Genomic DNA, 72,089 nt, shown 5'->3' on the forward strand with positions numbered 1-72,089 from the left:
ACCAGATTGGACCTAAGTGCAAGTGGGAGTTGTTAGACAATGTATGCCCTTAGCTCCAATCAGATTGATGTTCATATCCATTTATTATAAATGAATAACAGTACATAATTGTTTCATGTTATAATTGGTGTATTTTTGTGCAATTACCCTTAAACTGGACAATTATGAAACTCGTGTTAGTTTAGAATGTTCTCAGTCGTTGGATAGACTTAGGGAAGTTTATCCTACCAACGCTGACACTAATGTGCTTCCAAAAAGGTTGGGGAAGTTTGTCTCAGTTGCTAGGGTTGGACCCGAAGTACATACAGTGTGTATTTATTTAAAACACTAAACGCGGACCAATTTCTACTTATTCCTTGGACCTTGGAGACTGGTGGGCAAAACTAGAAAGTTACACATAACCCCTAGACTCAATTATGGTACTACATTGGGTGTCAGATTGGACTGTCTTTGATATGCCAATCAGTGAGATCCTTTGGGGGTCAAAACCTGGGTATGTTGGGGTAATCTAAGAATTCATTCGAGTGGGTGATCATAATGACATAATCAACTCATTTGTCGGACAAAGTGAAAGATTAGAACTGTATTCTCTCTAATGGAAACCAAAACTGCCGACAGTCGATTTCAAACTTGTTTTAGATTTGTTTTGCAAAATATATTTTATATGATAATATATATATTATGTTTTAAGAAAAATGTTTGCAAAAAGGTTTTAATTCTTAGGACCCATCCGAGCAGAGAGTGCAACACTGCACCTTGCAGCCAGGGGAGAGGTCAAGTGTAAGAGACCATTTGGAGCTGATTACTTGATGAGCTATATCCTACTTAAGCCCATTGTTCTTGGGCTTTCATAGGATGGCTGGACTCAAGGATCATTTAATGTAAATGTTGGGCCCATTAAGAACACATACTGATGGAATTAGGGGTTCACTGTACTTGATAGTGAATTTGGCCAAGCCTTTTCACAAAGGCTGGGTCAAACCCATATGGGCTTATGTAGGGTCATTGTTGGGGTTCCACACCATACAAAGAGAACCGAATGGGCCATCAACTATCTAGGGACGTGAGCTACTTGCTTAATGGGCCAAAATCACATGATTAATAAGATTAATCAAGTGGTCACATGACACCTTAAGTAGTCATGTGACTTGGGTGAATATGGGTTTGGATCAGACACTTGGATAAGAGGATAAGTCTTATCCACTTAAAAGAGTCCAAATCCAAATAAAGATTTGGATTACAAACATCCTAATTCGATTAGGAGTGGTGCTTTTTAAGGATTAAGAAACGAGAGATCAATCTACTTCAAATTACACTGCTTTCAGCTCTTTCTTTTTTTTCTTGCCACCCTAGAAACCCTAATTCGACCTCCACTTCTTGGACTGATATTGATCAGTTCCCTCTCTAATTTTTGCATGAAAAATACAGAGAAAATTCGTGCTCACCTCCCTTGTTCGATCCAAGGTATTGGATCATAGTTTTGCTGAAAACTGTGTTGTTGAACCGGCTTCAATTCAAGTTGTGCCATCTTCGGTGGGAGTTGGTTTTGGTACTCTCTTTGGGTGTGAACTACCACTTTGGGAGCTATATTTCTGGAATCCATATCAAGTATACTTATCTCTTTTCTGTTAGTTTCAAATCTGGTTCGGTTTCGGTGCAAGAAAAATCCTAGAAAAAGTAATTTTTCTAAAACTTGGAATACGATTCCCAGAAGGGTAAAAGAAATTTTTGAAATTTTGCCCAACCATCCAGCATGGTTTGGCCATCCATATGATGGATTCCCCCTTCCTTCACACTAATCAAAGTTGAATCTATACAACCTAATGATGTCAATAGCCTAGCCCATGACTGTCTTATGTCCTCTTGTGACTAAACATATGGTAGATATCAATGAGTTCATTAATCAACCAATTACTCAACCTAGGCATGAAGTTAGTCCTCTTCCATTTGTTTGGCTTTATATGCCCCATCATCAAACAATCCAAGCCCATCACATCCCATCCCATCTCAAATCCTGAATCAGCCTTGTTTTTCACTCTCTTGGATCACATTGAACCAATATTACTTGGTTGTAATATTGGGCCCAATATTACTTGGGCTCTGACTCATTTACCTGTGAAATTGAATCAATCAAATCCACTAATTTACATTTATATGAAAAAATGATTTATAGTTTCAAAAAGTTTATAGAAGTTCAAATTTAATAATGAAATAATTATTTTAGTAATTAAAAATTATGAATTTGCATGTGATATATATTTTGAGTAAAAAAATATATTTTCATAAATCATTAAATGATAATTTAATTTATATTTGAAAATTTAATATTTGGTTAATCTTTTTGTTAATGTTAAAAATAAAAATAATAAAATAGAAAATAATTGATACAATAGTTATGATAAATATAATAGGTTCATATGTTTTGTGTCTTGACTCTTAATTATTGTATTGTTTGATGTTTATGGGAATTTGACCTTAAGTTTAGTGTTATTAATGTATTTATGAAATTTGTATGTATTTCTCTAGTGTATACAAGTTTTTCTATACTTTTTGTTTGTATCAATGCATTTCCAAAGCATATTTGTATTCGCACCCGTATCCAAGTTGTTTGATATGATACTCGATATTGATACTTTAGTCCTTGGATTAATATTAAGTATATAAAAGAATGTTCTTCAAAGTTCATTATCAACCAACAACATTTAACAAGAACAAACATTACATAGAACACTTCCATAATAAAAGAGAAAAACAAGATGGTATAAGTCAAGAAATGAATAAAACTAAGTGACATAAGAAAATGGATAAACATAAGTTTGTAATTTCAAAGAATCAAAAATCCAAAAAAAACCCAAAAGTTACCCATCAGTTTGGACTCTTATTCTTAACTATTAAACCTTAGGCTCAGTTTAGAAAGAGTATAGATACAAATATGTAGAGTGCAAAACTTTACATTTTGTATTATTTTGTATGTATTTGTACTATACATATTTGTATTTGTACTCTTTCCAAATTGAGCCTTAAGGGTAAATGGGTAAACAAATAAACATGGAGGTTGAATAATTTGAACTTGGCTTAAAAAAAGAAATTCTCTTAATATATTATATATTATAAGTTATTTTATACTAATATTATACCATTTAACATGTTTTATTTCCTATATATATATATATATATATATATTAATAGTTGGGTTTATAATCAGGTATCGAGAATGGGTACCTGTGTCAAATAAAACCAGGTATCGGGTATCAGATACCCAAAGTCAAAACCCAAACCATATAGGGTTTTGATAAATGGGTCCTATTAGGGTTGGGACTAGTCGGATAGCTGAAAATTCCTGCAAAATTGCCATCCCTACTTGCACAATTGGTTTGAGAAGTTAGCTCAAGCACTAAGAAACAATGGCTTTCGACAATCAACAATAGACTTTACACTTTTCACTTTAGCAAGGCCGAATAGTTTTCTTGCCATTATTATCTATGTTGACAATTAAGTAGCCCAATGTAGCTCGTTTATTGAAGCTGAATTGCTGCCGCTAGCAGAACGAATTTGGGTAAAATGGTTACTCACTGATCTTGGGCTCCATCAAACTAGGCCAATGCTCTTTTGCAACAATAAAATTGTCTTACATATAGCAGCTAATCAAGTTTTTCATGAACACACAAAACACATTTACATTGACTATCATTTTGTTCACAAACATCCTCAAGTTCGGACCATGGAATATGCGAGTTTTTTTCTTTAAGCAAACTTTGAGGCTTTGTTTGTATTGTATTAATGCAAGGGTATGTCAGTGAAAATGGGCTGGCTACAAATTCTTATATACTTTTGTTTAAGACTTTATTTTGTCCAATTGTTCATCAACCAACTAGTCAACTTGTATTCATTGAATCCACATGGCTCTTTGATTAGTTAAAGTTTTTTCAGGCATCATACCTTAATGTATGATAGAAATTGCCTTATTTTGATTTGTTTGTTTGTATGGAGTAAAATTGAAAGTAAAATGATATGATCCACACTTTTATAATTTATATGAGAGAAAATGAAAGAAGGTTGTCTTTTGGGAGGAGTAAAATGGGAAGTAAAATGATGTGATCCTTACTCTTATGGGTATTGAGAGAATGAATGCATGAGAAAAGTGGTGCAAATTTTGCATTAGTTTTTTGGATACGATATTTGCACTACAAATGAGTGCAAATCTATCTATAACCATATCTTTTTTGGGTTGATTATGCATGTTCTTTTAAATTTTAAGAAGTGTGAATTAAGAACTTTGGACTTTTTTGTAGCCATAATACCCCTATTTGTTGATTTGCCCCATTTTATATTTTTGTTGTGAGTGCAAAATCATAAGGAGGTGTTTGGTTTGATCATTTATATAATAAGTATAGGGCAATGTGATGGAGGTCGAAGATCACTGCAATCTGCACTGGTTGGTTAAATGCGCAATGACTAATTAGCTAGGGTATTTCAGAGTGTCTCATTCGATTAAGATGGACTTCCACTATCCTAGCTGTAAAATATATAATTAAATTTTGGATTCTTTCATTGCTTTATGGTTCAGATTTCTGTTGTTTATGTTTGAAAGCTATCTCTTTTCTATTTTGTGTTCAAAATTTCATTCGAGCAAAGATGGGTAGTGACTTTAGAGAAAAAGGGAAATGGTCGGATGAACTAAAACCCACTTAAGCTGATCAATAGCTCAATCTTGGGATACAAAATTCTGCCCTGAAAATCTTAAGCAAAAGCACGTCCTACAGCTTTCTCATTCATCCTCCAGATCTTGTGCATATAAAACTCCAGTTCATTGATCTCCATCAGCTTTGACCATTTGACCAGGCTGAGATGCATTTGCAATCACCAAATGGCTATTGTTGAAATGCACTTCCAGGTGAGGATCAAGCTTTGTCAACTTGTTCATGCTTCTCAAGTTCCTCAGAAAATGGCTGCTTTTGTTTGGTTCCTCAACAGTATCTGGCGTGCTGTTGTAAGCACCCAAAAATAATACCTATACTCCTAAAAACACATGTAGTAGTGCGAGTAAGGATCGTTCCCATAGAGAGTATCTAGCCTAGTTTTGTGCTACATGAACAAGGATGAGGAGGGGTTTTGAGTATAACGAAAACCAAATTTAAAAAGAAAGAAAATCAAATGAAGGGCAATTCAAATTGAAGTATCAAAATTAATCAAAAGAACAAATCTTGGTCTAAGTCAACATCCACCATCAGAATTTCACCACTGATCATCGATGCAGAAATATATCATTTCATACTTTGAATATTCACCGTCAGAACTATTTTCCTATATCTCCCTAATCACAGTTAATCAGAAAATAGATGATCTACTTAACCCTTACTACTGAACAATCCCAAACAAGCATTAAAGATTTAATCCAGTAGTAGCCTTAAGCATTAGAGATCGATGAAGCTAAACAACACAAGCACAAGCGGTTGCATTTGATTTAGTCGAGGGATCAAACAACACAAGATCTAATAGTTTCTGACGCAACAAATCATTAAATCTTAGTTACTTCTCAGATTAGAGGGATCAAACGATTACGGATCTGATATCTAACCTAGCAGCAGATTGCAACGAATAATAAACTAGTAGGCCTCCTAGCGATCAAACGAAGCAATCATGAACATAAGCATAGAAGAACATCTGATACTCAAAGAATAAATTAAATAGTAAAAACTAAATTAGATCTCACAGTTTTGTTGATTTTGAGGCTTCTGTTTCCTTCGACCAAGTATCAAAGTTTAGCCACGCAGGGTCATGATAAAAAATTCAAGGAAGAATTAGAGAGGAGAAGAGAGAGAGGTGCGGCCGCCCAAGTCTGATGGTTTTTTTCTTTCTCTTCTTTTTTCTCTATACTTCCCATTCCCCAAGAGAAGCCTACAAAATCTCTTAAAAATTCTCCTAAGATAACAATCTCCAATTCTAACTTATCAGGGAAAATATCAAAAATAAAATAAAATAAAATAAAATAAAGTTCTAATGCAAGTAGGAGAGTGGTGATTTCCGCATATTAAACTTGTGGGCTAAGAAACATTTTCAGCATGTCAATAGTGTAGGTGCAACTACTTCAAGCCCAATTTCAACATCGATTCAGTCAGTATCTCTCAAAACTCAAAACATGAAAGTTGTAGAGTTTTCCTTGTCGTTCCAAAGCATCTTGAATCATCTCAATCGGAGCTTGGATGAGAGAGTTATGTCCAAATTATGAAGCGATGCCGAAATTGTCCAGAATTGCCTAATTAGCTTCATTTTTCACTTAAATGCCTCAATTTGCATCCTAAATCAAAATATAAGAATAATAAGTACATTTAGGCACCAAATAAGTATAAAAGACTAAACATTGAGGGAAAAAATTATGATGTTTTGCATTCTCATCAAATCCCCCCACACTCAACTTTTGCTCATCCTCGGGCAAAATTTGAATTCACTTTTCCAAATACACCAAGGTTACAACACCATCAATAAAGAACAAATAAGCTCTTCAATACTCATAACATCATGAACAAACATTCTTAAACAACTTTCAATTACTTAGTAAGCATTTTCACTCAAAGATGGAATAGACTAAATGCGTAGACTCTCACGGAAATAAACACTTGACTCTCATGTGTTGAAGGGTATGCGTTTCGCTCAAATTCATTCCAATGGAAATGATCTACCATAGGCTTGCATATCATCTCATTCTCCACCATTGGGATCACATGCATAACACGAATCAAAAGGAATTTTCAAGGGTTGTAACGGGGCTTAGGATCAAGGTGGGAAATATTTGGGAATATAGCTCAAAAGGCATCAAGACTAGTGGAGCAAAATTGAATAAACTAAAGCTCGAATGTATAAGACCTATAAAACCAATCACTCCATTCAGCAACTTCTTCAATTTTTCCTTAATGCATTTAAACCATGTAAAATTCCTGCATTGAAAAAGAGATCGTTCAAAGGAACACTTTTTGTTTGCAGCAGGGAGCAATCCTTTGCAACAACTTCTACCTTTGTATATATAAGCAGACCCCCTTTTCTATTTTAGGAGGAGCATGGATAGTTTGTAACATCAAAAGCAATTTCCTCCATTCCTTCCTTTCTTCTTTACTTTTTTTTTTTGAAGAACAATAAAAACATCAACAATGGAACTCACGAATTGAGAACAAAAACATGTTCCATTTCACCGGTCATAAGCCACATCACAAATCCAGACACCTCCACACCCATTTCTTGCACATCCATACGTATCAAATGATGAACAATGCTCCACTAGCTCTACGGCTTGGGTAAGGGTATTATTTTTTCTCGGGTTTAAAGCTTGTAACATGGGTTCACAATGAACGACAAAGGTCAATAAAGCTCAAAGGGGTCCAACAAAGGGAATAACAAAAAAGGGCCTTGATCATGTTCATGCATGCATGTGTCAATACGACCTCGAAGAGAATCAAGGTAAGTTCTAGAGAAACAAATCTATGGAAGAATATCTCACATAAAAGAAAATAGTGAGACTGATATGGATGTGTCAGTCTAAAAGGCTCAAAATCTCACCAGTTTTTTTTTTGTCTACTAAATTTAGTCACTACCATTCTCAAGGAAAATAACTAGACTAATTAATTCTAAGTTGGAAGATCACTTATTGAATCATGTTATGAACTTTTCAAGCTTAATTGAATCTTGCTCATTGCATACATAACCAAAAATCGTTGAAAACCACAGGAACAAAGAGTAAAACTCTCTCTTCTTTTTTTTTCTCTTTTTTTTGAAATAAAAAAATTAAAACACATCCTAAATCAAATTTTAAAACACAACCAAAATCCCCTCCCCCACACTTAAAAATTACATTGTCCCTGATGTAAGGTGAAATGCAAAGAAAAGGCAAAAACAACCAAAATATAAATGCGAAAATAAGAAGAGAAAGAAAAACGAAATTCTCTTTTACAATCAGTATAAACCGGGTCCTCAAGGTTCAATTGTTCCACATTCTCTACTTGGAAACCTTCATAGAAATGCTTGAGTCTATGGCCATTCACCTTGAACATTTTGGAGTTTGCTAAACTTTGAATCTCAACTGTACCATGAGGAAAAACATTAGTAACAACAACGAGTCAAATCCAACGAGAATGCAACTTACCTGGAAACAAACGAAGCCGTGAATGGTAAAGAAGGACTTTTTGACCAACTTTAAACTCTTTCCTAGAGATCATCTTGTCATGAAAAGCCTTTGTCTTTTCCTTGTAAATGTTTGCACTTTCATAAGCATCATTGCGAATTTCCTCTAACTCTTGTAGTTGCAACTTTTTGTGCTCTCCACTTTCGTCCATCTTCATGTTGAGACTCTTGATAGCCCAATAAGCCTTGTGTTCTAACTCAACTAGAAGGTGGTATGGTTTCCTAAACACCAACCGGTAAGGCAACATACCAATGGGCATCTTATATGCAGTCTTATACGCCCACAACGCATCATCCAAGCGCAAACTCCAATCTTTTCTACTTGGATTGACCGTCTTTTCAAGGATGGACTTGATCTCTCGATTTGACACTTCCGCTTGTCCACTAGTTTGCTGATGATAAGCAGTTGACACTTTGTGGGTCACATGGTACTTTCGCAGCAAAGCTTCTACAGTTCGATTGCAAAAGTGAATGCCTCGATCACTTATCAGAGCTCTTGGAATTCCAAACCTGGAGAATATGTTAGACTTGATAAAATGTGTAACAGCCATAGAATCATCAGTCCTGGTAGCTTTAGCTTCCACCCATTTTGAGACATAATCAACAACAAGCAAAATATAAACATAACCGAATGATACAGGGAAAGGTCCCATGAAATCAATGCCCCAAACATAAAAAATTTTGCAAAATATTATGGGGGTTTGTGGCATCTCCTTCCTTTGGGATATATTACCTGCCTTTTGACAATGATTGCATGACTTACAAAAAGAGTATGAATCTGGGAATAAGCTCGGCCAATAGAAACCACATTCCATCACTTTTCTCGTTGTCCTCTTAGCTCCAAAGTGACCTCCACAAGCATAAGAATGACAAAAGGTTAGAATAGAAATAATTTCATTTTCAGGCACGCACCTTCTTATCACTTGATCTGCACAATGCTTCCATAAGTATGGGTCATCCCACACATAGTATTTGGCATCACTCTTGATCTTACCTGTTTGAGCTTTAGACAAACCAGGCGACAACATATTAGTAACCAAATAGTTCACAATATTCTTATACTAAGGTAATGTCACACTTGTGGAGAACAATTGCTCATCAGGGAACATTTCTTGCAGAGGAAGTTCTTCCTCCACATGAACCAAACGACTCAAGTGATCTACGACACAATTTTCTTCCCCCTTTTTGTCTTTGATCTCCAAATCAAATTCACTCAAGAGAAGTATCCATCTTATTAATCTTGGTTTCGCCTCTTTCTTCATCATCAAATAACGAAGAGCTGCATGATCAGAGTAAACAATGACTTTAGTACCAAACAAATAAGATCGAAATTTCTTTAAAGCAAAAACAACAACTAAAAGTTCTTTTTCAGTAGTGGAGTAATTTCTCTAGGCATCATTCAAAGTCCTCGAAGCATAATATATAGCATGAGACGCTTTTCCAATTCTTTGGCCCAAAACAGCACCTACTACATAATCACTTGCGTCACACATTATCTCGAAGGGGAATGTTCCAGTCAGGAGGTTGGATAACTAGGGTAGAGGTCAACAGTTCCTTCAGCCTATCGAAGGCCTTTTGATACACCTCATCGAACTCAAAAGCCACATCCTTTTGTAGCAACCTGCATAGGGGTAATGCTGTTTTGGAGAAGTCCTTGATGAATCTCCGGTAAAAAGCTGCATGTCCAAGAAAAGAACGAACTTCCTGCATGCTAGTGGGATAAGGTAAAGATCGAATAATATCAACTTTACCTTTATCTACCTCAAGTCCCCTAGATGAAACAACATGACCCAAAACTAAACCTTATTCAACCATAAAATGACATTTTTCAGAATTCAACACAAGGTTAGTTTCTATGCATCTTAGTGTAAGGTTATGCAAACAATTATCAAAGGAGTCTCCATAAACTGTGAAATCATTCATAAAGACTTCTATGATATTCTCAATGTAATATGAAAATATGCTAATCATACACCTTTGGAAAGTGGTTGTGGCGTTGCAAAGGCCAAAGGGCATGCGGCGATATGCAAAAGTCCCGAATGGGCATGTAAAAGTCGTCTTTTCTTGAAGCCATCAAGAAAACAATAGTAAGAATGATTAGCTAACCTTTCGAGCATTTGATCAATAAAAGGTAAAGGGAAGTGGTCATTGCGGGTTACAATATTTAATTTTCTATAATCTATACAAACCCGCCACCCATTCAGAACTCAGGTAGGAATTAGTTCATCATTTTGGTTTTTTACAACAATTATTCTGGTCTTTTTAGGAACCACTGGAACTGGGCTAACCCATTTGCTATCTAAAATAGGATAAATCACTCCAACTTCAAGAAGTTTGAGGATCTCCTTCTTCACTACATCCATTGTGGGTGGGTTTAACCTTCTTTGTGGTTGATGGGAAGGCTTTGCTCCCTCTTCAAGTAAGATGCAATGTATGCATGTAGACAGGCTGATTCCTTTGATATCCGCAGTTGTTCATCCAATAGTCGTCTATGCTCCTTAAGGACCTACACAAGCTTTTCTTCTTGTGGTGCGCTAAGGCTACTGGAGATGATCACTGGTAACGTCCCTTCATCTCCAAGAAACATGTACTTGAGGTGACTGGGGAGAGGGTTCAAATTTGGAATAGGGGCCTGCAAAACAGAGGGTAAAGGTCTCCTGTTAGAAATTGGTAACGTAATATAAAGAACGTTACTTGACTGTTGTAACTTCGAAAAATCATTCAGTGCTACAACAGTTTCCTGCAAATCAGCACTCAAGGTTAACTCCTCTTTCTCAAGATGCTTACTAATGGAAATTTCCAATCCATTTTTCCCATCAAGTTCAAAAACTTCCTGTGCTAGAGAATCAATCATATCTATAGAATAAATAGGATTATCATCCCTAGGAAATTTCATGGCATCATAAATATTAAACTTAACAATTTCACCATCAAATTCCATTGTAAGTGTGCCACTATGAACATCTATCTTAGTCTTGGATGTCTTTAAAAATAGTCTTCCCAACAAAATAGGAGTAGTTGGATCACCATTATCCATATCAAGCACGTAAAAATCAGCAGGGAAGACCAAATCATTAACTTGCACAAGAACATCCTCAACTACACCCTTAGGTTATGCATTAGATCTATCAACCAATTGAATCACAACATCGATTTTATTCAAAGGTCCAAGTTTCAAAGAAGCATATATAGAATATGACATGACATTGATAGAAGCTCCTAAATCTAACATGGCCTTCTCAATTCTAGTGTTACCTATCGTACAAGGGATAGTAAACATACCTGGATCTTTGCACTTCGTAGGGAGTTTTCTTTGAATAATTGTAGAAACATTCTCCCTTACTTTCACCTTCTCACATCCTTTGAGTTTCTACTTCCTCTTAATTGTATACAGTTCTTTCAGGAATTTAGCATAACAAGGTACTTGTTTAATAGCATCTAAAAGTGGAATATTTACCTCGCATCTACGAAAAGTTTCATATAAATCTTTGTTTCGCTCATCTTGGGGTACGTCATCATCATTGGGAACGTTCCTGTCTACAACAATGTTTTTCTCCTTTTCTTGCTTTGACGATGTAGGGGCTGCCTTTACTGGAATCTCAACCTCTTTACCACTTCTCAAAATGATTGCACTTGCATTTTCTCTTGGATTTACTATCGTTTGAGAGGGTAATTTCCCCAAACTTTGTGCCTCTAGCCGACTAATTGCGGTTGCCATCTGGCTCATCTGATTGTCTAAGCTTTGGATACTGGCCCTTGCCTCTTGCTGAAATTGTTTCATCTCTTGTTGAAATTGCAAAGTATTAGTGGCAAGAGACTTAACAATATCTTTTAAAGACATACCGGAATTAGAGGTTCGGCCTGGCTGTTGTCTAGGGGGTATGGCTACTGATATTGCAGGAAACTTAGGCGGTTTTGTGGACTTCTATAGCTGAGATTGGGGTGATCCCTCCATCCCGGGTTATACATGCTCGAATAGGGATCATACTTCCTTTGCAGTTGTACAGGAAAACCACCTGCCGCATTCACTTGCTCAATGGACTCCTCTTGAAGAGTTGGGCACATACCGGTTGGATGCCCTACCACCGAACAAATCCCACAAGTCTTCGTTGTTTGCGTATTGCCTACAACCATTTGATGAACAAGAGAAGTTAGACTCGCAATTTGTTGTTCAAGGGAGGAAATATTTACCTCATTAGCATGCTTTGATGGAGGTTCAAGCCTACTGCCAAATTGTTGAGAATTGGCTGCCATATTTGCAATCAAGTTTCTCGCGACCTCGGGAGTTTTATCCACTGAAGCTCCTCCGCTAGCAGCATCAATCATGCTCCTATCAGTGGGTTGAAGGCCCTCATAGAAATACTGGATAAGTAACTACTCACTAATCTGATGATGGGGGCAGTTTGCACATACTTTCTTGGAACGTTCCCAGTATTCATGTAGGGACTCTCCGTTGTACTGCCTTACACCACAAATTTCTTTTCTAATGTTGGCCGCTGTTGAAGCTGGGAAATATTTCTCCAAATCAGGGGCGGCAAGCTCTTTCAAAGTTTGATTTCCAACCATGATTTCCTCCTCTCTTAAATCAGGACCGCTAACAGATAGGGAATCAAGAGCTAGATCGTTCTCTTCAGAATTACTTCAAGCTTCCCTCCTTAAACTGCACAAAGTTCCCTCTATTTCTGGATCGTACTACAAATCACCTTGATTAGAAAATTGAGTTACAGTCATAAATCAAGGAAACCCTATCAAACCATGAAAGACATATCACGAAAAAAAAATCTAGAGCAATAAATAAAAATTCTACGCTAAAACAGAGAATAAAGGTCACAAGAAGCACAAAAATCAACTAGAAAAATCCCCGACAACGGTGCCAAAATTTGGTGTGCTATTGCAGGAACCCAAAAATAAAACCTATACTCCTAAAAACACATGTAGTAGTGCGAGTCAAGATCATTCCCACAGAGAATATCTAGCCTAGTTTTGTGCTACATGAACAAGGATGAGGGGGGTTTTGAGTATAATGAAAACCAAATTTAAAAAGAAAGAAAATCAAATGAGGAGTAATTCAAATTGAAGTATCAAAATTAATCAAAAGAAAAAATCTTGGTCTAAGTCAACATCCACCATCAGAATTTCACCACTGATCATCGATGCAGAAGTATATCAATTCACAGTTTGAATATTCACCTTCATAACTATTTTCCTGTATCTCCCTAATCACAATTAATTAGAAAACACATGATCTACTTAACCCTTACTACTGAACAATCCCAAACAAGCATTATAGATTTAATCTAGTAGTAACCTTAAGCATTAGACATCAATGAAACTAAACAACACAAGCACAAGTGATTGCATTTGATTTAGTCGAGCGTTCTTCCTAAGATCTAATAGTTTCTGATGCAACAAATCATTAAATCTTAGTTACTCCTCATATTAGAGGGATCAAACAATTACGGATCTGATATCTAACCTAGCATCAGATTGGAACAAATAATAAACTAGTAGGCCTCCTAGCGATCAAACGAAGCAATCATAAACATAAGCATAGAAGAACATTTGATACTCAAAGAATAAATCAAACAGTAAAAATTAAATTAGATCTCACAGTTTTGTTGATTCTGAGGCTTCTGTTTCCTTCGACCAAGTATCAAAGTTTAGCCATGCAGGGTCATGATGAAAAACTCAAGGAAGAATTAGAGAGGAAAAGAGAGAGAGGTACGGCCGCCCAGGTCTGATGGTTTTTTTCTCTCTTCTTTTTTCTCTATACTTCCCATTCCCCAAGAGAAGCCTACAAAATCTCTTAAAAATTCTCCTAAGATAACAATCTCCAATTCTGACTTATCAGGGAAAATATCAAAAATAAAATAAAGTTCTAATGCAAGTAGGAGAGTGGTGATTTCCGCATATTAAACTTGTGGGATAAGAAACGTTTCCAGCACGTCAACATTGCAGGTACAGCTACTTAGATCCAGATTTCGACCTCGATGCTGTCAGTATCTCTCAAAACTCAAAACATGAAAGTTGTATAACTTTTCCTTGTCATTCCAAAGCATCTTGAATCATCTCAATCGGAGCTTGGATGAGAGATTTATGTCCAAATTATGAATAGATGCCGAAATTGTCCAGAATTTCCCAATTAGCTTCGTTTTTCACTTAACGCCTCCATTTGCATCTTAAATCAAAATATAAGAATAATAAGTACATTTAGGCACCAAATAAGTATAAAAGACTAAAAATTGAGGGAGAAAAATATGATGTTTTGCATTCTCATCAGTATCTTCGCCTTCCTCTCCTTACTTCTCGTCGTGAGCACAGTGCTAGAGGTACCACTGCTTGAAAGGAACCACATCCACCTGAACAATTGCACCCTTCAGCAAATCTGAGCACGCAGCAGCACGCTGTTACATAGATTGCGTTTGGAATCAGTGTAAAACGTCATCGATGTAAAAATACACCGATGACATGGCATTTTACACTGAACCATGAAAATGATCGTTGCTTTTTAAAAACACGATGAGTGAAGAGTGTATTTTTGATAGGTTTTACATTGATTATCGATGTTAAAATCCACTCCATCCAAATATACACAAAACTGAATTGGAGTGGAGTTTTATGTCGATCATGATTGCACTTTCCTTCTAAACATGGACAAAATCAAAGTAATGTAAAGTTTTACACCATTCTTGATTTACACAGACTCCAAATGCAACCTCAGTTTTTGTTTAAATTCAAATAACTCACAATTGTCTAGGATAGAGGATAACCAATCTTTAATATGCGTTTGAACATAAAACCAAAGAGCTTTCCAATTAGCATTGCTCTAGAGGAAGGAATTGATGGTCCTAAGTGCAATCTAGTTAGGTAGTCATGTTTAGAATTCAGATGAAGAAATTGTTCAAGAAAAGAAGACCATTTGATAAGATATCAGCAGTTCATCAAGAGAGATGGCGGGTTCAAATGCACACAAAGGGAAAAGAAAATTCTTAAATAGACTGCTCTGGAACATAGCCATTTGAAATTAGAACTGGTAACTAGTGATAGGCACACAAGATATTGGTTTCTAATGGATTTATCTTAGAATTGAAAGAAAGGGTAAAGATAATAGATCATGTTGCTGCCTAGGATGGGGCCGAGGGCAACAAGGTAACTTCACTCTTGACCAAGGCCGATGCGTCCAACCTGAGAGCAAGAGGAGAGCACATGTCAGAGGCCCTAGGTGTTATCCCAAGAGTGGAGACTCCGACAGTCAAGTTAGTCAAGTGCTTACGAGGGGTCGGACCAGGCTGAGATGAGGGATCAGACAAGGTCACTTTGAAGCAAGTATGCAAGAGAGCAAGAGTGAACAAGATGGTTTACCTTGAGCTGGGCACCCTCTTTTATACTTGGCCTTCCCATGGAGTGGTTGGAGGTTGTTAGGAGTGGACGGCCAGGATCTCGTCTGGCCGATGCCACATGGCGCGATATCGGGCCTTTCCATGTGCACCTACATCACAGTGTGTTGGGCTGAGACCTCGGCTTCGGCTGAAGAGAGTACTATAGTGCCTTGTGGAGGCATAGGATGGCGCGTTTGGTAGAGGCCTCGGCTTTGAATGGAGAGGAAGTCATATAGTGGCGCGGAGGCATCAACCTCAGCTATTGAGAGCTTCCTTGGGTAACCCTATGGTGACTACTTCTTTGTTGACTTTTTGCCTCTTTAAAGAGTCATGGTGGGTCGAGAGCGTGAGACCGTGCATGACATGGGTGTGAGGTGTCCGCATTTGTTGGCCTTGCTCTATACGGATGTCGTCATGGATCAGTGTGCGAGATGGGCATAGGCGTTGATCGATCATGGCCGTGCGTGATACAGGCGGTGGGTTGCTCAGTTTGGGTCGTTCCTTAATTGGAGTTGGCAAGAGAATCGGCTAGTCTCTTTGGCATCGTTTTGCATTCCCAAGGTCAATGCCACGTGGCACACGTCAGTTCAATCTATCAGGTTGGCGGCTCTGTGGCCGTTGGATTAAAGTGATCTGAGCCTTGCATTTTCCTTTAAATAGGGTCATTGTTTGAGGTAGCTCCCCACCATTTGCTCGCTTCCGTTTGTGTTTCCATAGACCTCAGCCACCAACTAGCCGATTCCTTAGTTTTCTTACTCAAACTCAGCTTGTTAGGTAAAGGGCTTCTCCTGAAACCATGTTGTACTTAGACTTCGGTCCCGAGTGCTATGAACTTACTAACCTCTTTAACACCAGTACTCCTTGTTCCACCTCATCCAGTAGTGAGGATACTGATAGTGAATCCGAGAGCTCCCCCTAGGTACCTAGGGTCCAGCTGCTGAGGGAGAGGAATGTCCCTGGAGGTGTCGAGTGTAACCAACGAGGTAAGGAATTTCTCGATGAAAGCATTGACTCTACAAGACTAAGGGGTGATGCCACTGGGAATGCCTTGACGCATCCCAAAGTGGTAGAGTCGGAAGAAGCCGAGGATCCAACCCTTGAGGAGCTAGCCGAGGCTGAATGCCGAGGTGTGATGCTTATGCGTTATCCACACTCCAACTTGGACAATGAACTCAATAAGGAGTAGGTGAAGGCTCTAGCTAAGATGTACCATATTCCTGGGGGCTATAGGCTTAGATTCCCTAGTGTTGGCGACAAGTCGTGGCAGCTAGCTGAGGGGGAGATGTGTGTGCATGAGCACTACCTCCACTTCGGCCTCCGATTTCCCATTCCTCCACTCATCTCTAAGATCCTTGACTACTACAACATATCCCTCATTCAGTTAGCTCCAAACACTGTTAGGACTATTATAGCCGTGTTGGTGATGGCCCGCCTTTGAGGTGTGTACCTCACCGTGAACATCTTCCGGTGTATGTTTGCCTTGAGGAAGCATCCTATTGGGGTCGGCTTATTCTACTGCCAGGGCCGATGGGGTAGAGTAGTAGACAACCTGTTGTCCGTCCATAATTGGAAGAAGTATTTCTTCTTGTCCTATCTGGAAGGTTGGCATTTTAGGTCTGACTGGGGGAAGTCGGATAACGTGGCCAAGAGGATACAACCATATAATAATAATGAGGAGGCCGACATGATGACCCGGATTCAGTTGAAGGGGATGATTCGCATCGAGCCCTTGGTAGTAGAGGAAGCCTTGGTGTGGGCTGGTCTCAACCCCGCTCGCCTCGATACGGGCACTCCTACTGTCAGCTGTCTACATTATCTCCCTTCTTCACTTTGTCTTCATATTGACATGTCTTTCTGTGTATTGCAGAGATGGAAGACGGTATCAAAGAATGTATTGTGTAGATGGCCAAGTCCACCAAGAGGGGCTCGGGCGAGGGGCCATCAAAGAGGCCTGCCTCGAAGGAGATGACTGCCACAAAGGAACTGCCTCGGGCGAAGGCACCCATCGAGGCCGAGAGGAGAAGGGTGGTCACGCCTAAGAGACTTGCCAAGGCCTCCCAACCTCCGAGGGGGAAGAGACTGGCGGTGAATGACCGCCAAGCTGAGGGCGCTGCTAGGGGCTCTCAACAATTCGAGCCCCACACTTTCGATCGCCCTAACAAGATGTCATTGGCGGCTCGTAAAATCTTCCGCCCTAGCTGGAGCATCCGAGAGGGTGACACTTTTATCACCTCGGGGGTCGGCTGAGCCCTGGTGATCGGGATGCTCCCAATAGGAGACAGGCAGTCCTAAACCCAGGTGTCCGTCCAGGGGTTTGGGACACTTTGTTAGATCGGCTGGCCGAGGTGAGGCTATTTCTCTTCTTACTTAGTCAATTTTTTCTTTGCTTTGTTTTTTGACTGACGATCGCTTATTCCTTATGGACGTCTTCCACCATCATCGGCCTACGTGATAACGTGGAGGTCCTTCTTTAGAAACTATGGACCTCCCATGAGGAGATTGACCGGCTGAAGCGTTAGCTGGCCGAGGCCCAAACCGGCCAAGAGGCATCCATAGTGGCGGCGCGTGGGGAGGATGACCACAAGAAGGAGATGGAAGTCGAGTTCTCAGTGAGGAGGGAGCAACTGAAGGCTGCCCGTGCTTCTTTGAACGAGGCCAAAGAGAAGATGAAGGAGGCTAGAGAGAAGCTTCAGGAGGCAGAGAGGAAGGCATAAGAGGCCTCGACCAAGACCGTCGAGGAGTGAAAGAATATCGAGGCCTACAAAGAAGAGATGACTTGATTCGATGTCACTTCATACTTGGAGGGCATCAAAGATATGAAGGCCCAAGTGTTGGCGCTCCAATCGAACTTTGACATCAACCTGCTAGGGGTCCAACTTAGGAACAATCTGGCGGTTGAGGCAATGGGACCAACCGAGGGAGTGCAGCCGTTCGAGGGCCAAGTCGGTGATGATCAACCTTTACAAACTAAGGTGGTCGATGAGCGCGTGGACGTCAAGGCCTGTAGATGTTTCATGCAGGGTCGGGGTCTGCTCCAAGAAGTCTATTTTTTTGTCTATTCTCCCCGTACAACTTTGAGTTCTCCTGTCGATGATGAGCAACCTTTACAAACTAAGGTGGTCAATGAGCGCATGGACGTCAAGGCCTGTAGATGTTTCATGCAGGGTCGGGGTCTGCTCCAAGAAGTCTATTTTTTTGTCTATTCTCCCCGTACAACTTTGACTTCTCCTTTTGTTTTTTGTTTGTTTATTTTTTTTAAGGGGCTCAGCCTCTCCCATCCGAGGCTGTCTTTTTGTAAAGCATACAATGCAAAGGAAATGATTAAATGAAAAATAGACTTAGTATTTTTGCAAATCTTGTGCCTTTTTTTCTTTTTCTTTTTATTTTTTCTTTCTTGTTGTGCTAGGAGTCGATGTCTCCCTTCGATAAGGTGCAAGTAGCAGAAAAACTCGCTATTTTTACTTAGCCACTTGCTTAGGATTTCAAGTTAAGGAAGTTAGGCCGAGGTCGAGCCTAGTTGTCAAGGAATCGGGGCCACTTTCCTTAGCGAGAAGGAAAGGGAAGCGGTTGCCTTAGCTTACCTAGCCTATTCTTCTTTCCTGTTAGGGTAATTAAGACAAGGCCAAGCTCCACCACCGAGCACTCAGGGCCCCTTTCCGTAGAGAGAAGGAAAGGGAGGTGAATGCCTTAGCCTGTCTGGCTTAGCCTTCCTTAGGGATTTAGTGAATGGACCGGCATGCAGCCGAGGCCTAGCAAGTGGTGCCTGGCTAAGGTCATGGAGTGCCTTTACCTTAGCTAAGTAACGCTGCTTGTTTTAGTGTGTTCGTTCACCTCAGTTTGTATTAGGTAGTGGGTCAACACTGTGGCTGAGGCCCAAGAAGTTCTTTGCCCTTAGCCAAAATGTGAGTAGGCATATGACTCTTCGAGAGTCGTGTGCTTTGGATGTCGTCCAATTCGAGCGTATAACCTTGGTGAAGGTTGTGTGCTATGGCTAGTCGTGTGGCCGAGGGGTCTTGGCAATCAGAAGGAGCAAGAATGTTTTACACTAAAAATTTGAGCCGAGGTTGGAGGAACTTTGAACATCTCATTGATAAGCTTTCATAAATGAGATTACATCATTGGTAGTACATTCGGAGGTTCTCAGAGTTCCAAGTGTGAAGTACTGGTCTTCCACTCAAGTACTCTAGCCGAAAGGTGCCGGGGCTGACCACCTGCTTGATTCTGTAGGGCCCTTCCCAATTAGAGCCAAGTTTTCCAATGTCAGGCTCGGGCACCATGACCTTTTTGAGGACGAGGTCACCTTCTTGGAATTGTCGCTCTCTCACTCGAGAGTTATAGTATTTGGCGACCCTTTTCTGATAGGCAGCAACCCTAACTTGAGGTTGCTCTCAAACGCCTTCCAACATGTCTAGATTGTTTCTCAACTCTTCATCATTCTCAGCCTCATTGTATGCCTCGGTTTGATGTGTCAACTGGCCGATCTTTGATGGGACGATGGCCTTGGTCTTGTATGTCAAGTTGAATGGGGTCTCCCTTCTGGAAGTCCAAGGTGTTGTCTAATAGGACCAAAGGATGTTGTACAGATCATCAGCCCAAAGACCCTTGCCTCTATCCAACCTTGTCTTCAATCCCTCTAGGATGGTTCTATTGGTGACCTTGGCCAGGCTGTTGGTTTGGGGATAGCTGACTGAGGTGTATTGCTTCTTTATTCTGAGGCTTACACACCATCCTTTGAACCTTGCATCGTCAAACTATTTGCCATTGTTAGTGACTAGCATGTGGGGGATGCCGAAGCAGCAAATGATGTTTTTCCAAAAGAACTTTTGGATCATTTTGGCCGTGATGGTCACCAAGGGATCAACTTCGACCCACTTGGTGAAGTAGCCTACCGCGATGGCAAGGTACTTCCTGTTCCCAATAGCTTGAGGGAATGGTCCGAGGAGGTCTATTCCCTACTTTGCAAAGGGCCATGGACTATTAAGGGCTGAGAGGGTTGTGGTTGACTGATGGGAGATGTTGGAGTCTCTGGTATCGGTCACACTTCTGCACTAGCTTGGTGTTGTCCTTCTATATGGTAAGCGAGAAATATCCTTGCCTTAGTCTTTTTGTGCTAAGACTCTTATCTCTGAGGTGGTTATCATAGATGCCTTCGTGGATTCTCAGAGCACATATTCGCCCTCCTATCGGCAGAGGCATCGAAGGTAGGGCAAAGTGAAAGATCTCCTGTATAGTTTTCCTTTGAGCAGAGCATAGTGGGCTGCTTGCTGTCAAACTCTCCTCACTTCATTCTTGTCGGAGGGAGTTGCTCGTGTTGTAGATAGGCGAGGATGGGGTCCATCCAACAGGACTCGACTTGGACTGGACAAACTTTCTTTTCTCTAATGTTGAGCCATGCAAGCTTCTCGACTTGTATAGTACAACCGAGGGTCAAGGCCGAGCTACTTACCAGTTTAGAGAGGGTGTCCACTCTCATGTTCTCGACTCGAGGGACTTGTTGTAGGGCGAGATGCTGGAAGTGGTTGGCTAGCTCTCAGACTTTGGCCAAGTACTTATCCATATTTGGCTCTCTGGCTTCATACTCCTCGTACTCAGCTTTGTTGTTGGAGGCAGGGAAGCTGAACCGTAGTACGTATTTCACCTTGTTGTCATCCGGGGTGAGAAGTATGAGGCCTACTATGATTCCCTTGGCATTAGAAGATCCATCCACAAATAGTCTCCAGGTCAGCCAAGGTCCCTTATCCTCATCAAGTGACTGGCCGAGGTTTTTATTGAAGGTGCACTCCACCAAGAAATCTCCTAGGGCTTGTGCTTTGATAGCAGGCCTCAGCTGGTAGTGCAAGTCAAACTCAGTGGCCCATTTGGTCAGCTGGCCCGAGGTCTCTGGCTTGGAGATTACAGACTTGAGGGGTTGGCTGGTCAATACCGTGATGCTATGAGCCTGGAAGTAGGGTATGAGTTTCCTGGCCAAGACCACTAATGCAAAGGCTATCTTCTCCACCTTAGGGTACCTGGTCTTGGCACTATAGAGGACCTTACTAATATAGTAGATCGGCCTCTGCACTCTTTCATCTTCTCGTACCAGAATAGAGTTGACGACCTCATCCTTGGCTGAGAGGTATAAGAGCAGGGTTTCTCCTGAAAGGGGCCTTGTAAGCAGAGGGGGCAAGGTGAGGTAGGACTTCAGTTCATTAAAGGCTTTCTGGCATTCTTTGGTCCATTAGAAGTCCTTCAGCTTCTTGATGGCTCAGAAGAAGGGTATGTAATGGTCGGCCGACTTCGACATGAATTGGTTGAGGGCAGCCACTCGGCCGGTGTCTCCTTGATGGACCGAGGTGGTTCAATATCCAGTATAGCCTGAATTTTCTCTAGGTTGGCCTCTATGCCCTACTAAGTTACCACAAAGCCCAAGAACTTGCCCGAGGTGACGCCAAAGGCACACTTGCTAGGGTTCAGCTTCATGTTGTACTTCCTCAGCACCACAAAGGTCTCGATGAGGTTCGAGGTGTGCTGGTCGACTTTCAGGCTCTTCACCACCATGTCATCCAAATAGGCCTCGATGTTCCTTCCCATCTGGTCCTTGAAGGCTTTGTTTACCAGCCGCTGGTAAGTGACTCCGGCGTTCTTCAATTCGAATGGCATGACCTCGTAGTAGTAGTTTCCATGATCGGTGATGAACGAGGTCTTATCCTCGTCCTTGAGGTGCATCTTGATATAATTGTATATGGAGAAGGCATCCATGAAGCTTAACAACTCATACCTTGTAGTGGCATCGACGAGGTGGTCGATCCTCAGCAAAGGAAATCTATCTTTGGGGTAGGCTTTGTTGAGGTCTGTAAAGTTAATACATATTCGCCATTTCCCATTAGCCTTCTTAACCATGACTACATTAGACAACTATTTAGGGTAATGTACCTCTCGGGTGAAGCCAACGTCAAGTAGATTGTATACCTCCTCTCTAATGGCTTTCCAAGCTCTGGTGCAAAGTTCCTATTTTTTTGCCGAACTGGCCTACAACTCGGGTCCACACTTAGCCTATGAGTAATGACTAAGGGGTCAATTCCTGACATGTCAGCAGAAGACTAAGCAAAGTCATCGGCATTAGTTTTGAGGAAGCTTACCAATTCAGAAAAGTGTGTCTGGAGGAAGGTGGGACCCTACACACACCGTCTTCTTGGGCTCAGACTCATCTAAGGGAATCGAGATGAGGTCCTTGGCAGGCTGGCCTCAGCTCGCTGGTTCATCCCTGAGGTCGAGCCCTTTCAACGACAAAGCTTCTTTGTTTTTGCCTTTTAGTGCTGCCACATAGCACTTTCTGGGTGTCTAGTGGTTCCCTTTGATGACTCCGACGTCATGCTCGGTGGGGAACTTCATGATGAAGTGATGGGATGAAATGACCACCTTGAGTGCATGGTAGGGTGATTTTTCACGACCAAAAGTTTGGTCATCCTAGTCACCTATCGAGGCTCTGTCCCTATTGTGACCAGTAGGGTGATTCTTTCTTATGGCTTGACGGCGGCTCTAGAGAAGCTGACTAGTGGAATGTCGATCAATTGTAGCCAATCCAGTGTTAGCCTCATCTTCTTGAAGGTGTCGTAGAAGAGGATGCCTGCCAAAGAGCCACTATTCAAAAGTATCCTCTTCACCATGTAGTTGGTGATGGTTATGGTCACCACCAACATGTCGTCATGGGGCATTGAGACCCCCCCTATAGGTTATTGTTCGAGAAGGAGATGACATTGTCTGGCTTCGACTTCTTGGGTGTCGGGCCCTAGATGCTGAGTTGCCTGGTATACGCCTTTCAGGCTGAGGCCAACGCTCCACTTGAGGTCGTACCCCCTGCAATGATGTCGATGACTCTAGCTAGGGTGTGATGGGCTTGGCCCCTGGCTTGCTACCGTTGTTGTGAGGACGAGGCGCCGAGGTTGCCCCCCACATACTCTTTCAAGTGACCATGGTGAATGAGGGACTCGATCTCGTTTTTGAGCTCGTAGCAGTCCTCTGTATCGTGGCCAGTACCATGGTGGTACTTGCAATATTTTTTAGGATTAACCCTCTTGCGGTGGTTCCATCATACGTCTCCAAAGTGAGAGTCTTGAAATGAGGTGGGAGCGGCTTCTGAGGTGATGGAGTCAGTAAAGGCATCCATCCGGGTGGGCGAGGGGTTCTGACTAGTGGAGGCATCACCTTGGCCTTCCTTCACCTATTGGATCTCGTCTTCAATGGCGTCGATCTGTGCCTATAGGTCGCCAAGATGTCGGTCGATGGGGGCCTAGGCCTGGTCCTGGTTTCCCCTAACACGGAATGGGTCAGCCCGGTTCCCTGAGTTCTTGGACGCCGACAAGTCTTGGGCTTTTTGGGCTCGATGGTCATTGAGGAGATCGTGGAGGTCCGATACTGGTGGGGGAGAGGCGTAGTGTCAGCCCCCAGCCCTCGGAGGAGGATTGTAGTGACCAAAGCGCCCGCCTTCGTCTCAGTAGCTCTCTGCATGGTGGTAGCGGTTGCAGTCCCGATGGTTGTCACAGGACCTAGCTGGATTATCTCCCCTTCGGCTGGGAAGGCAGGATGTCTTCGAAAGAGGCTTTTTCACCCATCGGCTACTGCTATTGGATGTTGAGGGGCCGGCCTTTCTGGGGCCGATCGGGCACTGGACCAGTGGCGCGTGAGTGGAGCGGTCCACTATGCTACCCTTGGCTCCCAGTGGGGCAGCCTCCTATTAGGTGCCCCATCTCATCCAGTTTTCTGAGTTATGTTGTCCAATCTGTTGAGTACTAGTTTAAATTGGTCCATGGTAACCAGGTTCTAAGGATTTTGATTATTATCTTGTTTGTTAGCCATTTTGGAAACTTAATTGTTTGCGTTAAGTGTTTTCTTAGGGGAAGTCTTAAGAACGTTCCCACAGACAACGCCAATTGTTGCTGCCTAGGATGGGGCCGAGGGCAACAAGGTAACTTTATTTCTGGCCGAGGCCGATGCATCCAACCTGAGAGTAAGAGGAGAGCCCACTTCAGAGGCCTCAGGTGTTATCTCAGAGGTGGAGACTCCAATCGTCAAGTTAGTCAAGTGTTTAAGAGGGGTCAGACCAGGCTTGAGATGAGGGCTCAGACGAAGTCACTTTGAAGCAAGTATGCAAAAGAGCAAGAGTGAGCAAGATGGTTTACCTTGAGCTAGGAGTGGTTGGAGGTTGTTAGGAGTGGACGACTAGGATCTCGTCTGACCGGTGCCATGTGGCATGACCCTAGGCCTTGCCATATGCACCTATATCAGATCAATTTATCATTCTCTATTGTTGTCCCATTGGTTGATAGCTACTTGGATGAACCACTATGCATAGTAGTTTTATATTCTATGTTGGTCCATTTCTAATTCTGTTAAGAAGAACCAGTAGTGGCATAGTAGCAGGGGAAAATCACAAAATCGAGGATCATCTTAGCAACCAACCTAAGGGGAGGACCTATTGATACAAAGGTTTTATCTTCCCAATATCGCTCTTGCTGAATCCAGATTTTCTCATCAACCAAACGAATGATATTCAATAAGATCAATATGCATTATTTAGTAGAAGATACAAAATAGAAGAGAGAGAGATTCTTGCTAGAGCATAGAGCTCGAAAAAAAATGAAAAAAAAAGAACATAGGGCTCATTAATCTTGCAGCTTTTGAAAGCGGGCCTTTTAGTCCCACATCAGGTAGGAGTAAAGAGGTGGAAAGCATAGCTAAACTATAAAATCAGAATTGAGAGGCTTAACAAAGCATATCTTTCTCGGCCTTTTGGCTAAGATCAAGTGTAGTATCTGTTCTTATCAGTTTAATATCTGATACGTGGCCCATCTCAATAGCTTGCTATTGGGGCTTTTATGCGTCGCCCATGCGTTGCACTACCGCACGGGCCTGGCGCACTCCTACCAGTTCTTAGTTCTCAATATTTTTTTGGATGAGTGACTGATCAGTACAGGTCAGAATTTTGTAGCCCCACCTTACATCAATTCATGGGCAGGATGATAAGTCCTGGTCAGAATTTTGTAACCGCACCTTACATATTCACAGGCAGAATGAGGTTTATAGAGGGGGTTATTAGTAGACTAGGCCATGGAAAGCCCATTTGTTGGTGGGGTGATGCTTCTGGGCTGATTCACCGCTATACAGTACACACCCACCTTGTAATGGAACCTTTTACTCGTTACTTGCTCAAAATGTATTATTCTTTTAACATTTCTTAATCTGAAAATCCCTTCATATGATTTATTGGATGCAGGCATAGAGAATATTCTTGTTATTTAGCTTGCTTTTCTAACTAGAAGAAGCCCCATTCAAAGCTAATACAACCATTAAAGTTCCAAAGTTTTGTACTTTTAATAGTAACTAGTAATTAAGCACGTGCAAATAGTTGACTCTGGAACCTTACCCACAACACACTACCCCATGCATTAGGAACATCTTCTCGTGCATAATACTATGTAGGAGTATGAGATGTTCTCCATGTGTGGCTGTAACGTTATGTGTGTAGACGTGGGTCGAGTTCTTGTAGATAGGAAATCTAGACTCATCATAGTTAATATAGAAAACGAAAGTTAACAAAAGTAACAGTATGATTAAAAATAAACTTAAATGCTTGTAGTAAATGTGCATGTGCGTTGCATGTGGAAATTTTAAATTATGATAACAACTATTATTATTATTATTATTATTATTATTATTATTATTATTCCATTTCTGTCATAAATAAAAATAATTTTTATTTTAACAATTATTTTCATTTAATATGATGAGTATATAACATTAGAAATATTCCCAAGTGTTTTCGGCACAATTCTCTACTTTATCATTTTGTGTTCAATTTTTTTAAATATTTATTATTCAATTATGGCATCATGAGTTTCTTTGAAAAGTTGGATCATTTACCCACCATCTAGATAAGAAAAAGTTTTGCTTTCGGATCAGTTTTAAGTTATATATTCCATTTTAAAGATTTATTACTTGTATGTTTTATTACATTTTAAAGATTTATTATTTAGCTATTATATCATCGATTATTCCATTTGAACCAAACCATTAACCCACCACCCAAAGAGAAAAATAGTTTGATTTGTAAGGTGACATTAAATTTTGTATTACATTTTCATCAATGATAAAATTATTTCTTATGTATAATACTTATTTTTGTTCAATAAAATGAATGAATAATATTAGACATGTACCCAATATTTTATTTTTTTATAAATATATAATAGTAGATAAATGTGCCGAAATTTTCTCTATTTTTACTTTTTGTGGTTTTTTTTATTTTCTATTTTTACAAATTTTATTGTTTGACAATGACATCATTTCATTTCTAGGTTGATTTTAAATTTAGCATTCCATTTTCATCATTAATAAAAATACTTCTTACATTCCATATTTAATTTAATTTTATATAATGAATATACAGTATTAGAGATATGTCAAATTCTTTTTTTGTATTATATATTTTATTTATTTTAATTTTTATTATTTAATTATATTATTATTCATTAACCCATTTGACCCCAAATGGTTGAATTTCTTACCCATCACTGGAAGGGAAGAAAATGGTTTTGTTTTCAAATTAGTTTTCAAAATGTTTGTTTTTATACTATTAAAATTAATGTTGTGGATTTAATTAATAGAATTTAATGATGAGATAAATATATCTTAAAATAGTATTTAATGAGAGAATATACCTTAGATATGATACTCAATGAGAGAGAAAAGGAAAATAATTTTATTTCCAATTGGTTTTAAATTTTACATTTCATATCCATTATTAATAAAAACATTTCTTATTTATCATACTTATTATTGTTTAATATGTCGAATATATGATGTTAAAAATTCTTCATTTTTTAATTTCTCTATTTTTTTACATTTTATCTATTTTTGGATTTTATTATTTAATTGTGGTAACATGGATTGGTCCATTTGACCCAAAATGGTTTAATTTCTTACCTTCACCTAGATAATGCAATTTTTTTTTAATTTCTATATTTTTTATATTTTATCTATTTTTGAATGTTATTATTTAATTTTGGCAACATTGGTTGGCCCATTTGACCCAAAATGGTTTATTTTCTTACCTCCACTAGATGAAAAATACTATTTTTAGGTAGATTTTAAAAGTATAATTTTTTATGCTATTAGAATTATTAATTTATAATGTATATATTTAGTTAATAGAATTTAATAATGAGAAAAAATGCCTTAAATATATGATTGAATGAAGGTGAATGCAAATTAATATCTTAAATATTGGATTTAGTGAGAGGGAATTTGAATGCAGAGAATATCTTAAAATGACCTCTTTTCAACTCGTTTAATATCAATAACCAATTATCATATTTGCCCTCATTTTTATCAATAAATTTAAATATAGAAGGACAAATTTTGTTCTCAGAAAATTTTAGAAATATTCTTGAGGCTATTCGTGGTTTTTAAAATAGTATACATATAGATCTATGGAATTGGGAAAGACCAAAAATCACAAAAAAAAATTACTTTAAATGGTTTTGATGGGTATGAAGAACTATAAGATGAATCTATGGATGGTTTGTCAAACCCATTGATCCATCAACTACTAATGTAAAAAATGGTTATTTATTATTTATTGATAAATTAGAAAATAAATAGATCATAGAATAAAATAATTATTTTACTAATTAGAATTTATGAAATGCATATGATATGTTATATGTCTTAGAAATTTTGATGGATCTGATGCTTGTTTATTTATGTATATGTAAATTATTAATTCACAAATTAATTTATAATAAATAGGTAAATAACAACGTAACATACTCATTATTTGCAGAAATACAAATTATTATTTACAAAATTGACTTTATTACATTAGTAACTATTAAGAAGACAAAACCCATTGAATTAATTTTTTTTTGGTAGCTTACAAAATTAAAAAAAGAACAGATGCAGAAAAATTGATTAAGTAATTAAAATACAATAATCGCTTTTTTCTATAAAGAAATACAATAGTTGCCTTTTGATTTGTGTCTTGGACATTTTAATTTATGGATCTTGTACATTTTCATGGGTCTAATATATCTTCAGATTAATTTGATATACGTTCGTTGTTATGTTATTAGTGAAGTTATTATATGTTATCTACATTGTCCTTAGATTCCCATTATGATTGATTGTAATATATTTTTATATAAACTATGATTAAAATATGCATTTCTGATATGTTTATAACCTTTTGGTTTTGAGCATGCGAGTTTTTGTCTAAATCATCTCTTAGGTGGCACTCATCTTATGTGGCCTATGACCATATAACACATGGAAAATTAAGGGACCTTGGATCACAAATATGGGCAGTTGGACCTTGTCACAGGAGAATAGGGTACTGGAATATGAGATTGGGTTAGATATAAAGCAATCAGTTTGAGCAGTTGTTGCTTATTGTCCCACATCGGCTAAGTATAGGAAGGAATAAGAGAGATGGAGGTGTATAAATAGGGATATAGAAGAAGTGGGAAACATACTTACCTGGACAGGGTCAATGGGTGATCAAATAGGCTCATGGCCTAGGTTGGCGGCCTCCATTGCACTTGGGAGGGTTGCCCGCTTAACATCTCCCCAAGTGGAAGAGTGTACGTCATAATTTGTGGTAGTCGGGGTATGCGTTCGCGCGACCCCTACCCAATTCTTTAATTCTCAAATTTTGTTTGATTCAGTTAACAGTTGACAATTTATTAATTCGAGTGTTTTCTTACTTCATGGTTTGCAGAATTATAATTTGATGTGATGACATTGAAGGGTGTGGTGAAAATGCAATCTGTACACCAATTAGAATGAGCTGCAATATTTCCAGAGTGTCTCCTTTGGTTAAGAATGGCCTGAAGGTTTATGGTTCAGTTTTGTGTTTCTGAAACGTATATTGCTTTATGGTTCGGTTTTTGAAGATTTCTGGTGTTTATGCTTGAAAGCTTTTCATTGTTTTTTTTTTTTTTTTTTTTTTTCTGTTTTGTGTTAGAAATTTCATTCATGCATGGATGGGAATGAGATTAGGCTGCATTTGGCATTCCATATTTTAAGGACTTATCTCCTTTTTACAATTAAAAATTCAATGTTCATGGGGGCATTTTAACTGAAAAAAGAGATAAATCCTTAAAATAAGTAATGCCAAATGCAGCCTTAGAGAAAAAGGGAAATAGTTGGATGAAGTAAAAACCTATTTAAGCTGAAAATCTTAAGCAGAACCTCCTACAGCCTTCCCCTTCTTCCTTTTTCTCTTGTGCATATAAAACTCTAGCTCATTGCCCTCTAGCAACTTGACCATTTGACCAGGTTGAGAATTGAGATGCAATTGAAATCAACGATCGACCATTGCCGAACTGCTCTTCCAGTATCAAGGAAACACCACCATGCCAGACAGAGCCTAAATCAAAGAAATACTGAAATAGAAAAATAGCTTAGAGAAGCGTGGGGATTTCTCAAACAACCAGTCAGACTAAATTTGTCTCCACTCTGGTTTCATACGGAAACAAACAAATAAGAATGTTACAAAATTGCTTCAAAAGTGTGTGGCAATGATCTGTAATCATCTCATTCTGTTACGCATCTGTATAGAACTCAGATCTGTTTATAGAGAGAGAGAGAGAGAGAGGAACAATGATCTGTAATCATCTCATTCTGTTAAACATCTGTATAGAACTCAGATCTGTTATCGAGAGAGAGAGAGAGAGAGAGAGAGAGAGAGAGAGAGGAACAATGATCTGTAATCATCTCATTTTGTTACACATCTGTATAGAACTCAGATCTGTTATAGAGAGAGAGGAACAAATTCAAGAGTGCTACTGTGAAAAAAAGAATGTAATCTTTGTTAAGTGTCATATAGATATGTAGTTTAGAGCTGGAAAGTGACAGTCACACAAGTTATTTGTTTCTAATGGATTTATTTTAGAACTGAAGGAAAGGGTAAAGATAGTATAGTAGATCAATTTATCACTCTCTAGTGTTTTCAAGATAATTCTGTTAAGTAGAACCAATTTGAAGACTTAAAATAGAAATATTGTTTAAACGTTTTGTTCTAACACTGAACTCTCATCACGGGTAGCGTTTATGTGGCAATCCCAAATGTATCACATAGTCCTTATTATGCATCTTAGTTTCAGTCCTAGTTCTGATCAATCTTTATCCAAGTATTAAGCTTTGCATTGGATGATTTAATGCAACAATTTGATGAACAAAAAATACCATGAATCTTGAACACATATGCAGCAGATAAGCTTTGTCGGTTGAAATAACTTGGAATTAGAGAATAAAAATAAGAGTTTATTAAGTGAAAAGAGAGTGGAGAAGACTGAGTTCTTTACATGTGAAACCCAGCACAGGAATATCAGGTACAAGTTGTATTAGAGTAGAATAGGAAAATCAGAGATCATCTTGATACAAAGACTTCACCTTTCCAATATTCCTCTCAGCTTTTCTCATCATGGAAATGAATGATGTACCCAAATGAACTCAAAGTGTTGTTTGCACTTGTTGCAACACCCAGCTAGCTAAAGAACCTTGAGAGAGAGAGAGAGAGAGAACTCTTTTTAGTGTTTTTTTCAAGATTTAGAACTCGATTTCTTTAAACTAATAAGATAAAAATTGTACATCCTTTATAATATAATCCACAACTTGGGTACTCCCCATTTTCTAAGTTACCATCAAAGCAAGGCTTTATTGCTGCATTATGAGCTAAGGCATTCCACGATCGATTCATATGCAACACTTCCCAATAGTCCATTTTACTTGAATAAAAACAGAACATGATCCATAAGAGACTCTGGTCAAACCAAAAATTTGAACTAGATTTTGAGTTGATCTTTTCCATGCTGTTGCATCAAAAAATATCAGTAATTTTTTGAGCCTGAACTCAATTGCCAGCTGGAGACCTTCCACCACTGCCCACAGTTCTGAATCTGAACTGCAATGATCTTTGCATTTTCTTCCTCTGGTTGCAAATGCCAACTCAAGTAAACACAGTTAAGCAGCACCAAATGCGAACTCAAGTATTACCATCTGCATCACCAGACTGCAGAAGACAAAAAGCAACTATTATTGTACTCTGGAAACCTCATTCCCATGAAATATATTGTTCTGGAAAAGGGATTATTGGGTGGATTGGTTAACTAGTAATGTCTATTGGAAACTGAAATCTGGAGTAGTCCCACATGGTATAAGAAGAGAAAGGTGGTAAGGAGAGTTGAACTATGAAACCCAAATTGCAAGGCTAAACAAAGCATACCTTTCTCGGCCTTTTGGCTAAGATCAACTGTAGTATCTGTTCTTATCAGCCTTCATGATATTAAATTAATTTTTCTTGGGGGAAGGTTCACCTTAGTAGCTTGCTACTAGGGCCTTCAAGCGTTGCCCATGCGTTGCACTACTGCATGGGCCTGGGGCACCCCCTACCAATTCTAAATGCTCGATTTTTTTTTTTCTCTAGTTATTGGGAGGCCCACAAAATGGTTTGAGGTTTGGGCGATTGATCCGATACTTGTGTCTTGTGCCAAGTGCAAAGTGTGTTAGACGAAATGTCCTAAAGAAACCTATGTCCCAAATAGGCTCCAAGAGATTCTCCACCCTTACCAAAAGAAACCTATGTCTTATTCTGCCATAAGAGTTAAACTTTTAGGTTTTTGGGATTATAGCAATATCTATCTTGTAGTTAAGTATCTTGGTATTCTCAAGGGATTTAAGGTTTTCACATTAAATTTTGGTGTTTATTGAGGAGTATATGAAGATTGCTGGTGTCTATGTTACAAAGCAAGATTTTTAAAACTGGACCGGACATGGAACTACTCTAGGGACTGGTTCTCGAGTTAAACGGTCCAATCATTCGATTTGAAGGGATGGCCTGTTCCAACTTAAAAAAATAAAAATAAATAAAAATAGTCAAAAATTATTGTTCGGATTGACAATTCTATTGTCTGTGTCAGCAGATCGTTGATCAAATCAATGGTTTTTTGTCAAAAAATGGTTTTAGGGTGAAATTGAACCAGTTACTTGACAAGTTCTCGATTTTTCTGGTCTGACTCTCTTGTCCATTCCGGTTTTCAAAGCCATGTTAGAAATCTTTCTGGTAATTTTGTAAACTTAACGTGCATGGTCTTCAGGTCATGTATTTGATTTTCCTTGTTATTAGTAAAGGTATAAGAAACTTGCCTCAATGGGCAAGAACTGGATTATTCCATTAATCTTCTCTATTGACATTCTAGCCAAAAACCTTTAATTCTAGTTCAAGGATGCAAATGGATTAGATTTAATCCAATTCTGATTCGACATCCTAGATAGAAACCTTTAATTCTAGACTAGGGCTGTAAATAGATTAGATTTAATCCAATTCTAATTCGAATCTAATTTGTTTAAATCAGATTCAAATACCTTTAGCCCATTATTGGGTCAAAAAAGTTTGAGTTTGGGTGTTAGGCTTCCATTATATTAGGTGTGTGTAATATGCATTTTGAGTTGGAACTGTCCTTATAAAGGCGCAAACCACATTCTAGGATTTCTTCCACACACTAACCGAGTGTGAGGGTTTTACAACTCTTATAAGTACAACTAAGAGATAATGATAAAAATAAAGAGATAAACCTGTAAATTGAAATTAGAATTCTAGAGAACCCCAAATACGAGAGTCTATAAAAAGTGGAAAGTGTAACCTGTCTTAATATTGTTGGATTTTAATCTCATAGGAGATTAAATCCAATGGATTTGATTGGTCAATTACATGAGAAATTGCACATGCATACTTGTTTGGAAAATTAGTTTTTCTCTTACAAAACCCAGTTTTGAACTTGTCCCTCATTGAAAAATTATAAGGTTTGGTTTTAGTATTTTAATAGGAGTTGATTTACACTCCTTAGAAATAGTAGAGGAGAGTATGGAGGTTTGATACCGCATAACGTGCGTGCACACGTGTGTGCAGTGCAATGAAGCACTTTAGAGGCACACTTTGCTCGCACCCGCATGGCTCGCGAATGGCAGCTTTGGTTTTGGTGTGATGCTGACCGTTGATCTCCGTTGATGAGATCAACTGTCACGATTCGATCGGGTGTGATCAAGAGGCACTACCTTTTAAACAATCACAATGTTTGAAATTGTGACTGTTCAAGGTGCCTTCTTTGAACCAACACCTACCTTTTCTTCATACCTCTTCGTAAACTATTTAAGGAGTATGAATCAGACTTCAAAAACACATATTTTCGAAATCCACTTTCTCTCTCTCTCTCTCAGTCCGGTCTGCTACAGTTTCACAGAAGGTTTCTTCGGAGATTTTTCAACTTTGCTGGTTGTAGATTCTCACCCAAGACTCTGTTGTATCCTTGGGAACGGATTTGCCTATAACCCAACAACAAACTCAATGAAACTGAGTGAGGGCAAATAACGGTCTAAAAAGAGTGTACACACCCCCCCCCCCCCACCCCACCCCTCAAGGTAGATAGGGGAAGGCAATGTTCAGCTTGAAAGCGGATTGAGAGGCGATGCTTAGCAACTTGATCCCATACAAAGTGCACATCAAGCTCAATATGTTTGGACCGTGCATGAAAAAGGTGGATTGACACTAAGGTAATATTATCACACCATAAAGTGGGGATCGAGGATGAGGAGAATCCAAGGTTTAGATGTAGTGCAAGAAACACTCCTATATTCAGCCTCAAGTGCTGGATCTAGAAACAGTTGCTTGTTTCTTGGAAGACCGAGAAATGAGATTATCGCCTAGAAACACAAATCCTTGCGACTTTCTGTCATCGGGGTAACTAACCCAGTCAGCATCCCTAAAGGCATGCAGCTGAAGAGACTTGCTGGAAGTGAGGTATAAACCATAGTGAATGGTTGATTTGAGATAGCGAAGTATATGCTTTACAGCCGTCCAATGATCAGTGGTGGGTGCTCTCATAAATTAACATACTTTACTAACTACGAACGCAATGTCAGACCACGTAATGGAAAGGTATTGCAGTGCTCCAACTTTGGACCTGAGTTCAGTTAGGTCAGGTAATGGGTCACCAGAGTGTCTAAAAAGAGTGCAAGAAGATAACATGGGGGTGGCAGCAGGCTTGACATCTTGAAGATGAAGCTCGTGAAGTAGATCAGCTATGTATCATTGTTGATTTAGAAACATACTAGTAGTAAGTTGAATGGCCTCAACACCTAGAAAGTAGTGAAGATCTCCCATGTCGTTAATAGCAAAGGATAAAGCCATTTGATGAAGTAGCTTGTCAATATAAGAAGAATCTGACCCGGTAAGTATTATACCATCGATGTGAATCAACATGAAAGTGCATGAAGATGAGTGACGTCGAATAAAAAGAGATTAATTAGACTTGCAACACAAAACCAAAATCCAAGACAAATGCATGAAGCTTATCATACCAGGCCCGTGGGGTGAGAAGAATCAATGAACCTAAGTGGCTGCCTCATGTGAATTGTTTCAGTCAAATCACCATACAAGAGTACGTTTTGAATATCCAATTTGCAATGGAGAGAATAACTCTAATTGTAACAGGCTTAATAACAAGATTCAAAGTCTCAGTGTAATCAATGGCGGCCCATTGGGTGAAACCTTGTGCCACAAGCCTAGCTTTATAGTGGGCTATACTACCATCAGGGTGGCATTTTAAACGAAATACCCACCTGCAACCCACTATATTGGTGTTAGGTTGAGGGGGAACGAGCTGCCATGTCCTAGTGTAGGAGGGCTCTATATTCCTCCATTGCAGATCGCCATTGAGGATCAACAAGTACTTTGGAAGTTCTAGTAGGTTCAGATATAACTTCAGGATGGTGATACTTGGTAACTGAAAAAAATTGCTTAGGTTTAAAAATGCCACTTTTGGCACGTGTAACCATGGGGTGGGTGTTGGTGTTTGTGGGTTGAATGGGTTGAATGGGTAAAGATGAGGAGGGAGCTATAGGTGTGGGTGATACATTAGGTGAGGATGCAAGATGCATCAAATGGTTGCTCACTTGTGGATAGATGCCCAGTTATAGGATGTAAGGTATTGCAAGGAGAAGAGGTGGAGCCCGGTAAATGATCTGAAGTAGGTATACCTGGTTAAGGTGGTTGTATAGGGAGCAATTGCAATAGTGGTGGAAGCACAGTAGGAGTAGAGGTGGTAGAAGATGTGGTTGTCTGAACAGGCCCAATTGACTGATGAGCAAAAGGAAATGCCAATTCATCAAAAACTACATGTCTTGAGATGAATGTGCACCCAGTAACCAAGTGGAAACATTTGTACCCATGATGTCGTGGGTTGTAGCCCATAAAGATGCAAGGCACAGATCTGAAGTCAAATTTGTGTGCATTGTATGGTCTTATGCAAGGATAGCATGCCCAACCAAATACTTTGAAAGAGAGAGAGAAAGAAATTTTGGTTTGCAATGAAATAGTAGTTCCCACGGTGATTTGTAACCCAAAGTAGGGGTGGGCAAATCACAAATGATTGTAGAGAAAGATAGCGATTTCAAAAGCATCCCACGAATATTTCTTGGGCATAGAAGCATGAGCGAGAAGTATAAGGCCCATATCCACTATACAACGTCGATGACACTCTACAATTCGATTTTGTTCAGAAGTGTGTGGGAAGGAGGTACGATGTATAATGCCATGGAGATCTAGAAATTCTTCAAAGGCCACAAATTCACCACCATCATCGGTTTGGGCAACCTTAATTGAATGACTCAACAAATTTTTAGCCATAGATATTTAAAAGAAATAAAGGCATTCAACACATTTGATTTGACAAATAATGGACAAATCCAGGTGAACTTACTATACCCGTGATTTTTGCATTTTCAAATTTGACAAGGCCCATATGAGCGTTGATCATTGTTGTTAATGTGATGAGGTGAAGACCTGTATTCACCTAATTGCCTCTATTAGACATCCTGTTTGGGTTGGTGATCACTATCCTTGTGGGCTTGGGTTTGTTCCATTAACGAACCCAAGTAACCCGCTTCCTTTGAGAGCAGTTTGACAATTACTAGATGCCCCAGATTCAAATTTGAAATTCTAGGGAGTTAAGGTTGTACACTTCGTGTTGAGGTTTAAAGACGAGTTGTTGCTAGTTGACATTGTAGTGTATGCGAGATCGTTGTGGGCTCTGATACCATAAAGGCACAAACTAGATTCTAGGATTTCCTCTGTACACTAACCGAGTGTGAGGATCTCTTTTTATATATAAGAGTTTGAAAGTTTTACAACTCTTGTCAGTACAACTAAGAGATAACAATTAGAAGATAATGATAAGAATAAAGAGATAAACATGTAAATTGAAATTAGAATTCTAGAGAACCCCAAATATGAGAGTCCATACAAAGTGGAAGTGTGACGTGTCCTAATAGTCCTAAGGCTTGTAGTATAACCCCAATCTAGAAATCTTTTGTGGGGTTTGCATGGATTTTAAGGGGTGAATCTTTCTATAGTCAGTTTGACTCCTATTGAACATGTGGATTTGAAAATTAGAGATTTAATTGATAACAACTCTGGCCAATAGAATAAGAGAAATGTGGGCTAACTTAATACTAGATGATGTTTTGAAAGCGAGAAGAGAAGAATAGTAATTCATTTGCTTCAATGATGGTTTTCAAAACTGGACCCGACCGGATGGTCGGACCAGAAAAATCCGTGGTGACAGGTTCCGTTTTACCCTAGAACTGTTATTTCGGCCAAAAACCATTGATTTGATTAGCAAACCACTAATCTTGACGGTCGAACTGATCGAACTGTCTTGTGGTTTTTGGCCATTTTTTAATTTTTTAAATTTTTGTTAGAATCGGCCATCTATTCGATTCGAACAATCAGACCATTCAACCCAGGAATTGGACCCTGAACGGTTCGTTGTCCAGTTCGGTTTTAAAATCCGTGGCTTCAATTGTTGAATGTCCTTAAAATGATCTCCCTCTAAAGGTTTCCCTTCGTTTTCAATACCAATAGTTTTATTAGAAGTAAGGATAAATTATTTGTTAGTAACTCTTGAGAGCTTTGTTTTAAGCAGGTTGAATATGTTAGATCATTTGTTTTGGTATTGTCCTACGGTGGGGCATTTGAGTTAAAATCTAAAGGATGTTCCGTCTTTATTAACTAAACTCTCAAATAGTTTAAATAGGTTTTTGTTAAAATTTCAACCAACTTTTGTTTTTTGCATGACTTGTGGTATATATATATATATATATATATATATATATATATATATATATATATATATATATATTAAAACAAAGCGGTCAAGAAATTTTTTCTTTTTTTTTGAATTTTTTATTTTTTTATTCCATGTCATGTTTTAAAGAACCAATGACATTCTCTCATTCCCAAACAATCTATTCTCCTAAAATTTATCCTAAATTACCTCCCCCACTTTCTCCTAAATCATCTCCAATTCCTATTTATCTCCTAACTTATCTCTAATTTACTAGAGAATTTCTCTCCAAATTATCTCCGATTCCTATTTATCCTCTTTGCCACTTTTTATCTATTTCTATCTAAAAAAAGTTTAAATTAAAATTTTAAAAAATTATTTAAATATTTTAACAAATTTTAAAAATTATTCAAATTAAATGTTATTCAAATAATAGAAATTTAACATTAAAAAATAAAATATTATTTCAATATTTCAATAACTAAATATCTAAAATTCAAATAATGAACATTTTTAAATATTTTATATATTTTTAAATATTTAAATAACTAAATATTTTAAATAACGAAATATTTAACATAACCATATTTTAAATAGTTAAAATAATGAAATTATGCAATGAAATAAAAAAAATCATAACATTATATTCAAATTAATAATGAAATTATATAATAATAGTATAAACTTTAAAATAATTATTAAAAACACAAAAATAATTACAATAGATTAAATAATATACATATTATTAATAGTTTTATATTTTTACAAATTTCATCACGAAATTATGCACTAACAATATAAATTATGATTTTCCATATTATTCAAATTAAATTTTATTCAAATAACAGAAATTTAACATTAAAATAATAAAATATTATTTAAATATTTCAATAACTAAATATCTTAAATATCAAATAATGAGTATTTTTAAATATTTTATATACTATTTAAATATGTAAACAACTAAATATTTTAAATAACAAAAAATTTAACATAACTATATTTTAAATAGTTAAAATAATGAAATTATGTAATAAATTAAAAAAATTAAAATAAAAATCATAAAATACTATTATAATTAATAATAATTTAAAATTTTTACAAAATTAATAATGAAATTATGTAATAATAGAAAAAATTATAATTATATAGATTATTAAAGTCAATTAATAATTAAAATTACAAAATTTAAATAAGGATATTATTTAAATAACTAAATAATATTTTAAACAACCAATTTCACTTATATCAATTAATAATTCTAGAAAAATAACTTTCAAAAAATAATATTCATTAATAATGGTTTTAAGATCTTAATCTATATTTATTATATATTTAATATACTAAAATTAATATTTTTTGTATTTTCAACAATTATTTATAGTTTTTATGAATATATTGTCAATAATTATGTATAAATCTATATTTGTTTTGTTATTTAACAGAAATTTTTTAATAATTACTGGATATTAAACTATTATTATTTAACTTTTAAAATTTAATATATTATACTTATTGTATTTATTGTATTTTTGAGATTACAATATTTATGACTAACTTAATATATTTTTAGTATTTTTGTAATTATTTTATTTTTATTATATATCTATTTTATTTTCATTATCAATATATTTTCAATTATTATGCATTTTTGCTATAAATTTTTAATAATTATTGTTGATTAAACTACTTTTATTTATTAGAGATTAAAATATTAATTTAGATGAAATTAGGAGTGTTGATTACAACCTAATTTACTTCGGTTGTAGGCTATTTGGCCAACCAAATCGACATTATCAGGTTGGGGAGTTGGTTACCCGAAATCTACTAACCATTAGTGAAAACCAACTAAAACGGGTCGTATTGGTTTGGGTTAATTTTTTGTTTGTTCAATTGGTTTAAAATATTATATTGAAAACTTAATTTTAAATTTTAAAAATTACATTAACATTATTAAAAAATAAATTTATAATATAACATATTTGAGATAAATAAATATGGGAATTTCACCCCCTTTTCCATATTAAAAAATTATGTTTAAAATATAAAAATATTAATATATATCTGTGATTGGGTCATTTGATTTTAGTCAATTTATAAATGGCTACAATGAAACTGATCCCAATTTCAACCAGAAATATTAGAAATTGAACAATTTGAGTCAAGTTGGTTGGGGTGGTTGGTTAAATCAGTTCAATGAATAAGCTCAGCTGAAATAAATTATTACTATTTTTGTATTTAAAAAAAAATTATTAAAAGTATTATAAAATATAAATAATTAATCATTATTTAAAAAGTTAGAAGTATAAAACAACTATATACTCTTATGTGTTTTATTGTTTAGCTTTCCTTAACAAGTCTCATGCGTCGCACGGGTCCTCACTAATGTTTTAATTATACATGGATGGCTAGATTCCTTGTGAATTTTCAAAATATGTTTTTTTTTTTTATTTCCAAAATATGGTTAATTCAGCTACTGGGTTTCTCAATATATTAATGATACTTTGGCTGGTACTTTTGATAATGCATTTTAATAATATTTTATTGCAGCAATAGGTAGATGAGCTTTTGTTCAACATGGAGTGTTGGAATCGGAATTCTAGGTTGTGTTGCAGGTTATGAGATTGGCAATCTTTCGGAATCGGAATTCTAACACCCTTCCAACATGATTTAACACCACATATCCCTACATTGAGTCATTAATCCATAAGCAGCAGGTTGTGTAGTTTTTTTAAGGAAATTTCTTTCAGAAATTTTCTGTAGCTTTTTTTCTTAAACTTTGGAGCCAATCAGAGACGAATACAATAGTGATTAAACTATTTATGGTAGCGGTGCAATTGGGTTAGGATCAAAATTTTATGGGCCCAACCCAAGCCCTAACCCGATACATTGTAAACTGTTAACTTGGGCCCACTTAACTTGCACCCGTAATTTATGGAAATTTCTTTTTCTTCACTTGAATTATTACTATGTTGTTCGTTTCCTTGGGTTATTTAACTTGATTTGGATTCCTTTTATTTTGGAAACATTTTGGTGTTTTCATTGGAATCACTAAATTAATGAAGCGTGTGGATGTCTCTAACAACCAGTCAGGCCAGATTTGTCTCCGGAAACTATACCGTTTGGTATGCATATAAACAAATAAGTAGGTCGCAAATTATTGTTCTAGTGTGAAAAAAATCGCCCATGACTTTGAGAGCCTCATCCCATATAGTGATTCGGCTTTCATCCATTTTGTAAAATAATCCGTGGCAACAAGGATAAAGACATGCCCTCTAAAGGATTTAGGTGCAATTTTATCGATTATATCCATCGCCCAACCACGGAACGGCTGTTAAGAGAAGAGAAGACCACTCACCATGCGATGAGCACAGAACGAACTCTTTTTTCATCTTTTACTAAAGAATACTGTGTTCTCATTGCTCAAAGCAGCATAGAGAGGGCTTTCTCATCTTTGAGGTCTGTACAAACTATTTAAAAATTTGAGAAAATGACGGTTTAGCCAAGCCTTAGAATTCATAGGCCCAAAGTACAGTTGGGAAGGGTGCATAAAATGGGGGGTAATTGACATTTTGAAATGTTATTGATCTGCTGTGGAAATAAGAATTCTGTAATGGGCCTATCCGTACTTTTCCATAAAAAATTTCGCAACTAATCATTAGGAACAGAAAAAGAATATTTATTATCTTAAACAGTCTCCACTGAAACAGAGATTCTCTTGAACCCAAAGTTCAAATAACTACAGAGTTGTTGTAAAAGTCTGTTTAATTTATCTCATTAATGAAGAGGTTAAGATATCAACCCTTAATCATCGATCACAGCCTCATTGAACTACCCAATATCCTTTCTGCAGTTGTTGTTCTCATTCCCGTAGTGTTCCAGAAAGAAGTCAAAGAGCTACCTACTACTACTGCTGAATGAGAATTATTTTCAAAAGGTTTTATTGTGGGGTTTTTAAACTATGATCTTTAGTTATCTCATTGTGTCACATATCAATTCAAATCTGTTGCTTTCGTTTATAAAGAGGAAGAGCAAAATAATCCCTGGTGTTCAAAGATTACGTAATGCTAACAAATTCAAGAATGCTACTCTGAATTCTGAAAGAAGAATGCAATCTTTGTCAAGAGTCGCAAAGAATATTGTTATAGTATGAGTTGTGATACATAGGAGACATAGTATAGAGCTGTTAGTGATAGTCACACAAGTTATTGGTTCCTAATGGATTTATGTTAGAACTAAAAGAAGGGGTAAAGATTACATATCAATTTATCATTCTCCAGAGTGGATGAAGAGGTTCACTTCTTATTCAGTTAATTACAAGACTTGAATAAAAACATATTTATTTATATTTTTTGTTCTAACATTGTCCTCTCATCAAGTATAGCAGTTTATGTCAATGTTTTAAAAAATTATTTGGAATCGGAACCGTTCTGACCACCGGTTTCCAAGTCGATGGTTTGACTGTCCAGTCCAAACAGATGTCCCATTTTAATAAAATAAATTAAAAAATAAAAAATAATTAAAATTTAAAAATGGCCAAAAACTGTTGAATGGGTTGAAATCTGGATCATTGACCGATTCAAACGATTTTTTGCCAGGGACCGGATTTGGTGTAAAATAGAACCGGTTGCCTGAATGATTCCCGAGCCAAACAGTCCGGCCATCCGGGTCAACAACGATTAAAAAACCATGTTCTATGTGGTGACCCCAGATGTATCACATGGTCATTGATTTGCATCTTAGTTCCAGTACAAGGTCTGTTTTCAGTTCACAATTTAAATTCTCTACTTCATCCCCTAGTGATCTGAACAATCGCATTGTAATATTTAACAAAACAAACTGATGAACAAAAAAATACCATGAATATAGAATATATAAGCAATAAATAAGTTTGTCACTTTGTCAGTTAAAATAGCTTGGAATTAGAGAATAAAAAAAAGAGTTCATTAAATGGAAACAGAGTGGGGAAGACTGAAATTTCTTTATGTGCGAAACTCATTACTGGGATATCATGTGCAAGCTGTATTAGGCCATGTTTGGGAGTGATTAAAAATAAGTGCTTATTCAAAATAAATGCTTATTTGGGTCATTAAGCACTTATTGGTATGTGGGAAATAAGCCCGAAATAAGTGCCTATTTTAAAAATAAGAGCTTATTTTTTAAGCCTAAATTTCCAGTTTTTTTTAAGTTTATACAATAAGCACTTGTTCAATTTTTTTCTTCCAAAATTATCCCTACTTGAATTTTAAAATACCACTTATAAAATTATGCCTAGTTAAATTTTAAAAAAGTATTTTCGTAAAAGTTCTTTTATAAAGTAATTCCACAAAAACACTTTTATGAAAGTACTTTTACGAAAGAACTTTTATGAAAGCACATTTATAAAAGTATTTTTATAAAATCACTTTTATAAAAGTATTTTTATGAAAGTACTTTCACGAAAGCACTTTTATGAAAGTATTTTTACAAAAGCACTTTTAAGAACTTATTTTTATGAAAGCACTTTTGCGAAAGTACTTTTATGAAAACACTTGTGAAAGCACTTTATAAAAGGTCTTTTATAAAAGCACTTTTATGAAAGTAAAAATACTTTTATAAAAGTGATTTCATAAAAGTACTTTCTTAAAAGTGTTTTCATAAAAGTACTTTTATAAAAGTGCTTTCTTAAAAGTATTTTCCGTAAAAGTGCTTTCATAAAAGTATTTTTAATCACAAATAAAAGTGCTTTCAAAGGGTATATTTTGAAAATTTGAAAGAAAATTAAGGACAAATTAATCACAAATGCTTATTTAAGTACTTATTAGAGAAAAAGACTACCAAACACCCAATACAAATTAAGTGCTTAGTTTAAAAAGTAAGCACTTAAAAAAAGTTGAGTGCCAAATGCAGCTACATGGGCAGAAGGTAGAGAGCATTGTCTTGTTTGCACTTGTTGCAACACCTAGCTAAAGAAACTTTTGAGAGAGAGAGAGAGAGAGGAGGGAGGTCTTATTAATTTAGTACAGGTGTATGAGGTGTACTACTGCTGAACAAGTTCATCAATCTAAGGATGCCCGCAGAGGCAAAAGTTGCACTTGTCTGACCACTCAAACTTTTAAAATATAGACATCTAATCACATAATACAATTCATTCTTCATCCATGGGACAAAAGAAACTGGAGCAAATACAAAGCAAGAAATTCTTTGGGGTGTCTTTTCTAGATTTAAAAACTTTCCTTTTTTTTGTGTGTTTGCAAACCGATAAAAAGCTTTCATTCATAAGATAAAAAGTGTACATCCTTAGATTGGTGAGGGGATTATAGATACCATCTGTCTGCATCACCAAACTGCAGAAGACAAAAGGAAACTATTATAGTACTCTGGAAACCTCATTCCGATGAAATATATTGTTCTGGAGAGGGGATTATGGAGTGGGTTGGTTAAATCATTTATGTCCAGTGAAGTGAAGGACGTCTAGTTATATTGGATGCTGAAATCTGGACTTTTAGTCCCACATAGGAAAGGAGGAAAGAGAGGGCAGGGAGAGATAAATTATAAAAGTGGAATCAGAACACGGAGTAAATCATACCTTTCTCGGCCTTTTGGCTAAGATCAAGTGTAGTATCTGTTCTTATCAGTTTAATATCTGATACGTGGGCCAGTGGCCCACATGATATTAAATTAATTTTTCTTGGGGGAAGGCCCACTTCAATAGCTTGCTACTGGGGCCTTCAAGCGTCGCCCATGCGTTGCACTACTGCACAGGCCTGGCGCACCCCCTACCAATACCTCTGGTCAAAATTTCTTTCATTTTGTCTGTAATTAGTTGTAGGCCCATGACGACTAGACGAGGGTTGGCCACATATACTAAGCCCATAACCCTGTGAGAATGAACTTTTGTTTAAACTATTTTCTATGAAACAAGAGCTTTCTTTTCTGCGAGTATCAAATTTGATCAATCGACTTACCAATACTCTAATTCAGGGTGTTTTGTGGAACAATTCACATTAAGATAAAAGGATAAGAACTTGACTTTTGAAAAGTAAGAACACTTAATTTCAGTATAAATATATATTTATGTAAATACTCATGTGTATGTTCATATTCATTTATGTATATGCAATTATGTATCTATAAATGTATATTTATATATTTATATATCTTTTTTTTTAAATATTTATGTATGTATCTACAGGGGCGGATCCTATTATCCAATCCGACCTGATTGAAAGATCTAAAATGAGGCTATCCAAATCCGAGAATATAATATTGGACTTTGGATCGGATCAGATCATTTGCACCCCTAACACAAGTATGTTCTATTATATGGAGGGCTAAAAACCTTGTAAACTTTCAAAATATGGTTAATTGAGCTCCCTAATTGGGTTCTTCGTTGTATTAATTATTGTATTGTGGGTTATGAGAATGGCAATCTTGAAAATTATTCTTCTTTGAATCTGGTTCTTTTTTTGATCACTTCGTCTTTGAAGTGCAAACAATCTGTTATCTCCTATAAATGGCTATATATTTTGGATTACATTAAAAATAGTTTCTAGTTTTTCTTTTCAATAATGTTAGTTAATTTTTTAATACTTCTAGAGAGGGATCTAGGGCATATCATCTAGTGTTTGGTTGCAATACAATTTTATCTCCACTAGTACAAATGTATGCGAGTGCAAATGAAAGAAAATGTAAATTCTCGTTTAATTTTGTTTTGGGTTTTACTTTATTCTGCTTCATTCTTTAATTTACTTCATTTGTACTACAATCGAACAAGATAAGCTAAAATTTGAAACAAAAATAAGTTAGAATTTACACTGAAATCATTTGCACCGCCATAGTTTTGCACAAGTGCAAACTTATTTTCATTGCAACTAAAGACAGCCTAAGAAAAAAAAATATAAACATACTTACCTGGACGGGGTCGATGGGTGATCAAAAAGTCCCATGGCCTAGGTTGACAACCTCCATTGCACTAGGGAGGGGTGCCTGTACCTCATTTCTTCCCTAGTGGGAGAATGTACGTCATAATTTGTAGTAGTGGGGGTATGCGTTTGCGCGGCCTCTGCCAATTCTGCAATGTTCAAGGCTTCTTTCCTATCAAAATAAGCACTTTTGGTGCACAGCCAAATCTTAGTTATTTACTTATCCAAATGTGATGTATTGTTTTAGCAGATTCAATTAGAACAAAAAATTTAATGAAGATCCTTCACAAACCAGATCATAACATGCTTACAATTGATTATCATATGCCGGTTCCTAAAGTGTGAAATATCAACAACTGAAATCAGAACTTGTTGGGATTACAATTAGTAATTGAATTCGGAGTCTCTGAATCAGGAATCTCCGATACCTCTTATCCTTGTACATCAACTTATCCTTGTAAATATAGGATCTTGACTATATATATTTCGACATTCTGAGTAAATAAAACAATGAAAGTAAAAACCAGAGAAGCTCTGGTTTCTCATGGTATCAGAGCCAGGTTATTCTAGAAATCAACGGCGGCAGCGACGATCGATTAGTGGCGACTTCGGATCAGTGATCAACGGCGACAATGTTCTGCGTTGTGCTTCAGTCCGAAACTGTGTTTTTCGGACAAGCGGCGACACTTCGGTGATCGTCGTCTCCTTCGACTTCGAACCAGTGATCAGCGGTGACTTCGGATCAGCGATTAGCGGTGACAGCGTTCTGCCCTGTGGTTTTTCAGTCCGGCGCTATGTAACGATCGATCAGCGGCGACTTCGAACCAGTGATCAGCGGTGACTTCGGATCAACGATTAGTGGCAACAAAGTTCTGCGTTGTACTTTTTAGTCCGGCGCTGTGTTTTTCAGACAAGTGGCGACACTTCGGTGATCGTCGTCTCCTTCAACTTCGAACCAGTGATCAACAGCGACTTCGGATCAGCGATTAGCGGTGACAGCGTTCTGCCCAGTGGTTTCAATCCGGCGCTGTGTTTTTCGGACAAGCGGCGGCACTTCGGTGATTGTCATCTCCTTCAGTGAACAGCGGCAGCACTTCTTCTGGTTTCGGACCAGTGATCAACTACGCTGTGTTTTTTTTCATTCCGACGTTGTGTTTTCGGACCAGCAGCGGCACTTCGGTGATCATCGTCTCCTTACGAGAATAGCGGCAGCATTTCTTCTGGTTCCTGATGTATCACTGTTCATCGTCTTCTTCGGTGAACAGTGGCGGCACTTCGAGTTCTTCCGGTGAATCAACGTTCTGTGGCAGTTTCTCTTCAGCGGCACCAACACTATACTCGACATGGCTGAAAACAAGGATCGGGCGGCAATCAATGTCCAAGGAACGTGATCTCACCCTATCTTCTATCAACCAATGACAATCTAGGGAGCGTTATCACACAGATCCAGCTTAGAGGTGACAACTATGATGAATGGGCTCGAGCAATAAGAACGGCACTGCGAGCCAAGAAGAAATTCAGCTTCATCGATGGATCAGTGAAACAACCTTCGGATGATTTAGTGGAATTAGAAGATTGGTGGATGGTGAATTCCATGCTTGTGTCATGGATTTTGAATACGATTGAACCAAATTTACGTTCAACTGTAACATACACAGAGATTGCGAAGACACTTTGGGACGACATAAAGGAGCGATTTTCTGTTGGTAATAGACCACGAGTCCAACAACTCAAATCCGAACTAGCAAATTGCAAACAAAGAGGTATGACGATTCTGAATTACTATGGCAAACTCAAGATGATATGGGAGGAATTGGGAAATTATGAGCAATATCCCACTTGTCAATGTGGCAAGTGCAACTGTGACATAAGCAGGGCGTGGGATAAGAAGCGAGATGAAGAGAAACTTCATCAATTTTTTATGGGGCTAGATGACACGGTCTATGGAGGTGTGCATTCGCATATACTGAGTACGGAACCCTTGCCAAATTTGAATCGAGCCTATGCCATAGTGGTTCAAGAAGAGCAAGTTCAGACTATGACGTGCGCAAAGGAAGAGAAAGCTGAAGTTGTGGCCTTCGCAGCCCACACAGGAAAGAGGCAAAGCGAGGGTAGAGACAAGAACACAATATGTACTCACTGCAACAAGACAGGCCACGATGTAGAGTCTTGTTTCTAACTGATCGGCTACCCTGAATGGTGGGGTGATCCTCCGAAAAATAATACCCGTGGAACAGGCCGAGGGCGTGGTGGACAGAAACAACGAACAGGGGCAGGAGGAAAATGTCGTGACAGCCAAGCTAAGGCCAATACAGTCAAAGCCTCTGCGTAAGGCAATACGTCTCAAGGAGAATCAATCGATGCAGCCAAGACTGGGTTAAATGCACTGAGCAGTGAGCAGTGGAACATGTTACTCAACCTTTTGAACACACATAAAGAAGGGAGTCAACGACTAAGTGGTAAGAAAAAATTGTCAGAATGGATAATAGACACAGGGGCCTCTCATCATATGACAAGAAACCTCAAGTCAATGAGAGACATAAAGAATATCATTCCGTACTCTGTCGGGCTGCTAGATGGGAAAGCGACGATAGCAGAAAAAGAAGGCACAATTGCACTGGACGATCACCTGAAACTGACTAGTGTTTTATATGTGCCTAGTTTGAATTGCAATTTACTTTCTATATCACAATTAATTGAGGAATCGAATTGCATCGTCCAATTCACTAACAAATTCTGTGTGATACAGGACCACACTACGAGGATACTGATTGGAGCGGGTGAGCAGTGAGAGGGACTCTATTATTTTCGAAGCATTGCATCAACAAGAGCAGTGAAGACTATAGAGAGCAGAACGTCGGATATTTGGCATCAAAGGTTGGGACATCCTTCTTATAGAATTATTAAATTGCTACCTTTTCGTACTAAGCATATTGATAGTAGTAAGGGTTGTGATGTATGCTTTCGAGCTAAACAATGTCGGGAAGAGTTTGTTCCTAGTAATAATAAAGCATCCGATATTTTTGAGTTAGTTCATTGTGATTTGTGGAGTCCTTATAGAATGCAGTTTCTTGTGGTGCACATTATTTCTTGACCATAGTGGACGATTTTTCTAGAGGCATTTAGATTTATCTTCTGATTGATAAGAAGGAAGTGGGACGAGTCCTTCAAAATTTTTTTGCTATGGTTCAAAGGCAATTTAACAAACCTGTCAAGGTGATCCGTACTGACAATGGGACTGAGTTTGTCTGCTTGGCTGGTTATTTTGCTGAAAGTGGCATTATTCATCAAACCACTTGTGTCAGGACCTCTCAACAAAACGGGAGGGTTGAACGCAAGCACTGCCACTGTTAGACAGTTTTGTATGCCCTTAGCTTCAATCAGAATGATGTACTTTATGAGTTTATTGTAAATGAATAAATATACATATTTGATTCATGTTCCCTTGGTATGTTTCTGTGTGATACCCTTAAACTGGACACTTAATGAGACTCGTGTTAGTTTAGAATGTTCACAGCCAGTGGGTCGGTCTGGGGAGACCTATCCTGACAAGGCTGACACTGTAGTGCCACCAAGTCGGTTGGGGTGGCTTATCTCAACTGCCAGGGTGAGACCCTAGGCACATACAGTGTAGGATTAATTGAATCTTTGAACTGGACCAGATTTCCAGTATTGCCCTGGACCTTGGAGATTGATGGGCAAAACTGGAAAGTTACACCCGACCCCTAGACTCGATTATGATACTGCACTAGGTGTCGGATTGGGCTATCTTTGATGTATCAATCAGTGAGATCCTTAGCGGGGGTCAAAACCTGGGTATGTTGGGACAGTCCGAGAATTCATCTGAGCGGGTGATCATAGTGACAGGATCAGCCCCTTTGTCGGACAAAGGTAATGATCGGGGATGCACTCTCACTAATGGAAACCAAGACTGCCGGCAGCCGATTTCAACCGTTGAGATTTGTTTTGCAAAATATATTTTATATAAGATATAAAAGTATATATATATGGTTTCTAAATTGTTTGCAAGAAGGTTTTAATTCCCGGGATCCATATGAGTGGAGAGTGCAACACTGTTCCTTGCAGCCGAGGGAGAGGTCTTCTCTTGTCGGGCAGTGTATGATCATTATGGGCTGAGAGGTTAAGTGTAAGACCATTGAGGATAATACCTGATGGGCTAATCTTGCATCTGCCCACAGTCCCTGGGTGTTACAAGGTGGCTTGGCCCAGGGACCTCTTAGGGTAAGTGTTGGGCCCGTAGAGCCCATTTGATGGGTTTCAGGGGGTGCACTGTCTTTAATAGTGTATTCGGCCAGGCCTTGTAACAAAGGCTGGGCCGAACCCATGTGGCTGATGTGTAGATCAATGCTTGGGTCCCACGCCATACAAGGAAGCCCAACTGGGCAGCAGTTAAGAGGGTTAAGTGAGCACATAAGCTTAATGGGCCTAAAGCCCATTTCGAACTGGGCTGTTTATTTAGTTAATAAAGGGGCGAAATCTGAAGTGGATCAGCTAATAGGATTGGGCTTAGACCCTATCCACTTAGAGAGTCCAAGATCTAAATAAGATTTAGATCTGGAAACCTCCTAATCAGATTAGGAGATGGCTGATCTGATCTCCAGATAAGATAAGGATTATCCCTTATCACTTAAAGGGACTTCTAACCCAAATATGATTTGGATTAGCAACTCCTAATCTGATTAGGAGCTGATCCCTTTAAGATTATAAAAGAAGAAGGGGGCGGCAGCCTAAAATACATATACACACAGATCATCAGGTTTTCTTTAGTGCTGAAATCAAGAAGAGAGAATTCTGCTCCCTGCAAATACTCTCTTGCCGCCCCCCTGTTCTTGCCGCCCTGTTTGCCAGTTCGATCTCCACTTGTGGGAGAAGTCAAGATTGGATCTTGACATCATTCCTTTGAGAAAGGATTGAAAGGAAGCTGTGCTCACGTACCATCTTGCTGATTCTTGCGAAGGACAGAGTTCTTGGAGAAGAACACTGCTGATTCTGCTCCACCTGCACTGCGCCATCTTCAGTGGGAGCAGTCTTTGGATCCTTCCTTGGGCGTGAACACCTTCGTTGGGAGATATTACTTCTCCGTATCAGGTATAATCCTTCCCACTCCTTTTTGGTTCAGATCTGATTCAGTTTATGGTTCAAGATTGATCCTTGAAAATATGATTTTCTAAATAGGGAATACGATTCCCAGTTGAAGGGAGAGAAAAATTTTTGAAATTCGCCCCTTATTCCGCAATCTTTGGGCGTCCATAGGATGGATCTCTCATCCCTTCAGCCACATACTCAATGTTGCCTGCGCCTTGCGCTTTCAAGCTAGCTTGCCTATTGATTTTTGGGGGGAATGTGTCTTGACCGCATGTTATCTGATCAATCGGACACCGTCCATTCTGTTAAAGGGAAAGACTCCCTATGAAATGTTATTTGGGCGACCTCCTTCTTATGATAATGTGCGAGTCTTTGGTAGCTTAGCATATGCGCACAATCCTGGTCATGGAGGGGATAAATTTGTTAGTCGAAGCAGACGGTGTGCTTTTGTCAGGTATCCTTTTGGGAAGAAAGGATGGAGCTTATATGATTTAGAGTCTGGCATGCTCTTTGCTTCCAGAGATGTTACTTTCTTTGAGCATGAATTCCCGTATGCACACAAAGAGGATGCACGATCAAACAAAGCACAAGATTGTGAAATAAGTGGGACAGATAAGGTGTTGGTACCATCCACTTCTTCCCTTGGACTTGCAAATGGCGAGACGGAGACTAACCAGCAAAATGAACTTGTAGAAGAAGGAGTCCGTGTAGAAGAAGGAACCCATGTAGACCCTAATACCAATGCACCCGTGCATCCTTCTGACGTCACCACAGAAAATGCAAGCGAAGACAAACCTGACGTCAGGGGGTGGCAATGTTGAGCAACAGCAGCACTCTGATACTCATTTGGGGCGTGGGCATCGACAAAAAATAGCAGTCCACAAGGTTAAGAGACTATGTGCTTCACACCACACAGCGCTTGAGTCCCTCTCCGCGTCCCTTTGCAAGCTCACTCGGCCAATCACATTCTACAGGTAGTCCTTATCCCATAGATAACTATGTGAACTGTAACAATTTTTCTTGTTGACATCGTGCTTTCTTGGCAGCTATCACTGCAGGAGTTGAACCCACTTCTTTTGCTGAAGCCGTAAAGGATGAGAAATGGAGGGATGCTATGCAGAAAGAAATAGGCACTTGAAAATAATCAGACATGGACTGTGGAGCCTTTGCCATCCAGAAAACGAGCCATAGGATGCAAATGGGTTTATCAAATCAAGTATAATGCTGATGGGACAGTGGAAAGATATAAAGCTCGTCTCGTGGTTTTTGGGAACAAGCAAGTTGAGGGAATTGATTATAATGAAGCTTTTGCCCCAGTTGCAAAAATGGTTACTATCCGTACCTTCCTTGCAGTCGCAGCAGCTAGAAATTGGGAGCTTCATCAAATGGACGTACATAACGCATTCTTGCATGGTGATCTACATGAGGAAGTCTACTTGTGAGTGCCTCCAGGTTTTCAGTCAGATAAACCAGGTATGGTGTGTCGGTTGCGAAAATCTCTGTACGGCTTGAAACAAGCGCTGAGATGTTGGTTTGCTAAATTAACTGCAGCCTTGAAGACATATGGGTTTCAGCAATCATGTTCAGATTACTCCCTCTTTACCTTTCATCAGGACAGGGTGCATGTGCTTGTTCTCGTATATGTGGATGATATTATCGTGTTAGGTAATGATCGTATGGCAATTCAAGTCTTCAAGAAATATTTGAGTGACTGCTTCCATATGAAAGACTTGAGATCATTGAAATATTTTTTGGGCATTGAAGTTGCCCGAAACTCAACAAGAATTTTTCTGTCACAACGAAAGTATTCTTGGATATTATCTCTGAAGTTGGTTTACTTGGTGCAAAACCCGCTCCTTTTCCTCTGGAGCAGAATCACAATCTCGCCTTGACAGACGGGGCCCTCTTGTCTAATCCTGAGCAATACAGACGCTTGGTGGGGAGGCTTATTTATCTCTCAGCAACGCGTCCAGAGTTGTCTTATTGTGTGCATGTTCTGTCCCAATTCATGCAACAACCGCAAGAAAGACATTGGAATGCTACATTGCGAGTGGTGCGCTACTTGAAAGGAAATCCTGGTCAAGGAATTCTCTTGCGTTAAGATTGTGACTTGCAGTTATATGCATGGTGTGATTCAGACTGGGCGAGCTGCCCTTTGTCCCGACGTTCTCTGTCTAGGTGGTTTGTTATGCTTGGGAAATCGCCGATTTCCTGGAAAACTAAGAAACAACACACTGTGGCTCGTTCTTCAGCGGAAGCAGAGGGTCTATGGCCACAGCCACATGTGAATTGAAATGGCTGAAGGGATTGTTATTGGCTCTTGGAGTTACGCATTCAAACCCAATGCGTTTATATTGTGACAGTCAGGCAGCCTTGCATATTGCCGCAAACCCAGTATTTCATGAGCGTACGAAACATATTGAAGTTGATTGTCATTTTGTATGGGATGAGATTCAAAATGGCTGCATACGTCCTGCTTATGTGTCGACTACCGTTCAGCTGACTGACATTTTTACAAAGGCACTGGGTTGCAAAGAATTTGAGTACTTTCTCCGCAAGTTGGGCATTCACAATCTGCATGCTCCAACTTGAGGCGGGTGTTAGGATTACAATTAGTAATTGAATTCGGAGTCTCCGATACCTCTTATCCTTGTACATCTTCTTATCCTTGTAAACATAGGATCTCGACTGTATATATTTCGGCATTCTGAGTAAATAAAACAATGAAAGTAAAAACCAGAGAAGCTCTGGTTTCTCAGAACTGTTAACTGATGATTTATGGTCCTAATCACTGAAGGTTCTGATGATATATCCTTCTCACTCAAGCGCAGACTGTGTAGTAGCCCCACTTGATGAAAGGAGTTAGTGATCAACAGAAATGGTTACCTCACCACAACCTATTATTTCCTTGCTATTGGTAGAAATTTTATGTTGTAGAAACCATTTGTCATTAATGTTTTTCATTGTATTTCTTTTTTCTTTTAACTTGACTACGCCCTATCTAAGAATTTGTATGGTGAGGACAAAATCTTAATTGGATAACATTGCATGCATTGAAAGAAACTATCCGGCCTTTACTGATAAATCTCTCGTGCAGATATATAAAAAATCGGGGGGGGGGGGGAGGGGCAGAATTGCCGATATATATGTATTTGATTGGTGATTTTACAAATGCAGTTAATTTGGCTGGACTTATAGATGTGGGTTTCACTGGCAGGGAAGGTGCAGACTGTGTTTGGGCTCAGCTTGGTAGAATCTGTTTAGCACTTTCTTCCTTTAGTCTTTTCCTGTGAAGCCTGTCACTCCTTTAAATAGAGGACTTGTTCAGAGTCTTCAGACCATTGACCGTTGGTAAATGTATGACTGAGGGCTACGAATCTAGAGGTTTGAAGCCTTTCCGTTTTCAGCAAATGTGGCTTTCTCATGATAGTGGTTTTAGATAGTTGGGGTGAACTAGTGGCAGCAAACCCTTTGATGGCTGTTTTTGTCATACTTCATCGGCTGAGAGGTATTTTGAAAATTTTGAATAAGTGTTTGGAGATATTCATCAACATGTTAAGGCGGCCAAGGACTTAGCTCTTCAACTGGAAAAGCAGCATCTTTCAGGTAACTCTGCTCTTACATTTCAAGAGTTAAGAGAGGGAAGAAGAAAACTCCATAATTTGTATAAGCTGGAGGAAAGTTTATGGAGACAAAAGTCTTGTATTAAGTGGTCGAGGCTGCCAACTTTTTTTCAGTCCATGTTATCTAGTCAGCCGAATTCATGTAGGAAGAGGATTTGATGAGTGTTATCCTGCAGTTGGTTACTGAAGAAGAGAACTTGCTGATGCTTACTATGCAGCCTACTATGGAAGAGGTTAAGGAAGTGGTTTGGTCTATGAACATAGACAATGCTCTATTGGCTATTTTTTTTTTTTTTTTTTACAAATTGTTGGGAGATTATTGCTGAGTATTGAGGAGTTGGCCAACCCTAGTCATCCTCCTCTTACCAAAAACAACTTTAGCCTTCCTGCTAAAGAGAGCTCTAGGTCTCTCCTACCAAAGAAGGCTCTAGTCTTCTTGCTAAAGATGGACCAACTACTATACAAAGGATTCTTACCAAAGAGAGACCAATCCAGGCAAAAAGGAAACTCTCTTCTTAGGAAGTTTCCCATTGAAGTTCCTTCCTTATTTTTCTATTTCTATACTTGCAATTATTTCTTTGCTCTTGTATGTATTCAACTTTCTACATACTCTCAATACTAATGAAATTCAACCTATTCTTTTAGACCACCTTCTTCATATTGTTTTCTAACTTAGTATTAGAGCCATGGCTTACAACATCTCTGATGAAGGGTGATTTGGCCTGACCTTGTAGTCCGAGGACACGTGTACATATCCTGGCCCAGTGAACAGCTCAGCCTGACAGCACGACCGCGACTGGACGGGAGAGACACGCCGAGTCCAATGCTGGCCACTCGGGGAGTTAAGCGACTCGCCGGGAATTGAACCTGGCCCATTTTTGACTCCCACCAAGTGTGGAAGGTCCCGAGCTATCCTAAGGGGGGGTTCAGGGCTCTTCCCTCCCGAGGAAGAAGCACCCCTGTTCTTGGCTAAGTACCCCGGGCACCTCGGGGCAGCCCCGCCCCCGGTGCCAGCACCTCTGCACCTCGGTACCAGGACAGGCCTGCCCCAAACAGTCCAGTGCTCGACAGCCCGGTGGGCTGTGGGGAGGCCTTCCTAACGTCCGTACCCGCCGGACCAGGTGGCAGGGCTCTGATCCCTTGCCAGGCGGCTTTTCGCCTGCCAGGCGGCGTTCTGTTTGCCGCCTCTAGGAAGCCTGACACATCTGTCAAGCCCATACCTGGCAATGGCAGTGTGTGGCAGCCACCTGCACCTGCCACGCCTGTCCTGGCGGTAACGGCCAGAGCGGTGGCGGTTATGCTAGGTATGACCGGGCTCCAACATAAAAGAACTCCAACTCCTCCAAGGAAAAGGTATTGAAGCTTAAGCACTTTCAACACTCCTACTCTCAAATCTCTCTTTGAGATTTTCTCTAGTTCTAACTTATCAATCAGAGTGTTCCCACCGGGATATCTCCCCGGGAGCTCTTCACTTTCTCCTTCCTCCCAAGTGACGTTTGTTCCAGCCGGAAGCCAGGTGTCAGCCAGCTAGGAGTGCCCAGATCGTGCAGCATCATCTGGCGTCGTCTATGGGAAACCCTTCGAAAAGCCTCCCTTTAGTCTTCATGAAACTTCCTTCTTTCACCCACCAGCACCACCGACACCCATGGCTTCTTCTAGCAACTCCGAATGCCAGAACACCCTAGAGGAGCAACTCCAACTACCTACCGTTTGCATCGGGCAGTTCACCATCCCCCTCTCTGCGAACGGGGTTCCTAGCTTGAACGTGCCTGCAATGGTGGCACCCGTAACTATCCCACTACCCCCTGTAGTCGGGATGACCTCTGCCGAACCCACCATTCTCCCTCTAGTGGTCGGCCAAGGCCAACTTGAAGACTTGATGCAGTGCATGCGGGCCATGTAGGCCCAGATGCAGCAGTTTCAACAATTCCAGTTCCACCAGTAACAAGTGCTGCACCAAGTATCCCAATACCAATACCAGCAATAGTTCCCTTCTCTCCCCCCCCCTCCGACATCCGGCGGTGCAGCCAGCTAAGCCTCAGCACCGTAGTGAACTCCCTTCCTGCTGGGGAGAGACTTCAGCATCGTCTCACGGAAGGAAGGGAAGACTCTCTGCCCCGGTCGTACTGCCCATAGTCGGTCAGGGGCTTCCCAGCCAATTAGGCCGGCATCACCCCAGCACTCGCAGTTTGAGCCTCTGCTCGTGGAGAACAGGTTCGAGGTTCTAGCCGATGACCTGGAACAAGGCCCTTCTATCCACAGCTACCGACAACCATCCCTGCCTCCCCCTGGGCCCATCGAGCTCAACAATATGGAAGCGAGCAACACCAACGCCGAGCCGGCCAAGAAGCAGCAAAGACGTCATCGGGCTCGCCGAACCGCCACTGTCCTCAACCTGCCCGAGCTCAAGCGCAAAATAGAAATAAGCTCGGGAGAGATAAGAGCTGCACCACTTCTCCCGATCCCCTCTCCTCTGTCCCCAGAACTCCTCATGGTCCCCATGTCCAAGGACTTCAAGCTCCCTCCGTTGGACAAATACGATGGGTCCTTTGACCCCAATGACCATGTCGACGCCTTCTAGTCCCAGATGCATCTGGCCAGGGCGAGTGAATCTTGCATGTGCGTGGCCTTCTCTACTACGTTCAAAGGAGTGGCCCATACTTGGTATCGAAACCTATCGCCGGGCTCGATAAGGAGCTGGGCACAGTTCGTGAAGGTCTTCACCTCCAACTTCGTCACTAGTAAGAGGTGCCCGAGGACCCAAGAAAGCCTCCTCAGCGTAGTCTAGAGAGATGGGGAGTCCATCTGGAACTATGTCAAGTGGTTTAATGACGCTTGCCTACAAATACCCGACCTGGACCTTGCAGTCCGTCTTACAACAGCCAAACAAGGCATCACCCATAGAGAATTCAGATGACATGTGGTCATCAACCAGCCCAAAACTGTGACCGAGTTCCTCGAGCTCGCCGATCGGTTCATAGGAACAGAGGAGGAGATCAACCAGAAGGTCGAGCACGCCCCCGAGAAAAGAAAAAGGGAACTGGAACCCTAGCTCCTAATGACTACAAGAAGAAGAAAGATCAAGCTCGGGGGGCAAACCCAGTTCAGCCTTTCCGAGCTCCAACAGTAGAAAAGGGTGTTTACACCCCTCAACACGAAGCAGGCCAAGATCCTCATGGCGATCAAGGACGCCCCGTATGTAAAGTGGCCACCTCGGCTCAAGGCCGACCCTAATGTTAGGAACAAGAACTTGTACTGTAGTTTCCATAGAGATCATAGTCATAGCACCGAAAATTGTAATAACCTCCGCAATGAGATAGAAGAGCTCATCCATCGTGGGTATTTGAGAAAATTTTGTACATCACGACAATAATAATAATAAGGCAAGTCGGCACGGGGAACAGAATAAAGAAACCCCTGAGTCCAACAGACAGGCGGAGCAACCGCAGAGGCAGCCTTCAGACGAGAGACCAGTCTGAGGGACCATCAATGTAATCCTCGGAGGGTCAATTGTCGCGGGCTGCACCTCGGCAGCAGCTCGGACATCAGCTCGCAAAGCTGCCAGAGAAGTGCTATACCCTCGAAGCGGCCAAGGGTGGAGGAGCCGATCTTCTTCACTGAAGACAACATGCGAGGAGTCCACTACCCCCACTCAAGATCAAGATCAATGACTTCGAAGTCAAGCATGTCCTGGTAGATTCGGGCAGTTCGGCAGACATCCTTTTCAAGGCGGCCTTTGATCAACTTCAGATCCCAGAGGGTGACCTGAAGCTCGCAAGCACTCCACTGGTGGGATTCAGCGGTGAGAAGGTCAGGCCTCTGGGGAAAGTCACTTTGCCGGTGGAGGTCGGTACCTAGTCCAGTGTGGTCACGACCCCCTCTCCATACAACACGATAGCAGGCCGGCCCATCGCCCACACCCTGCGAGCGGTAGTCTCCACCTACCACCTAGCAATGAAGTTCCCTACAGACTTCGGAGTCGGAGTGGCGCGAGGCGATCAGCTCGAGTCCCACAAATGTTACGTAGCCGCCCTCAAAGGAAAGGCCAAAGTAGCCAATGGCCTCGAGCGGAACATCCACAGAGCGGGCCACACCTACTGAGGAGAACACCCCCTTTCCGACCTCGGCGGACGATCCAGCGCGGGTACTTCAGATCGGCACTTCTATTGAGGAGCCCCTGCGGTCTCAACTGGTAAGCTTCTTACTTGAAAACCTAGATGTTTTTGCATGGTCGGCGATAGAAATGCCCGGTATAGACCCCAACATTATCACTCACAGACTCAATATTGATCCTTCAGTTAGACCTGTTAGACAAAAGAAGTGGAACCTAGTCCCGGAACAATGGAGGGCAGTCGACGAGGAGGTTGAGAAACTCTTGGCAGCCGATTTTATCAGGGAAGTCTATTACTCGAGCTGGGTGGCCAATCCCGTTCTAGAGAAAAAGGCAAATGGTAAGTGGCACATGTGCGTCGACTATACCGACCTGAACCGGGCTTGCCCAAAGGACTGCTTCCCTTTTCCCAGGATCGACCGCCTAGTGGATGCAACCTCGGGGCACGAGTTGCTAAGCTTCTTGGATGCCTATTCGGGCTATAACTAAATAAAAATGGACCCAACTGACGAGGAGAAGACCACCTTCATAACCGAGTTTGGCCTGTACCGCTACAAGGTCAGGCCCTTCGGGCTGAAGAACGCTGGTGCTACTTTTCAGAGACTTATAAATAAGCTGTTTGAGCCACTTGTTGGCACAAAAGTAGTGTTATGTAGACGACGTGGTCGTCAAGACCCAATTTTTGAATGAATTAATACGAGATTTACACTCAGTCTTTGAAATCTTGCGTAGATTTAATATGAAGTTAAACCCGAATAAGTGCGCCTTCGGTGTCACCTCGGGTAAATTCATGGGGTTCATCGTTAACCGACAAGGCGTTGAGGCCAATCCAGACAAAATCAAGGCCATCCTAGAAATGAGACCACCTCGAAAGTTAAAAGAGGTCTAGAAGTTGAATGGCCGGTTGGCTGCCCTAAGCCGCTTTTTATCCAAATCCATAGACTGTTGTCTGCCCTTCTTTAAAGCCATAAAGGGCAAAGGCTTTGAATGGACTGAAGAGTGTCAGCTCGCGTTCGACGAGCTCAAAGGGCACCTCGCCAGCATCCTAGTCTTAACCCGGCCCGAAGTAGGCGATGTTTTAGAGCTATACCTCTCGGCGAGTGACAAGGTGGTCAGCTCGGTACTAATAAGAGAAGTAGACCGGGTCCAGCAGCCCGTCTATTATGTTAGCAAAGTGTTGCAGGGAGCAAAGACGAGGTACCCAGAGATAGAAAAGTTAGCCTATGAACTGGTTATAACAGCCCGAAAGCTCTGCCCATACTTCCAAGCTCACACCATCGTTGTCCTTACCAATAAACCTCTGAGGCAAGTTTTCCTTAGGCCCGAGGTCTTGGGAAGGTTGAAAAAATGGGCCATCGAGCTCAACGAGTACGAGCTCCAGTACAAACCGCTATCAAGGCCCAAGCCTTAGCAGATTTCATCGCAAAATGCACCTTTAGCTCCAAAGTCCCCAGGCCAGTAGAAAACGAGGCTGCCAATACGGGAGAGCTCGGAGTTCCTGGACCAGTTGAACTCGATCACTGTGAAGTAGCACCCAGCGTGGCATCTCTCCTAGTTAGGTTGAGCCTGAACTAGGATGATGAACCCTGGATCCTGCACGTAGATGGCTTGTCAAACCGACAGGGCAGCGGAGTTGGGATCGTTCTGTATAGACCAAGCAGTGTAAAATTGGAGTACGCGCTATGCTTTGAGTTTGCGGCATCCAACAATGAAGCAGAATACGAGGCATTACTAGTCGAGCTGGACCTTGCGAAGGAAGTGAAGGCCAAACATATCGTCATCTGTAGTGACTCCCAGCTCGTGGTAAATCAAGTCCTAGGTGAGTACGAAGCTCGCGAACCAACTATGGTAGCATACTTAGCCAAAGTAAGAGAGACTCTGCTCAACTTCCGGTCACATTTCATCCACCAAATCCCAAGATCAAAGAACGCCGAGGCCAACGACCTATCACGGTTAGCCAGCACGGGAGACAACACCATGAGGACTGTGCATATAGAAAACTTACATCGGCTTAGCATTCTCAGGGGGGCAGAGGAGGTCGCTCCCGTCGTTCTAGTAGAGCCGAACTGGATTGATCCACTCACGAGCTTTCTGCTACACGGGGCCCTCCCCATAGACCGCAATGCCGCCAGGAGGGTAGAGCGCCAGGCAACCAAATACGTCATGATAGACGGACGGATGTACCGAAGGTCATACATGCTCCCCTACCTGCGCTGCTTGCGACCCTCAAAAGCCGAGCTCATCCTCCACGACACTCATGGAGGCCTGTGCGTTGGACATTTGGGGGGCAGGGCCCTCGCTCAGAAAGCACTATGACAGAGGTACTACTGGCCAACCATGAAAGTAGATGCGACCGAGCTTGTCAAAAAATGCGACAAGTGCCAGAAGCACGCTAACATCAATCACCGGCCCATCGCCGACCTGAAATACCTCACTAGCCCATAGCCATTTGCACAATGGGAGATTGACCTACTCGGGCCATTCTCGCCAGCAACAGGGCAAAGAAGTTTCCTAGTGGTGGCAGTGGACTATTTCACAAAATGGGTCGAAGCCGAACCACTCATGACAATCACAGCTCGAATGTGCAAAACATCTTTTGGAAGAACATAGTGTGTCGTTTAGGATTACCTCGGGTACTGATCTCCGATAATGGTAAGCATTTTGAAGACATCAAGTTCCAAAACTGGTGCCGAGACATGGGAATTCAGCAGAACTTCACCTTGGTGGTGCACCATCATGCGAATGGCCAAACGAAAGTTACAAATAGGGCTATCCTTCTAGGACTAAAAGCGCGCCTGGACCGAGCTAAGGGACTGTGGACGGATGAGTTGCCCAGTGTACTTTGGGCCTACCATACCATGGAAAGGACTGCCACGGGAGAAACTCTCTTTAACCTTACATACGGCACTGAAGTAGTCATCCCAGCCGAGATTGAGTCCCCTCACTGAGACTAGAAGCATATGAAGACAGAGCAAACGAAGACGAGCTATGTACCAACCTCGACCTACTAGATGAAGTACGAGACCTCGCATACATCAGGACCGCGGCCTATCAGCAAGGGATAGCTTGGTTCTATAACGCCAAGGTCAAAAAGTGAACTCTCCACATTGGCAACCTGGTTCTCCACAAGGTTATGGTGCCTGAGCCCGGCGTTGGAAAACTTCCGAACTGGGAAGGACCTTACTGAGTAAAGTGAGTACTCGGGGAAGGAACATACGAACTCGAAACCATAGAAGGGAAACAAGTGCCTCGGGCGTGGAACATCGTCAACCTAATACTATATTACCTGTGAACCACTGAACTGAGTGAACCACGAGTTACTCCCCTCTAGCCTTAGAACCAATTCGCCGAACTGGCGACGACCTCAGCAACACAGGGTCCAGTCACCCCCTCACTAGGGGCAGACTCCAGGAAAACAGTTCGGAGTGATCACGAATCACTCCCTCCAGTCTAAGGGTCAACGCGCTAGGCTAACTGAAGACCTCAGCGCTATGCATAACTCTATCACCTCGCCAGCATAGGCCTAGCACGCTAGAGGCCAAAGGCATCCCAAGATAGGGCTTTCCAACTCCTAGCCTAACCCGGTATATGCTACTAGAAGTAAACGCCAACCTAAAGAGCCAAGCAGGTAGGTCGGAAATGCGCCTTACTATGCCTACTCCGGCGTACGTTGCTAAAATCTGATGACCACCCCTACTAAGTGCAGAAAAACAGTTTGGTGTGACAGCAGTAAGGGTTGCTCGCATCAAGGACTAAAATTCCCTAACTCAACACCTCAGATAAGGAAAACACTCTGACAGAAGTGAATCACGCAAGCTCTTAACAGAATATATACACACACTGCCAAATGCGATTTCATTATAGAACCCCAAGTACAAAGAAACAAGAAAATAAATACATGGAGCAAACAACTACTTGGAAGGCTTATCAGCCTTACTCGGGGCCTCTTCGAGGGCCTCCTCTGGGGTGTCAGCCAGATCAATAGTATTGGCCTCCTCGTCGCCGCCCTCATCATCGGAGTTCGGGTCTTCCGCGGCCTGACGAGCCATGTCGTCCATAATATTATAAGTGGAGAAGGTGCTTATGTCAAGGTCGGGGTATGCACGCCTTATCCACCACCTGTCGAGCTTGAACCCCTATGATAGGCCCGCGCATCACATCGTCAAACCTAGACAACTTGACATAGTCAACCACGGTCTTGGCCTTCGCCTCCCCGAGAGCTTCATCGAAGATCTCGGTCTTCTCCTTGATGTCAGCTTTAAGATAATCCACCTCGTGCTCCAAAGCCCCCTTGGCTTCCTTAAGCCCCTGCACCTTGAGCTGTGAAGCCCTCTGACATGCCTTGAGACTCTCCACCTCAAGCTTCAAGGCCTCCTGACCCGCTCTGAGCCCGTTCACTTCGGCCTTCAGCCTATCCCTCTCGCGGGCCAGCTCCTCTTTCTCTAACAACAGGGCATCGATAAAGCTCTTTTGGGCGGTAGCATCACTCTCCAGCTAGTGGATTTTGCACTGTGCTGCTCTCAGCTCAGTGTGAGCTGCGCAAGATGACTCCTCAGCAGCCAAAGCACGCCTCAGGTGTTTGTCAGACTGGAAGGTCAGTGCGTGCACGGTAGTGTTCACCTGGCAAGAGGGGGTTGGTCAGTACCGAAGAAAGAAGAAAGAAGAAAGAGGTAGCTCTCAGGGTGTGAACTCACCACCATGGCATGGGTTGCAGCGCGGGCACCAAGTTGACCGGGGGAGAGTTCGGCCCAATCTACGACCTCCGTCGTGATAACTACTCTCCTACTTCTGTCGAGGCCGACATCGGGATTCATGATGCTCTCTTCCTCCTCCTAGGTCCCTGAGTTGGATGCCGCCGTGTCTGCGGCACGATGAGCCGACCCTTCAGAAGCTTCAGCAGTAGTCTCGGCAAGGTTTGGAACTTCAGCGGCAGCCCCGACTAGCTCGGCGATCGGCTCTACCGCCATTTCAGGCCCCCAAGGTGGTAAGTCCCCCTCCAAGTCTATCACCGGAGGGGCATGGGAGAGCTCGGGCCTTGAAGAGAGGGCCTACGGAAGATCGGGTTCAGAGGTAGGGGTCCCTGGGGATTCCACGCGCACCTTCTTGGCAACCCGCTTCTTCCTCTTCTTCATTTGACGAAGGAGTCTCAGACCGGTGATTCTCTCTTCCTCCATGGGACCTGCAAAAGAGCTCGGCATCAGTAAGTTCAAAGATGCTAAACTGATTAAGAAAAACGCTAAAGTGGAAATCGACCTACCCGGGCTCAAACCGGCCTGAACGAGCTTCCCTTCGGCAATGTAGTCCCTGTGTTCGAACCCGGCCTGAGCTCATGAGTGAAAGGTCTCCCACGTATCGGTGAGAAATGGCCACCCCGTGCTGCTCCGAACTACAAAGTAGTCCTGCTTCTAGGCTGGGACCTTGCTTGGGAACTTGTGTAGCATTTTGAAACCTGGGTGAGGAGACAAATAGTAGGTCTGCCCATGCCCGGGGGGAGCGCCAGGGGCTCTCTTTTTTATTAGCAAGATGGAACAAAGGATGTTCGCGTCTAAAGGGAAGTCGTGCTTGGAACAGAGGGAGATGGTCCCGACCAAATTCCGAATAGAGTTGGGGTGGAGTTGGTCCAGCGTGATGCTGAAGCGCCTCAACACCTCAAGAATAAGGTGGTGGAGAGGAAGATGAAGCCCGCCAACAAGTTGTTCCTTGAAGATCACAATCTCATCTGGACCGTGCTCCCAAGGGAAGTTGCTGGTGGGAAGGCTGTACGAGAACTCTGGTGGCAGGTAGAATTGTTGGATGAGATGTTGAAGCCTCTCCTGTGTCATAACGGATGGACCGAACTGGTCCGACACCCGACCTCGACGGGAGGTAGACGCCAGTTTGCCCGAGGTCACCCGAGCCTCGTGGGAAGGACGGGCGATGGCAGGATCACCATGACCCAAGGTACCCACCTCGGGTTTGCCTAAAAGACTGTCCCCGCTAGACATGAAAGGGAACAAGCTGAAAAAGAAAAAGGGGAGAAAGGGGAGCTCATGGACTCACTAGGAAAAAAGAAGCAACCAGACTAGAAGACCGAGCTGAAGACTCCAAACGCGAGCTCACAGTAGATGAAAGGTACTTAGTGGCAAAGGAAAATGGCCAGGGTTCCCTGTTATTTATAGCCGATGGGCCCGAACGCCGACAGCTAGGATCAAGGCAATCTGACGGTCCTTAAGAAAACCGGCTGCGAGATTCTCAAGGCGAAATAAGTTTAGCACTTTTTTTGGCGTCCGCGAAGTCCAGATCGCGTGGCGTCCGCATGTAAGCCGTACGCAACTCAGGTTTTTTCTCCAAACGAATCAAACACCAAACTGGTCCAGCCAACGAGTCGCCCGATAGGGTGGCATAAGTACCGAGCCAAATCAACCCAGCGGGTTACGAACTCCCCGTGCTAGGTCACCACCCCCACCACAGGGAGTGGGGCGCAATTGATGAAGGGTGATTTGGCCTGACCTTGTAGTCTAGGGACACGTGTACGTAACCTGGCCCACTAAACAGCTCAGCCTGACAGCACGACCGCGACTCGAGGGGAGAGAAACGCCGAGTCCAACGCTGACCACTCGGGGAGTTAAGCGACTCGCCGGGGACTGAACCTGGCCCATTTTTTACTCCCACCAAGTGTGGAAGGTCCCGAGCTATCCCAAGGGCCCAAACTCCTCCTAAGGGGGAGTTCGGGGCTCTTCCCTCCCGAGGAAGAAGCACCCCTGTTCTTGGCTAAGTACCCCGGGCACCTCAGGGCAGCCCCACCCCCGGTGCTGGCACCTCGACACCTCGGTACCGGGACAGGCCTGCCCCAGATAGTCCAGTGCTCAACAGCCCGGTGGGCTATGGGGAGCCCTTCCTGACGACCGAACCTACCAGACTAGGTGGCAGGGCTCTAATCCCTTGCTAGGCGGCTTTCCTTCTGCCAGGCGGTGTTCTGTTTGCCGCCTCTGGGAAGCCTGACACGTCTGTCAAGCCCGTACCTGGCGATGGCAGTGTGGCGGCCACCTGCACCTGCCACGCCTGTCCTGGCGGTAGCCAGAGCGGTGGCGGTTATGCCAGGTATGACCGGGCTCCAACATAAAAGAACTCCAACTCCTCCAAGGAAAAGGTATTGAAGCTTAAGCACTTTCAGCACTCCTCTCTACTCTCTCTTTGAGATTTTCTCTAGTTCTAACTTAGCCATCAGAGTGTTCACACCGGGATATCTCCCCGGGAGCTCTTCACTTTCTCCTTCCTCCCAGGTGACGTTCGTTCCAGCCGGAACCCAGGTGTCAGCCAGCTAGGAGTTCCCAGATTGTGCAGCATCAATCTCCATTGCATCTGAAGCAATGAGCTCAAGCTCATCCCTTTCCCAAACCTCTTCTCTACCTATGAGCATCAATTCAATTCCCAACATCTCTCATTACCTGACAATCAAGCTTAATGGCGACAACTTTCTCCTCTGGAAGGCTCAATTGATTCTAGTACTTCGAGCCCACAAGCTAATGGGGCTAATTGATGGATCGGCTAAGCCTCCTTTAGAAGAGATACCTGATCCCAATGATAACAATAAGAAAATTCTGAACCCAGAGTTCTCTACTTGGGCACAGTTAGATCAACTGGTTTTAAGCTGGCTTGTTGCTTCTCTAACTAAGGGAGTCCTGGCACAAATTGTTGGACTTTTCACAGCTGTTGAAGTCTATAGTGCTTCGGAAAGATCATTCTCTTCTCATTCTTGATCCAGGGTACTACAACTTAGGCACCAACTTCAGAATCTCAATAAGGGAAATCTCTCCATCGATGATTATGTCCAGAAAACCAAGATCATTGCAGATAATCTTTCTACAGTTTCAAAACCAATAGCAAAAGAAGATTTGGTTCTATATATTTTATCCGGTTTGGGAAGTGAGTACGAATCCCTCATTACAGCCATCGCCAATCGAACTGATGCAAATCAGCTCAACATTAGTGATGTTCTTGGGTTACTTTTGAGTCATGAAGCCTGACTTTTGCAACATAATTTTTCTAGTGAGAATCCTAATGCAAATATTGCTATGAATAATAAAAATGTGACTAACAGTTTTTAGTTCTCTCAGAACTTCTATAATCAAAACTGTGGTGGCAATAATCATGGCGGAGGCAGGGGCATGGTGATCAGCCCTTAGGCCACAGACAAGGTTGTGGAAAAGGAAATAGCATTACCTGTCAACTTTGTAACAAACCAAGCCATGGAGCACTGAAGTGTTACAAATGGTTTGATCTCTCATATAAAGGAGAGAGCAGTTCGCATCCAATAGATCCTACAACTTTTAACAGCGGTGTCTCTCATAACGGTTCTATGTCTAGATCAGGGTTTGATTCAATCTGGTATCTAAACAGTGAAGCCACTCATCATATGACACCGGATGCTGATAATTTGCAAGTTCAAACTAAATACCAAGGTTTGGATCAAGTCATGATTGGTCATGGAACAGGTTTGACTATAAATAGTACATGGTTGACTTCTCTAGTTAGCAATCATAATTAGTTTGCTTTGAAGAATATTTTTCCTGTTCCTTCTCTTACTAAGAATTTGCTCTCTGTAAGTAAATTTACCAAGGATAATAATTTGATCTTTGAATTTCATCCGGATTTCTTTGTCTTAGAGGATCGTACTGAAAGAATGGTAGGATCCATCTAATGGACGCCATAAAGGTTGCGGAATGGGTGGGGCGAATTTCAAAAATTTCCTACCTTCTCCCAACTGGGAATCATATTCCCTGAATTTAGAATACAATATTCAAGGATCTACTTGAACCCTAATCAAACCAGATCTGTACCAAAAGATAAATGGGAGGATTATACCTGATCCGGAGAAGCAGTATCTCCCAAAGTTGGTGTTCACGCCCAAAGAATGCTCCAAGATCTGTCCCTGCTGAAGATGACACAGCTGTGGATGGAACAGAACCAGCAGGGTGCGTCCTACACACTGGATCCTTCACAAGAATCCCCTGGATGTACTGAATACTGAATTCTTTCAGTCTTTCTTGCAAGACTGATGTCAAGAACTGGTTTCTTGACTTTCTTTTCTGCAAAGATCAAATCTTGCAACAATGCAGATGGCGGCGGCAGGAGGAGATTTCCAGAAACGAAAAGGCTGAACTATTTTCTTTTCTGGAGAGAATGAGATCTAATCTCAATTCGCAGGAACCCTTCTTGCTTACCAAAACCTCTTGGATCGAAATCTGATTTCTCTCTCTTGGTTCATTCGAAAATCTCCTCCCTTTCTTCTTGATTAAGAAATCTCCTAATTAGGAGTTATCCCAATCCAAATCAGTATTTGGATAGGGGATAATCTTAATCCCTTTCCCAGATAGAGTTAGCTTACTCCTGATCTTATCAGGAGGTTACCAGATTCAAATCTGATTTGAATTTGGTCTCTAAGAGTGGATAAGGCTAAGAGCCCAATCCTTTTTGCTAACTTCAATCTCAAATTCGCCCCATTGATGGGTGATCATATCAGCCCACCTCGAAATGGGCTTTTGGCCCATTAAGTATTCAGTGTTTAATTAGTTTCCAATCTGCTGCCCAGTTGGGCTTCTTTGTATGGCGTGGGACCCAAGCATTGATCTACACACCAGCCACATGGGTTCGGCCCAGCCTTTAATACAAGGCCCAGCCGAATTCACTGAAAATCTCAATGAACCCCTTGAGTCCATCGTATGAACCCTATGGGCCCAACACTTACATTAAGTGGTCCCTGGGCCAAGCCATCTTATAAAAACCCAGGGACTGTGGGCAGGTGCAAGATTAGCCCATCAGGTATTATCCTAAATGGTCTTACACTTAACCTCTCAGCCCTTAATGATCAAGCACTGCCCGACAAGAGAGGACCTCTCCCTCGGCTGCAAGGAACAGTGCCGCACTCTCCTCTCACATGGATCCCGGGAATTAAAACCATTTGCAAACATTTTGAAACCGTACATATATATGTAAATATATTAATTTTGCAAAAACAAAATTCCAACGATTGAAATCAACTGCCGGCAGTTTGGTTTCCATCAGAGAGAGTGCATTCCCGATCATTACCCTTTGTCCGACAAAGTGGCTGATTCTGTCACTATGACCACCCACTCAGATGAATTCTCAAACTGCCCCAACATACCCTGGTTTTGATCCCCACTAAGGATCTCACTGATTGGCATATCAAAGGCAGCCTGATCCAGCACCTAGTGAAGTGTCATAATCGAGTCTAGGGGTCAGGTGTAACTTTCCAGTTTTGCCCATCTATCTCCAAGGTCCAGGGCAAGACTGGAAATCTGGTACGGTTCAAGGATTCAAGTAATCCCATGCTGTATGTGCCTCGGGTCTTACCCTGATGGCTGAGACAGGCCATCCCAACACTTGGTGGCACACCAGTATCAGCCTTGGCAGGATAAATCTCCCCAGACTTATCCAACGGCTGTGAACATTTAAAACTAACATGAGTCTCTACAAATGTCCAGTTTTAGGGTTTTACACAGAATTAAACCAAACAACATGAATCAAACATGCACTTTATTTATTTCCACTAAATAACAAAAGTACATCAAAATGATTGAAGCTAAGGGCATACAAAACTGTCTAACACGTACGGGGAGAGTTTTACTCCGAGGACCCAGTAGAGACAGACTCTATCAGTTTCCTGAAGTAGTTCAGCACAAGACAAAGAACTCAACAGCTTTTGTTGGTGATAAAACCTCCTTGGAAGAATGGCATCAACGACTTGGTCATGCTTCCCTAAGAGTTGTGAAAGATATTATTTTTAAGTTTGGTCTACCTTATTCTGGATCTCTTAATTGTTCTTTGTGTGTGAACCTTGTCAGTTGGGCAAAGCCCATCGTTTAAATTTACCATCTTCAAATACAACTTTTTCTTCTCCTCTTGAATTAGTATTTTCTAATGTATGGGGACCTGCCCCTATTTTGTCCAATAAAGGTTTTCATTATTTTGTTCTATTTATGGATGCATATTCAAAATTTTCTTGAATTTTTCCACTTGAGAGGAAGTCGGATGTGTTCAACACCTTTATCAAATTTAAGAATCATGTTGAGACTATTTTCTACAAAAATTAAGATGTTCTAGAGTGATCGGGGTGGTGAATTTTGCTCTCTTTCTCGCTATCTTGACGATGCCGGTATCAGTCACCATCTCAGCTGCCCTCATATGCATGACCAGAATGGTAGTGTTGAACACAAACATCGGCACATTATTGAGTCCACATTGTCTCTATTGGTGTCCTCCTCTCTCCCCTAGTCCTTCTAGGCCGATGCTGTTGAAACTACAGTCTTCCTTATCAACCGACTACCAACTCCGGGTCTTGGTAATCTCTCTCCTTATGAGAAGCTGTTTGGAAAACCTCCTGATTATTCTATGTTAAAGGTGTTTGGTTGCAAGTGTTATCCTTTACTTCGCCCTTATAATTCTCACAAGATGGATTTTTGGTCTATTCCTTGTATATTTATTGGCTACAACAATAGTCACAAAGGGTACCGTTGTTACAACCTCACTACTAGCAAAGAAATCATTGCTCGCCATGTTGTGTTTGATGAACATTCCTTTCCTGGAATGGTACCTTCATCGCCACCTTCCAACTTGGCTACTCCCACTAGCGTAACTCTCTCTTCTCTTTGTTTCATTAATGTTGACACATGTCCAACTCTTGTTGATCCTGCTACTCCTATTGATCTTGCTCCTGAGGTATCCCCTTCTTCCTTTCCATCTATATCTGTTACTAATGAGGAATCTACTACTTCTTCCTCTGAACCATAATAGGTAGTTTCCACCAGCACTGATGTATTACCAGTTCGGCGCACCAAACCTATTCAGGAACTACTCGACACCACTCTTGTTGTAGGACCTCCTGTACACACCCATTCCATGGCAACAAGGTCTATGACATTCAGATCAGCTCAGGCTTTATCTGTTATTCACCATCCTCTTCCGTCTACTCTACTTCATGATGTTGCTTCTCATGAAGAGGAGCCCTCTTCTTATGGACAAGCTGCTAAGTCCCCTCATTGGCACTCTGCCATGCCTACCGAATTTCATGCATTGATTCAAAATGGTACTTGGGACCTGGTTCCCTATGATACTTCTATGAATGTAGTTGGGTCTAAGTGGGTGTTTAAAATCAAACGGCACTCTGATGGTTCAATTGACCGCTACAAGACTCGTCTTGTTGCACAAGGCTTTACTTAGGTTCTAGGGGTTGACTTCACTGAGACCTTCAGTCTTGTTGTTAAACCTGCAACTGTGCACACTGTTATTTCACTTGCAATCTCCCATGGATGGGACATTCACCAGTTGGACATCCATAATGCCTTCCTTAATGGTTTTATCACTGGAACTATTTATATGCATCAACTGAAGGGTTTTGAGGATAGAAGTTATTCTCATCATGTTTACAAGCTTCACAAGGCCCTCTATGGACTCAAACAAGCTCCATGGGCTTGGTTCTCTCATCTGAGTAGCCACTTATATGACCTTGGTTTTCGTGGTTCACAATGTGACCCCTCCTTGTTCATCTACAGTCAGGAGTAGATTATCATTTACTTTCTTGTTTACGTTGATGACATTATTATTACCGACTCTTCTTCTGCTCATGTTTCTCAGCTTATTAGTAGTTTATCTCAGACATTTGCACTAAAGGATTTGAGGTCATTGCATTATTTTCTTGGTGTTGAATCTCAATGTGATGACATAGGGTTATTTCTCTCTCAGCGTAAGTACATTTTGGATCTCTTGCTGAAGACTAACCTTGTTGCGACCAAACCGGTTTCTAGCCTAATGGCTACCTCTTCGCGCCTCTCACAATTTGATGGCGAACCATTATCTGATCCCACTTAGTACTGGAACATTGTAGGTGCTCTTTAGGGCATAGTTAAGCATATTCTGTGATACCTCAAAGGTACAATTGACACATTTTTCTCAGCACACATGTCCAACAACTTGTCTGCGTACTCCAATGCTAATTGGGCCAACTGCCTAGATGACAGACGGTCTACTGGCAGATATGGCATTTTTCTTGGCTCAAACTTGATCTCGTGGAGTGCTAAGAAACAGCCTACTATTGCTCGATCAAGCACAAAGGCTGAATTTTGAGCCCTATCTAATGCCACCACAAAACTCTTGTGGCTGAATTCTCTACTTTCTGATTTGGGAGTCAAGATCCAATCACCACCGGTGCTATACTGTGATAATATTGGGGCCACATACCTTGCAGCTCATCCCATTTTTCGTGCTCACACTAAACACATTGAGGTTGATTTTCATTTTCTTCAGGAACTTATTGTTAAGAAGTCTCTGGTGGTGCAGTTTCTTCCCACTCAGGACCAGGTTGCTGATATTTTCACCAAGCCATTCTCCTCTCACCGGTTCGAGTGGCTTCGGTCCAAGCTTCGTGTGCTTCCAGCTCACTTTCACTTGAGGGGGTGTATTTAGGAGTCGGCCAACCCTATCCCTCCTCCTCTTACCAAAAACAACTCTATCCTTCCTGTTAAAGAGAGCTCTAGATCTCTTACCAAAGAGAGCTCTAGGTCTCCTACCAAAGAAGGCTCTAGTCTTCCTGCTAAAGATGGACTAGCTACTATACAAAGGATTCTTACCAAAGAGAGACC

At 40.8% G+C, this 72,089-nt stretch overlaps 1 protein-coding gene, 4 non-coding genes and 2 pseudogenes across 5 annotated transcripts; 6 read left to right on the forward strand and 1 right to left on the reverse strand.

Annotated features, from left to right (window-relative positions):
- Nucleotides 1-7,839: 7,839 nt before the first annotated feature.
- Nucleotides 7,840-8,825, reverse strand: LOC148801718 (uncharacterized). Its single transcript, XM_088900412.1, has 3 exons — nt 8,135-8,825; nt 7,943-8,071; nt 7,840-7,850 (listed from the first exon to the last, which is right to left on the reverse strand). The coding sequence occupies exons 1-3, from the start codon at nt 8,823-8,825 to the stop codon at nt 7,840-7,842; spliced, it is 831 nt and encodes a 276-aa protein (XP_088756538.1).
- A 3,731-nt stretch (nt 8,826-12,556) lies between these two features.
- Nucleotides 12,557-12,663, forward strand: LOC148801719 (small nucleolar RNA R71). Its single transcript, XR_016084889.1, has one exon. It is a non-coding gene; the product is annotated as a small nucleolar RNA R71 (small nucleolar RNA).
- Nucleotides 12,664-25,302: 12,639 nt separating this feature from the next.
- Nucleotides 25,303-25,453, forward strand: LOC148801720 (U2 spliceosomal RNA; annotated as a pseudogene).
- Nucleotides 25,454-29,055: 3,602 nt separating this feature from the next.
- Nucleotides 29,056-29,216, forward strand: LOC148801721 (U1 spliceosomal RNA). The gene has a single exon (XR_016084805.1). It is a non-coding gene; the product is annotated as a U1 spliceosomal RNA (small nuclear RNA).
- A 2,592-nt stretch (nt 29,217-31,808) lies between these two features.
- On the forward strand, nt 31,809-31,977 carry LOC148801722 (U2 spliceosomal RNA; annotated as a pseudogene).
- A 12,295-nt stretch (nt 31,978-44,272) lies between these two features.
- LOC148801723 (U2 spliceosomal RNA) lies at nt 44,273-44,468 on the forward strand. Its single transcript, XR_016084838.1, has one exon. It is a non-coding gene; the product is annotated as a U2 spliceosomal RNA (small nuclear RNA).
- A 1,125-nt stretch (nt 44,469-45,593) lies between these two features.
- LOC148801724 (U1 spliceosomal RNA) lies at nt 45,594-45,755 on the forward strand. The gene has a single exon (XR_016084824.1). It is a non-coding gene; the product is annotated as a U1 spliceosomal RNA (small nuclear RNA).
- Nucleotides 45,756-72,089: the final 26,334 nt, after the last annotated feature.

The sequence above is a fragment of the Nelumbo nucifera genome, chromosome 3 (genome assembly GCF_055504915.1).
Source record: "Nelumbo nucifera cultivar China Antique chromosome 3, China Antique-T2T, whole genome shotgun sequence".
Lineage (NCBI taxonomy): Eukaryota > Viridiplantae > Streptophyta > Magnoliopsida > Proteales > Nelumbonaceae > Nelumbo > Nelumbo nucifera.

Bases quoted from the DNA above. Each gene is read 5' to 3' on its own strand.
- LOC148801718 (XM_088900412.1), bottom strand. From the start codon at position 8,825: ATGGGACCTTTCCCTGTATCATTCGGTTATGTTTATATTTTGCTTGTT. The intron at 8,072-8,134 runs GTAAGTTGCATT...CTCATGGTACAG, and splicing joins ACGGCTTCGTTTGTTTCCAG to TTGAGATTCAAAGTTTAGCA.